Source organism: Coturnix japonica, chromosome 29, assembly GCF_054131305.1.
Source record: "Coturnix japonica strain WE chromosome 29, WE-NBRP24, whole genome shotgun sequence".
Classification (NCBI taxonomy): domain Eukaryota; kingdom Metazoa; phylum Chordata; class Aves; order Galliformes; family Phasianidae; genus Coturnix; species Coturnix japonica.
The window spans coordinates 5,381,591-5,453,359 of record NC_140691.1 but is presented as its reverse complement, the minus strand read 5'-3'; the positions used below and the strand labels follow the sequence as shown (position 1 = coordinate 5,453,359).

Below are 71,769 nucleotides of genomic sequence, written 5' to 3'. Positions count from 1 at the left end.
TGTCCTTTTCCAGTTGGCAAGCTCTGACTGCTAGAACCCAAGATGCTAAAGCAATATTTAGACTCAAATGCATTTAATGAAAGGAGGCAATCTGTGTGTGTGCGCTTTCTCCAATGAGACTGGCACTGTTCCCTCGTGTCTTTACCAGATAACTAGACTTTATTTCCCATGGCTGAAATATGATCTGTCATCTGCCCTGAAGGAAACAAGCTTTATAGCTTAGGATTCCTTGTTAGTCCAGGTGAAGAGAGCTTTGTCTTCGGTGCCCTGCCTGGATTTTGGTCTTGGTGTAAAGGCTCTGACTGTGACATTCTGACTGCTGTTTTGAGGCTTACCTTTTGTCTCGCACGTGATAAGGATGAAAATTTAGCAGAAATACCTTTTCAGTGGTTCAATACATGCTGGTGATTCTGTGATATCTTTTTCTGGTGTGAGTAATTGTTGTTTAGTGTTGGTTTTTGTCCTGCTGTTAAAATGGGGGTGTTTTTTCTCTACAAAGCCTGATTTAGGCACTTAAGCTTAGAACAACCTCTGTGGTAACAGGCTGTGTGTGGATTCACACTCATCCAGAAACACATACAGAGGAAGCAGGGATGGTGCTGCTCAGGTCTTACTAAATGTAGGCTCAGCCTGATATAGATGCATTCCAGCGGAGATACCCAGCACTTACGTACTTTTGCTTTCACATAAATGCCCGAAATGAGCTGGGCATCATCACGTTGTTAGAAAGCTCCCTGACTGTTTCCCAATTGATTCTTGTAGGACTTGGAGGGCTTTGAGTCTAAGACCTGGGAGATGGTGAAGAAACCCAAGGCAAGTGCTGCTCAGCTGAGCAAGAAAGCCAAGGAAAGCAAAAAGAAGTGATAAGGGCTTGAGCAGGAAGGCACAAAGGACAGCAGAATCGCCTGGAATGCTTCCTCAGAAGTGCACCAAAGGCAACGGACTGCGTGGTCTGTTTTTCAGGCATGGCTGTGCTTTCCCTTTTGTGGACTGCGGATTGGAACAAAGGAAGCTGGAAGGGAAGGGCTTCCAATGCATTAGCAGCAAAGAGGACTTCACCTATTTGGGACTTGATATATGGCAAGAGCTGAAGACACTGCATTCCTTTAGGGTCTGTCTCTTCAGGGCCAGGGACAGTCTAGTGTTAGCCTGAAATATGGCTAGAAGGGTCTGGAGAGAGGTGGTGTCGTAGCCACAGAGTCTCTGTAAGGCATCTGGAGCTTCCTGATGCCAGCTCACTGCTTGGTTTGTTTGATCACAAATGAGTCAACGGGAGGAGAACCTGCTGTGTTAGGTGCCCCAGAGCTTACAGTGGCTTTGAAGAAAAGGGTTCTGTGGTGGGGCTGCAAGTCTGCCATCCTTTTGCATACACAGACTGCCATCCTCAATTGACAAATGCATTGTGAGCCCAGGTCCAGCAGCAGTGCTGTGCTGTGTCTGTTCTCTACCAGAAGACTAGCAGCACATTTGCTGGAACCATCAGTGTGAGAAGGACCGCATTTGCTTCTCTCCCTTGCTGTTGGTGGATGAGTCAGGTGGGCAGCATGAGGAGAACAGAACAAAGCATGCGAGACAAAAGCACTCCGAAGTTGCTTGGAGATTTCAGGACAAAGAAACATGACAAAAATATCTGACACCAATTACATATAATCTTTGTTTCAAATTAAAACCAAAGTAACTTTTTAAAAGTCATGCTGCCTCTTTCTGTTTACTATGAAAGCTTCTTGAGCTCTGTAGAAACACAGGGACATCCATGGCCTGTTCACGAGAGTGACGCGTTTAGGGGAGGCCTTTCAGCTCCTTCGATCTGTGTGAGGGTGGTTGGCTCAAACTTTCAGGCATGCATGTGTCCGTGCTTGACTTGGAAGCAGCAAAATGTCTGCCAAAACACCTCCACCTTCCTGGAAAGAGGAAACGGTGCAATGTCTTAATTAATTTGCCTCTCATGAGGGATGTTGGCTCCAAGAGCCCCCATGGAGGTAGCAAAATAAAGGCAGTGTTTGTTAATAGGATCGGGGGATTAAATGGGGATTCAGTCGATTGATAATGGGGATTTCTGTAGGCCCCATGGCAAGTGTAGCTGTAGCAGGGAGCTGCCTGGCAGCCACTTGGACTGCAGGAGGAGCGGTGAGCTGGGTGAGCTCTGGCTGGTGTTACTTGGTTCCCTCCCCAGAAGAGGAAAGGAAGGAAAGACTGTGCGGTAAATCCTCAAATTCCCAGGCATCTATCTCAAGCAGTTTTTCTCTTCCATTTTTGACTGTTCAAGCAGGTCTCCCTCTCTGACCACATGCTGTCCCGCTCACAATGCATCCTTGTGCTCCTCCAGTGCAAGCTGCATGATCCCTTGAGGCAGGCTCATAAGCAGCTCGTGACCCAAGTTCCAGTTCACATAGTTCAATTAAATCCCTATTAATCCTGCTCAGACCTAATTGACTTTCATTCTCATACATGTGCTTCTCTCTGCTTTAGAGATGCTCTCTGCTGATGTTCCCCACTGGCAGCAGCGGAAGAGCCAAGGCTGTCTGTGAAGAGAACCAATACTTCCTTCTTGCTGCTCTGGAAGTTTTGAAGCCAAGATTCTTTCCCAGCCTGCTGTAAAGAACATGAAAAGAGCCCTTTGATGCCTGGGTGCCAGGGAGGGTCAAGGCTCCGTGTGGTGATACTTAAGGATGGTGATGTTCACTTCCTTCCCCTCAGCTTGTGGGGTTTCACTTGGAGCCCGAAGGCCCTTGTGTGGCTCTGGAGCTTTCTGTACCCTGTGTGAACAGCAGCTGGCTGCAGCCAAAGGCCCTCAGACTGCAGCTGAAGCAGAGCCCAGTTGATTCCTGCACAGCCTGGGTCCAACCCACCTGCCAAACACAGAACCATGCTGCTGTGTGAGAGCCTCCAGGCCGGAGAGAAGGATCCCAGCATTAGTCCCCCCGCTTGGCAAACCTAAACCAGCCCTAAGCTCATAACCATGGGTTCCTGATGCTGGCCATGCTAATTGCTTGCTGTCACACCCACACTCTTTGCATGTCTGCCAAGCTCAGTGATTGTAAAATGATAGAATTCCTGAGCTGGAGGGTCCCTGCGAGGACCACTGAGTCCAGCTCCTGGCTGCACGCTTCAATGGCTCCAGGTGGGGATGGCAAAAAGCTGCTTGAGTTCCTGAAAAGATCAGAGCAAAGGCTCTGCTGCATCTGTCTGCGACTCAAACACCACCATTGTGTTATTCATAGAAATAATTCCTACAAATATAGTTGGAATTAGCAGCAAGCAAAGCGCAGCTCACCTCAGGAACAGAATCAAAGGCTGGCACAGTCTGGAGCACACACCTCTGCCTGTTTTGCTGTTGCCCGGGCAGATTGCAGCTTGATGACATCCAACAGCAAAGCAGTTCTCCTTCAGCAGGTATCTTCTGAACTCACAAGCACCTCTGCACCGCAGAGCAGCCCTGTGTTTAACAAGGCTGTCCATCATTCACACTGCTTTCAGATCTGACATTCCTCTCCTAGCACCCAGGACCAATGCTTAGTCACTTCCCCTTGAGGAGGAATGACTTAGCATTAGGTAGTAGATGAGAACAGGATTCTTTCCTATGTTGCTCCCTTATAAGCTCAATAACCACATGCTGCACGTGGGTAACAAGAGCCAAACAGGAGCCGTTCCATCCCAGACTACACCTGCAGATGTCTCCACAAGGTCCGTCTGAAGAGTCTCACAGCTGAAGGTCCTGGGACTGCTCTTCCTCTTTCCAAACACACGGTAGCTGAGGAAAGCTCCCTATTAGCTGAAGAGACCAATTTCAGGACCTTCACTGACTGGAGGAGCCACTGTGGGACACAGGTGTCCCCTCCCACTCACCCTCTCTCCACAGCCGACCATGGTGCAGCTCTTGAAAAGATGATGGAGCTGTCTAGATCAAACCCTAGCACTGACTACATAAACAAATACATGGACTAGCTGCATGAAGAGCAAGTAGCAGACATTGCAACAGCAAGTCAAATGCAACCTCAAAGATTTACTAACGAAGAGTCAAAATGCTACATTTCCATGGGAAGCCTAAAACGGATCAACTCAGGTGTGACAGTGGCTCCCAAGGCGGTTCTGCTCCACACATTGCTGGTGCACTTGCTAAGACACCTCATCTCTGTCTTTGGACACTGGGAAAAGGGGAAAACATATTTTGCTACTGGTATGTCATTCTTGGGGACGGGAAAGAAAGTGAGTATGGGACTTGGGCCACATCACTGCAGCCTATGGAGAGCCCCTGGGGTGTGTAGCTGCCCTGCAGCACCGCACTGCCGCTCCACTGCTCCAACAACACCTACAGCAGCTGTGCACATAAAGATGGCAGACTACAGGGAGTGCCATGCAGGTGCTGCAGGGCTTCATCCCCTAAGCCCGCAGTATCAGCAGTGCCCAGCTGGCTTTGCTGCACAGCCTTATCACCTGAGAGTCTGAAGACCTGGGGGAAAAGCTCAGCAGCTGCGCAGCTGCCGAGGTTCCATGTCATGCCCCGGCCTGCACACAGCCCGGCTCTCCCTGCTCTGCTCTCCCAGTGTTTCCTGCAGCCCCTGTGCTGTGACCAACACGAGCGGGGCTCGGGCCCAATGCCCGCTCACATCCCCAGCAGGCAGAAATAGCACACGACAGAAACCCAGCCTACCTGCAACCCCCAGCAGCAGTTCAATCCTTCATTTCTACACTTGTGCTTCGTAACACCAAACCAATAATGACAGGACGAGCATCTCTTTGAGTCATTTTATAAAAATATTTGACTTACACAGATATTGTTACAGTTACTTGAGTATTGGAAATTACAATACAAGGAAATGCCGACAATGAATTTCAGTAAAGTATTTTACCATCCAGTGCTGCTGATCCCAGTTCATGTCCTTGTTCAATAGAGCATATATACACAAACAGCGATGCTTGAAGAAAATGCAGAAGACACCACAAGAATCAGGGGCTGGAGATACCAACAGAACCAAGAGCTGAATTCACAGACAGAGCGCAGCATGTCAGAATGATGCAAACAAGACAATTTTAACAGGCTTTTCGTTTGCAGTTTTTCTTTTTCTGGAACAGAAACACATTAAAATATCAGCTCCCGCTGCTTGATCAGATGAAGACATGACGCATTTACTGTGCAGCTTCATATAGGAACACCTGAGCAACCTGGAGCAATAAGGCTTTGTTAATTCGTCCATCAGCAGCTCAGCATCTCATTCAGTTTTTCATGTCATTTTCATAAGGCAAACAACGAAACAGAAGTTACTTTCATGTTTGAGAACTGGGATTAGTTGGCAGCTACATACGAGTATGTATTTGTTATGCAGTATGAATTCACACAGATCAGGTTGCTCAAGCAGTGCTGGGAGCAGTAAAGTCATTCATCTCAGCTGGAAGTCCAATATTACCTGGGGTAGCAGATGCTGTGGGGTTATCAGTTGCAAATAACAGCTTTTCCTTCAGCTGCTCATAATTCTTATAGGCTGGAAGGTCCAAGCGACTGAAACTGAAAACAAAGAGAAACCTTAATTATTGAACAACAGTTTAAACCACCAAATATCCATTAGGAACACAGGCATATGAACTGTCCTGTTCAGAAGGAAAACTGCATTTGTACCCTCTAAAACACCTGTATCTTGACATGCACTTGCCTATGAAAGTGAGAGTTAAAGCACAACAAGCACCTGAGCAGCGATAACTTTCCATAACTGGCAATGTATTTAGGAACAAGTCTCACCTAATCTCTCTTCTGTATCTGAAACTTAAAATCTGAGCATCTTCACAAAGCACCAGCGTAACTGAGAAACTGAGCAGAAGCTACATTTTCTCCAGCGAAGAGGGAGCATGAGCGTGGCTATTTATTTTCATTGCCAAGATCGAGTGTGGTGATAATGAAAGATCAATCCCAAACTCTTTAAAAAAAGGACAACCTTAAGTACTAAAAGTAGCTTTACGTTTTTAGTGATGTGCAGATCCATGGCGTTTACAATGGAATCAGCTCCACAACAAAACTGCTTTTCAGAAGTTCAACTATTACTCAGCAGAGCTTACTGCCATAGCCCAGTGCTTTGCTTTCACACAGTCTCAGACACTTCCATATCACACCCACTTCCTAAAATCTCAAAGTAGACTGCCATCTGTAAGAACAGAACCACAGCAGAGTTTGATCCTTCGTACTTACCAGGTGTGACTTCCAGGTAACCAGTTTTCCTTTCCAACTTTCTCAATGCAAAATTTTTGGGGTCTGTTGCTCCCTGTACAAAAATCAAACAATGAATTCTTAGGTCTAACTGCCCGTGTATACCAGTAGGTAATACATGAACACAGCGCGTGAAAACAAGACTATAACTACTTGCAGAGCACAAAGACATTTGTCTCTCACTACATCCCTCTGAAGAAATCCACGTAGTGAAATGCATAAATATGAAGTGGTTTTCAAAGAAACTCAACCACTGAATCACATCGTTGGTTTGGTACTGGAAGGAATCTCTGGAGTTTACCTAGTCCTGCCACTCTGATCAACCAAGGATACCCAGAGCAGGCTGCCCTGCCAGGACCATGTCCAAACCATGGATCAAGTCACTGATGCAAGGCGTGTTCACATTCCATCCATCCCTTTTTCTATCACAGCTCTACCAATATGCAAGACTCAGATTCCATATAAATTCATTAAAAAATACCCTTAAACACACAGCTTGGTCCTTATTAAGAAAAAAGGAAATAACATGAGCATAAAATGCATTAAAGAGGGCTCATTACCCGTGAGGTCAGCAAATCCTCCTACTGGTAATCTGCACGTTCCAGTAACAAACTGTAGAAATCTCATTCTCTTCTCATTATCTATTTATTTCCCAAACTGAAAAATAATAATTAACATTGATGTCAAGTTTAATATTGAAATGTTCACTTCCCCATCCCCCGTGGGACAGCTGGATTAGCAGTTATCATTTACATTTACATGCTACTTATCTGTTGAGTAATTCTGACTATTGCTCATTAAGCTGTTGCTGCGTTCTTGTGTGGAAAAAAGAAGTCTACAAACCTGCCAGAACCACAATATCTGTCTGCAGGTTCTGCTATCATGCCGGAAGATGGTATTGCCTCTGCCAGTCATTCAGATCAATTTCTTGAGTTCCACACAGGAGCACCTTTAGGGAAGAAAAATTTCATAAACATGGAAACTACAAGCTACTACTTTGATTCTACAGCAAGACTATTGTACTGAAATACTACTGTACTTCAAAGCACCCGCAATCACATTTGTCATGGTTTAATAATTTTGTAATTTTTGCTATCAGTATTCCACATCATAACATCATATAAAGCATGAATAATTTTACTGAATCTGCAACTTACAGAAGAAGACTACATCTCCCAGAGAACAACACGATAGGTCACGGGACCTGGACTCTATATTAACTCAGTCGCAGACTAGACTGACGTCTTTTGAGTTCTGGCGTTCAGGGGAGTGTGTGGGAGCCTTCAGCCGTTCGCCTAGATTCACAGTAGGCCTCTCGGTTACGGGACTCATTCTCTCTCCTATTTCGCTTGATTCGTTAGCTCAATTTTCAATTTTCAATTATATTGTATTATATTGTGTTATCCGGTATTTCAATATAGTATTTAGTAAATAAGTGTGCCTCCTTAGATCGTTGCCGCTGTTTTCTTTTCCTAATTAACTTTTTCCCTTTCGGCCTAGGGCCCCTCCGGGGCCCACGGCCCCCTGTCACGGACGCAGGTGGATTTTTCGTTCAAACCGTGACAACAGTACGCTTGGTTTTAATATTAAACTCTTAAACTTCCACAGCAAATAATAACATCCGTGGCAACAAAGAAGATACACCAGTCATGAAAACGAATGTATTTACACATATAAACCATACTTTCTCATTGCCTAACCGTACAATTCTGTGCTAGAAATACGATGTTCTGCTGCAGAGTATAATTTGGAGAGACCAAAAGCAGCTAAAACCTGCTCCTCTCTGTAATTTGACCATCCGCTGATATTTGGTTCTTATCTCCCTTGCTTTCCAGTCACTCACTCTTTAGACACACACAAATCACATTGTCAAGGACTACAAAAACACTGTCAGCCAAAAAATTTATGTTGGCAGAATCTTAACGTTAGAAATGTGTCTAAGTTGGTTGCAAAGAAGAAAGTGAAGAACAACACAGTAACCAAATACTACCTGATACATAAGGCTTCTCTCACACATCCTGAAAGCAGAACCACCAGCCTTAATGACCTCTGCTCTTCAGACTCTGACTGAAATTCAAGTATTACATGTAGCAGCCTGGATCTGACAATAGTCTTTTACTTCCAGCTCCTTAGCATCAAAGGACCGCAGATACTGCTGGGGCAGAATTTCATTGAAGCCTTCAAAAGAAGCTTGTGTCTGTTCCTCAGCGCCTCAGGAAAGTCTCCATTCTGCTACCAGCCTGGAAAAGACACAGAAGGATCATTTAAAACGGGCTACGCTAACCCAAGTTCATCTTTGTTAGTTTGTTTTGAAATGAACCGTAAGCTGTGTTAAGAAAAATGCTGGAAAGTTCTGGGGATAGAGCACTGTGTAACTGTATTCCAATTGTGTTCCCAACCTTCACCCTGCACAAACAATTTTAAGTTAAAACCCTATGTTTCCAACCACTCAATTATGGAAAGCATTTTAGGCTCCAATAGCAGGCAGCATCTACTCACTGTTGATATTAATGAGAGCACAGGAGTCCCTTGCTACCTGGAGGAAGAAAAAAATGCAGAGCTATATTCATCTAATATGTTCCATATTTGTTTCTGTTAATCAGGAAACTTTGCTCTGTGGTAGAAACTCCACTCTCCATTAAGAAAAGGGAGAAAAGCAGGCAGGAGACGCAAAGAACCTGAACCCAGGGAGAAGCAGATATTATGCTGAATTCAAGCCTAACCTGTCAGGAGAACTGGAATCGAAAGGAGAGATGAAACTCTGGGGAACGCAACACAGGACCCAGAGTGTGACAAAAGAACATTGCTTAAGCTGCAATCTGAGCTCTCCCTGGCTTCCTCAAAACCAGAAGAGAATGGTCTTCTGCAGGTACTCCCTCCTCTCTATCCCAATGAGTATTTTGCACAACTGCCAATGCCAATACGTTCCTTCTGCAAATGTCGCTGTTTCTGTGAAACCTTTCCAGATGATTCGTGACAAAAGCAGTTTCTACTCCCTCATCCCTCAAAACCTTCCCACAAAGAAGCCTTCACAGATCAGATGGTAAGAAAGAGGGAATTCTACGGCCACAGCAATAAAGCGCGCAAAAAAGCAACCAACACAACCATGTCAAACCGCAGCCCGGACTCGTCCCGCTCACTGCAATCCAGACCCACTCCATCTGTACAAACCTTCATCCACGCCCACTGCCCCAGCCCAACACGGCACCGAGGCGTGCGGATCCATCGGCACCAATTCCAGCGGGGAGTCCTCATTCACACCCCCGGAACAACAATGCACACCAACACGGCCGGGGCCGGCTCAGGCTCTGCCTCCAGGCTTTTGGGGCCGGCCGGGTGACTCCACAGCACAGCGAGACCGTGGAGCTGCCTGGGAGCCGCCTCTGGGTGCCGGCAGAGCCGCGAGCTCCTCCCCCGACAGCCCCTCTGTGCCCCCGCACCGAGGCCCGACCCCGTTCGCAGCACAGAGCCCGCTCCTCCCGGCCCCGCTCATGGCCGCCATGCCGCCATGGCCCGGAAGTGCTCTCCGCCGCCTGCAGGAAGCACTTCCTGTCACTGGCACTGTCACCTGGCTCAGGCCGGGCTGGGGCCTGGTGGGGGGGGGCGGCTGCCAGAAAAGGACCCAAAATTCACGTCTCGTTCCATGTCTTTCCTCTCGCTTTCCCTCCTTTACATTCCCATTCCCTTCCTTCCTTCCTCGCCCTCGGCCCCTTCCCTTCACCACCTCCCTGTGTCCATTCCAGTGCCTGGCCACCTGTTCTGACCAGTAATACCTCGTAGTGTCCAGCCTGAATCTCCCCTGTCGCAGCTTGAAGCCATTCCCTCTGGTCCTATCATTAATGACACGAGAGAAGAGGCCGAGCCCCAGCTCACTACAGCCTCCCTTCAGGAAGTTAGAGAGAGCAATGAGGTCTCCCCTGAGCCTCCTCTTCTCCAGGCTGAACATTCCCAGCTCCCTCAGCCGCTCCTCATACGGCCTGTGCTCCAGACCCCTCACCAGCTTTGTTGCCCTCCTCTGAACACGTTCCAGGGCCTCCATGTCTTCCTTGCAGTGAGGGGCACAAAACTGAACACAGCACTCGAGCTGCGGCCTCATCAGTGCTGAGAACAGGGGGACAATCACCTCTCTGCTCCTGCTGGCAACACTGTTTCTGATGCAGGCCAGGATGCAGTTGGCCTTCTTAATATACAGCAAAGGAATCTCCTGAAATGGAAACCAGAATATCTGGCAACATGAAACAAAGTTCGGATTCATAAAAGACTGGCAGCAAGGCCTGAATCTCTTGTGTAATCCGCTCTTGATGTATCACATTAGCACTAGGTGGAATGCAGAAGCTTCCTGAGATGTGATAATCAAAACTTAGTCCAATGCCTTAAAAAAAGCCTTTAAGAGATTACTCCACCTTGTCTCTTTAAAATAAACTTAGGTAGTACAAAAGGTTGGAAAATTTTTGGACAGCTCCCCAGGGCCAGGCTTTGGAAGGCCGTATTGACGAGAGTCAATCAAGCTCCGGCTGCAGGCGTATATGTGTGTGCCAGTTCTTTAACACAGTAGGAATCACAACTTGCTGCATGATCAAAATTCTACATATGCTACTCCTGAACCCCAATTACTTCCAGCAGTGTTAAATTACCCCTGATCTCAAAGCAGAACAAAACAACAAAATACCACACCAATACTGAATACATAGAAACAAACAACTCCTTGGGCCTCAAGGGGAGGCTGATGCACAGGCCACGGCTGCCAGCGTGCAGCTGGGCTTCCCAGGGCAAACAGCAACACACGGTGCATCAGAAGCTGAAGGAGCCCTCAGGGAAGAGAGGCCAACTCAAGGGGCTGAGCACGGGACACCCTTCTTCCTGCCGGGCTGCTTCCCCTCCTCTGGTTTCTTTCTGTCGGACCTCAGAGAGTAAGGAGATGCTCACAGCCTGTCACCAGCACTTACGGGTTGGCTGAAAGGCCACAGGTTGGGAAGACCAACAACGAAACAGGGGAAAACGTGCACCATGTCAAGGGAGAGACGTGAAGCCTACCGCTTCATCGCCCTGTGATTGCCAGCCCGAGCGAGGGACGTTCTGACCACCTACTGAAAGAGGCAGCACCAGGTTTAGAAAGTTCGCTTCAATTTTATTGCGGACAAGAAGATTTGGCTACTATTTATTACCCCGCCCACACCCCAAAATGAAACCCCGCTGCCCAGGATTTCCTCTTAGCAATCAGTCACTCAGCCTCCAGTCAGACCCAAGGAGAAGCCAGACCCCGAGGCTACGTCACCTCCTCCCTCTCCAGTCCCAGCCAGCTCTATTTCAGCCTAACCCTACACCAGGCCTGGACCTCAAGAGACACACCCTGAAGGAACACAGCATCTCCAGCTCTTGCCATACACCAAGTCCTGCCTATGTGAAGCCCTCTTTGCTTCTAACGCAGCACAAGCCCTTCCTGTCCAGTTCACTTCCATCATCTCCACCGTCCATGACAGGGAAAGCACGGCTGTGCCAGTAAACTGGACTGTTCAGTCAGCAGCTTTTGGTGCCACCTCCGAGGAAGCGCTGCAGGTGGTTCTGCTGTCCTTTGTAGCTTCTTGCTCAGGCCATCATCCTTACTTTCTGCTTTCCTTCTCAGCTTTCTTCCTCAGCTGAGCAGCGCTTGCCTTGGCTTTCTTCACTCTCTCCCAAGTCTCAGTCCCCAAACTCTCCGAGTCCTACAAGAATCAATTCAGAAACGCTCAGGGAACCTTCTCAGCTAACAACTGGTTGGCGGCTCACTTTGGGAGCTCAAGTCACCCTCCTGGGCACACTGGGCTGCCAGAACTGGGAACCGCCTTCCTGACAGTCAGGCACACAAGAAACTCCACCCCTGTCTCGTTCCCCAAATCCCACACAAACCAGAGCCTAAAGCCCTTTCCTGCAGGTGGTCCCTGCACGGGCAGGTGGACTCTCTGCCTGGCAGCTCATAGGGAGCAACAGCAGCCGCAGGATAAGACGAGCTGGCACCTCCAGGCTGCTGGCAACAGCTACAGATTGTTCCCTCCCAGCTGGTTGCCCGTGCCTTTCTCCCAGCCCATGAGAGCACCACTTACTGCCTTTGGGTACTTGGAAACTGGCAGCATGATGGCCAGCACAGAGAAGCTGCAAAACGGCTCTGTAGAAGAGTCCGTGGCGCAGCATGTTCTTCATTAGCATGGGCTCAGGGATCTCAGGTGGCCAGAAATGCCATTCAGCAGCCATAGCATAGACAGCCTGCTGCTCTACTGCTCTCACGGAGGCTGCCTGCTCTGAGGGGGGAAAAAGAGGCATCATTACTCTCAGGCACTGTGATGGAGTTACTTCCTGCTAGAAACATTTCCAGGCTGACTTAGAGAAGTGCTCTGAAGCTTGGTCACCTTGGGCTACCGACCCAAGAACAAAGAGGGACATCAAACTTGCATTTCAGTTGCCCTTTAGCGCCTGCCTCGGAGAACAGCCCTCAGCCTTCAGTACTGCTGCACTTACAGGTGAGGGGAAGAGAAGCAAGAGAGGACGGGTGGGTGTCAAAGAAGGGAAAATTTACCAGGCAAGAATAAACCTATCCCTGAGCTCCATCACACACATGTGAATACTGCCTTACTAATATGAACAATAACATCATTCACACAGCTAAATTTACTCACATTCACGTACCTGGTTGTGGACATGTTCGAGGCCTCGCTGCTGCTGTGCTGTTCAACGCCGGCCACAGCAATAAAGCGCGCAGAAAGCCCATCTGTTGCAGACAGAGGAGTGAGCCGTGCTTAACCAACACTGCTTCAGCGCACGCTTACAGTAAGGCACACCTACCTTGCGCTGGCCATGCAGGAAGCTCGTGACGCAGCTCCAGACGGCTCTCCTGAGGCCCAGCTTCATTTCACGGCCACTCACGCTCTGCTGCTGGACATTCTGCAACGGAAAAGCCACCGGATGCAAATCCCATCCCTCGCAGATGGCATCAGACCTCCGCTCTCGTGGCAGTCGCACTCACGGCGCCGGGGGAGAAAGCAGACGTGTGCTTACCGAGCGAGCGCTGTTTGCTGCCAGCTGCTGGTAGGAACCCACGCCTAACCCTACAGTACCAACAGTAACCTATGCCTAACTCTACTATGGGAACAACAATCTACTCCTAACACTAAAGAATGAAGAGGAACAAACTCCTAACAGGAAAACACCAACTCCTAACACTAAACCTACTCCTAACCTACTCCTAACACTAAAAAATGAACAATAAGCAATGCCTAACTCGAAAACACAAACAATAACCTATGCCTAACTCGAAAACACTAACAACAACCTACACCTAACTCTAAAACTAAACTAAACCCAAAAACCAACTATAGAAACAGGGACTGGAACAAACAGGGTAAAGATGGGACTGGGGGCCCACAGAATGTGGCTGCAGAATAGGCCCAAAGGAGGAACAGATGTTACAAAAATGCCACCCAGCTAATGCAGGGGGCGGGGGCCGTGCAGCGGGTAAGGAGCTCAGCGCCTGGACCAGCCATGGTGGAGCTGTGACCATGCCAACGCGGGGCCTGGCACAGTGGTGTGGTGCCAGGCCAGCTATGCCGTGGGCGGATCCACCTCCATGGGCTCCTCTGCAGGTGGATCCACCTCCATTGGCTCATCTGGAGGTGGATCCACCTCCATAGGCTCCACATGGGTGGTGGTCACGGGGCTGGTCCAGGCACGATGGAAAATGGCTCTCTTACCCCTCCTCTGCCTGGTGGTCATGGCGGGCCCCCTCCTCCTTCTCAGTCCTAGGGCCCGCAGCTCCATCCTCCCGCCTGAAACAGGGAAAACTTCTACCCTAGCCCTCTTAGCTGCCGACATGGCTGCTAACTGCCACAACTGTCAGAGGCGAGTGCGTTGCGCACGGCAGCGGTGACCAAGGTGACGTGGTGAGGGTTCTAAAATGGCGGCCACACTGCTGGCACTGGTGTTCCACATAGGATGAGGAGGGGCCTGGTAATAGCAGGACAAGGGGAAACTGATTTAAGTTGAAAGAGGGAAGATTTAGGTTGGATGTTAGGGGGAAAGTTGTTTACTAGGAGAGCGTTTAGGCCCTGGGACAGGCTGCCCAGGGAGGTTGTGGATGCCCCGTCCTTGGAGGTGTTCAGGGCCAGGTTGGACAGGGCCCTGGGCAACCTGATCTAGTAAAGGTGTATGTTTGGTGGCCCTGCCAGGCAGGGGGGTTTGTTCTTCATGATCCATGAGGTCCCTTCCAACCTCGGTCATTCTGTGATTCTGTGATACTGGTGTGTGGCTGTTTGTCCCAGCGCGCTGACCTTTTGTCTTCAAGTTCACCAACAAGACTGTAACTGATTTATGGAGGAGGCAAGTGATGGGTGCTACTGTGTGACAATCAACATCACTTTGTGGACATTTGAAAGCACCTTCCTCCAGAGCTGTTCACCTCCAGAAGAGGGTGCTCAGAAGTGTTTACTAGCAGGAGATCTGGCTCCAGCTTGGTATGGGAAAACTGGGGAATGATACCATCGTGTCCTGTGAAGAACAAGAAGCAGGTGGGCATCCCTGCTCCCTCTTGTCTGCTGGTAAGTCCCAGATGAGATCCCAGAGCCAGAAGCTGCCATTCCAAGGAGAGCTGACTCAACCATTTTGGATTTGAGCTGTCACACCAAGGAGAACTGACTGAACCACGTTAGACTTATTTGTAAGTTTATACTATCATTGGAAATTGTTGCCGTGCTCACAGTCATCGTCAGCGGAACAACAACTCTTGCCCCATAGATCTGATCCACATTCACCCACTACATCTCCTGCCCCATAGATCTGAGCCACAGTAGCTCCTGCCCCATAGATATGAACCATACCTGCCCCACAGCAGATCCTGCCCCATAGATCTGACCCACATCAGCTCCACAGCAGCTCCTGACCCATTGATCTGACCTACATCTGCCCCACAGCAGCTCCAGGCCCATAGATCTGACCCACATGTGCCCCACAACATCTACTGCCCCATAGATCTGATACACATGTGCCCCATAGCAGCTCCTGCCCCATAGATTGTGTTGTGATGTGAGGTGGAATTAGATGGAAGAACATTAGCAGGGGGAAGATTGAGTGAGGGACTGAGTGAGTGTTGGAGCTCATTATGCTTCATAGGGAGCATGGGAATGATGGTGGAGTTCTTTATTCCGTAGTGAGGCTGGAGAACTTTCTGTTCACCAGATGTGCAATAAACCAAGGGTACGTACTACCGTGTTTAAGAACCAGCTGTGTTGTCTTAGGAACGTGGTGTGGATAGGCACGGAAAGATTTTTGTCTGGTTTTGTCTTCTGTAGAGACATTTCAAATGCCTGCAAAGAAGGAAGTGTATAGGTCCCTACTTAAGAGCGGTTGTACAGGGATGGGCTGCGGATCTGGAGTGGTAGAACCGAATGGTCCACTCGTAGTGGGAAGAAGTGTGTTGTTATCCCCTGTGCTGGGTAGCCCAGCTGCGGTCCCAGCGCTCCAGCTGTGACCTCCTCAGGGCTGAGCAGAGGGCGGGATAACCGCCCTTCCCCCACGGGTGGCACCTGGCCTCACGCAGCCCAGGACAGCGTTCGGCAAGGCAGCCCGGGTGGGTTCCTTGCAGGTTCAGCCTGGTGTCCAATAAGACTGGTGGTTCTGCTCCAGCTGGCTGACCCCAGCTGTAGCACGGCCTGTGGATGTTGGTCCCCAGGAGCAGAGATTTGCCATTGCCCTCTCTGAAGCCCGTGGGGTTCGTGTCTGGAATGCAACAGTGGCAGCAGTTGCACGGCAGTAGGAAAAAGGGGAGAGAGCGTCAAGGATGGGGAAGCGTCAACAGCTGTGCTGTTATCAATACCAACACTCAATACCAACACTTTGTTTTTCAATTGTTTTCAATGTTAATTTATTGTTTGCAGTCTTTCTGTTTTCTATTTGAGGTTGAATTGGACGGTGATGACAAGGGTCCGTTGGGGCCAGTGTGTGTCCCAGGTGCTGCCTGGCCCCAGCCTCCTCAGCTGCCCCATGGGCTCTTCTATTGCTGCCGGCGGGGTGGCCTCTTCTTTGATGGTGCTGAGGCCTGTGAATCGCGGGCCTTCCTCTTCGGGGCTCGCCGGGTCCCCTCAGGTGGGCTGGTGCCGGAGGGCCCTGCCACAGGCTCTCCTGGCTCCTCCTGAGGTGCTGCCTGCTCTGTGGTGACAATTGCAGGGTTGCCGTGTGGGCGGCTGGGATGCCCACGAACCTCTTGTGTTGCCCTGCCCAGCATTTCGTCCCTGTTGGAGCTGGCAGGGCTGCTGGACGGTGCTGAGCCAGGGACAGGTGGCTCCTCTGGTGTGGCAGCTCTGGGCTCTGCTGCTGTGGCCTCCTGTGCCCCAGGAGCAGGGGGGATGTTGAGGCCCAGGAAGCGGCCTGCCACCCGGCTGCACCTCCGCACCGCAAAGGCGATGAAGTGCCTCACAAAGGTCACCGTGTGGCCGTGCAGGTCAGGATCCAGCATTTCTATCAGGATCCCCTCTGCCAAGCCTACGAGGAGCAGGGCCCAGATGACACTGTCAACCAGGATATTTGCCTGTGGCCCCTCGGTGCCCAGGATGCGGTGCAGGTTCTGGCGCAGCCAGGACCGCAGGGGCCGCAGCAGGGCCGGGTGCTCCCTGAAGAGGGAAGCCCAGGTGGCAGGGGAGAGGCCGCCCAGAGGATGAGGATGCGTGGGCACTGCAGGCCATGGCCGGGCTGCGTGGTGGAGTGCGGGTCTCCGTGTAGCAACGGACGCCTGTGCAGCTGGTCTGACCTCCACCTCCTTGTACTTGTCGTCCGCTTGCACGGAGTGAATGATGGTCTTCACGTCCCGTTTGCACAGCGGACACTGGGGCCTGGTGCTTGTCCACCGCTGGATGCAGCGGAAGCAGAACTGGTGGCAGCAAGGCATGGCGTATGCTGCGCTGTCCCAGTTCTCCAGGCACACGGGGCAGCGGATCTCAAACTCTGCCTCCATCCTTCCACCAGTTGCGGTGGGCCAGTGGGAGCGGGAGATGGTAACGTGCTCCCCAGCACTAACGCTGCAGCAGCAGCAGCAGGTGACACGCTGGAAGAGGACAAGAGACATTAGTCAGACTCCGGCCTGGGAAGGGTCCCTCAAGTTGTGCCCCCCCGCTGCCAGTCTCTGTGCCGCCTACCTGTGCTGCTGCACACGCTTTTTTCTCTAGGATGTCCCGTCTGCCTGCTCCCGGCAGGCTCGGGGAAAGAACAAATGGCTCTGAGAAGGCTGCTGGGAGCTGTGCTAACAGCACCCAGAGCACTTTCCAGCACCAAAGCTCGCCCTGTCCACACTCCAGTCCTCGCACACACGCTCGGTCGGAGGCCAGGCACGAACTGCTGGGCTGAGCTGCTGCGCCCGCATCAAAGCCGGCGTGGCCTATGGGGTCACAATCCGTTGCCTGGTGACGTCTCCAACCATGGCTTGGCCAAGCTGCTGGGCGTCACCTTCGCTTGACCTTCGCTTGGGTACATCACTGCCCGTCTCACAGCGATGCTGCAGTCCACTGCTGGGTCATCACAGTGAGCCGTCCTCACCCGCCGCACGTGCTCCAGCCCCAGCTCAAGTTTCTGGGCTTTTCCCAGTGCCGCTGCCCTCTCCCTTCCCCACATCTCATGTGCTTGGCATGGGTGTTTCCTACCAGAGTGGGGCCTCAGCCATGTGATCCCATGATCCCCCTCAGGTCTCCCTGGCCATTACGCACATGCAAAACACGTATGGCGTGTAGTATTCAATAAAAGTTCATGTTTGTCTCTGATAGATGGACGTGATGATCTTAGTGGTCATTTAACATGTCATGGACTTTGAGTGTCCTCTGTTTTCACGCACGTAAAGTTCTTTTGTGATTAGTAATTTCTGTCTTTTGTCGCATCCATTTCATTTGTCCAAAGAGTTATTAATCCCATCGGTTCTTCCAGTGGTTATCTTTGATGTCTATGGCGCTCCTTGTGTCATTAGCCCCGTTCTCTCATGAAATTCTTTCATTCCTACGAGCCAACTTCTAATGTTTTGCATGCCATCTGACACTCCAGTTCTTCAGGCATTGTTGCCTGTAGGTAATATGAGAAGTAGTGGTTGTTGGTTGTTGAATTGTTTCATTTTTGAATGAATTCTGATGGCAAACAAGCAGCGTTCCCTTTGATGAGACTGTACACCAGGCTGTGACAGCTTGTGTTGTGATGTGAGGTGGAATTAGATGGAAGAACATTAGCAGGGGGAAGATTGAGTGAGGGACTGAGTGAGTGTTGGAGCTCAGTATGCTTCATAGGGTGCATGGGAATGATGGTGGAGTTCTTTATTCCGTAGTGAGGCTGGAGAACTTTCTGTTCACCAGATGTGCAGTAAACCAAGGGTACGTACTACCGTGTTTAAGAACCAGCTGCGTTGTCTTAGGAACGTGGTGTGAATAGGCACGGAAAGATTTTTGTCTGGTTTTGTCTTCTGTAGAGACATTTCAAATGCCTGCAAAGAAGGAAGTGTATAGGTCCCTACTTAAGAGCGGTTGTACAGGGATGGGCTGCGGATCTGGAGTGGTAGAACCGAATGGTCCACTCGTAATGGGAAGAAGTGTGTTGTTATCCCCTGTGCTGGGTAGCCCAGCTGCGGTCCCAGCGCTCCAGCTGTGACCTCCTCAGGGCTGAGCAGAGGGCGGGATAACCGCCCTTCCCCCACGGGTGGCACCTGGCCTCACGCAGCCCAGGACAGCGTTCGGCAAGGCAGCCCTGGTGGGTTCCTTGCAGGTTCAGCCTGGTGTCCAGCAAGACTGGTGGTTCTGCTCCAGCTGGCTGACCCCAGCTGTAGCACGGCCTGTGGATGTTGGTCCCCAGGAGCAGAGATTTGCCATTGCCCTCTCTGAAGCCCGTGGGGTTCGTGTCTGGAATGCAACAGTGGCAGCAGTTGCACGGCAGTAGGAAAAAGGGGAGAGAGCGTCAAGGATGGGGAAGCGTCAACAGCTGTGCTGTTATCAATACCAACACTCAATACCAACACTTTGTTTTTCAATTGTTTTCAATGTTAATTTATTGTTTGCAGTCTTTCTGTTTTCTATTTGAGGTTGAATTGGACGGTGATGACAAGGGTCCGTTGGGGCCAGTGTGTGTGTCCCAGGTGCTGCCTGGCCCCAGCCTCCTCAGCTGCCCCATGGGCTCTTCTATTGCTGCCGGCGGGGTGGCCTCTTCTTTGATAATGCTGAGGCCTGTGAGTCGCCGGCCTTCCTCTTCGGGGCTCGCCGGGTCCCCTCAGGTGGGCTGGTGCCGGAGGGCCCTGCCACAGGCTCTCCTGGCTCCTCCTGAGGCGCTGCCTGCTCTGTGGTGACAGTTGCAGGGTTGCCGTGTGGGCGGCTGGGATGCCCACGAACCTCTTGTGTTGCCCTGCCCAGCATTTCGTCCCTGTTGGAGCTGGCAGGGCTGCTGGAGGGTGCTGAGCAAGGGACAGGTGGCTCCTCTGGTGTGGCAGCTCTGGGCTCTGCTGCTGTGGCCTCCTGTGCCCCAGGAGCAGGGGGAATGTTGAGGCCCAGGAAGCGGCCTGCCACCCGGCTGCACCTCCGCACCGCAAAGGCGATGAAGTGCCTCACAAAGGTCACCGTGTGGCCGTGCAGGTCAGGATCCAGCATTTCTATCAGGATCCCCTCTGCCAAGCCTACGAGGAGCAGGGCCCAGATGACACTGTCAACCAGGATATTTGCCTGTGGCCCCTCGGTGCCCAGGATGTGGTGCAGGTTCTGGCGCAGCCAGGACCGCAGGGGCCGCAGCAGGGCCGGGTGCTCCCTGAAGAGGGAAGCCCAGGTGGCAGGGGAGAGGCCGCCCAGAGGATGAGGATGCGTGGGCACTGCAGGCCATGGCCGGGCTGCGTGGTGGAGTGCGGGTCTCCGTGTAGCAACGGACGCCTGTGCAGCTGGTCTGACCTCCACCTCCTTGTACTTGTCGTCTGCTTGCACGGAGTGAATGATGGTCTTCACGTCCCGTTTGCACAGCGGACACTGGGGCCTGGTGCTTGTCCACCGCTGGATGCAGCGGAAGCAGAACTGGTGGCAGCAAGGCATGGCGTATGCTGCGCTGTCCCAGTTCTCCAGGCACACGGGGCAGCGGATCTCAAACTCTGCCTCCATCCTTCCACCAGTTGCGGTGGGCCAGTGGGAGCGGGAGATGGTAACGTGCTCCCCAGCACTGACGCTGCAGCAGCAGCAGCAGGTGACACGCTGGAAGAGGACAAGAGACATTAGTCAGACTCCGGCCTGGGAAGGGTCCCTCAAGTTGTGCCCCCCCGCTGCCAGTGTGCCGCCTACCTGTGCTGCTGCACACGCTTTTTTCTCTAGGATGTCCCGTCTGCCTGCTCCCGGCAGACTCGGGGAAAGAACAAATGGCTCTGAGAAGGCTGCTGGGAGCTGTGCTAACAGCACCCAGAGCACTTTCCAGCACCAAAGCTCGCCCTGTCCACACTCCAGTCCTCGCACACACGCTCGGTCGGAGGCCAGGCACGAACTGCTGGGCTGAGCTGCTGCGCCCGCATCAAAGCCGGCGTGGCCTATGGGGTCACAATCCGTTGCCTGGTGACGTCTCCAACCATGGCTTGGCCAAGCTGCTGGGCGTCACCTTCGCTTGACCTTCGCTTGGGTACATCACTGCCCGTCTCACAGCGATGCCGCAGTCCACTGCTGGGTCATCACAGTGAGCCGTCCTCACCCGCCGCACGTGCTCCAGCCCCAGCTCAAGTTTCTGGGCTTTTCCCAGTGCCGCTGCCCTCTCCCTTCCCCACATCTCATGTGCTTGGCATGGGTGTTTCCTACCAGAGTGGGGCCTCAGCCATGTGATCCCATGATCCCCCTCAGGTCTCCCTGGCCATTACGCACATGCAAAACACGTATGGCGTGTAGTATTCAATAAAAGTTCATGTTTGTCTCTGATAGATGGACGTGATGATCTTAGTGGTCATTTAACATGTCATGGACTTTGAGTGTCCTCTGTTTTCACGCACGTTATGTTCTTCTGTGATCAGTACTTTCTGTTTTTGTCACAACCATTTCATTTGTCAAAAGGGTTATTAATCCCTCTGAGCAATCTAAATGATGCATGGATATTCTATTTTAAGTTTTAGGGTGCAATCATTATATTACTTGTAGAAGGACCATGTATTGAAAAATTTAACTTGAAAGCCGTTTTTACAATTTTGTACTGTTAATATACACTGTATCAAGTTCTGATTAGATTTAAATGGAACCAATAGTATATGTGGATATTATTTATGAATACTTTAGATATCACATCAATTGACGCTGTGAAGTAGAGCGGCATGTATTTGTTGCCCAAGGCATGCATTTGCTGGGTAGTGTTAATATCCATCTTGTACTCCTGAAGAGCTCACTGTTTACAAATGGCACCTGTTCTACTGCTCTTCTGATGGTCTAGAAATGGAATTCAGCTAACTGTAAAGATTGCAAGTACTGCAGTGTTGCAAGGATCGAGTTGCAATGCTTTAATGTAGTAGGTGCCTTCTCTCTGACAACCTTAAGGTATTTTCTTGTATGTATGTGTCATCTTCTTTCCTGAGAGTTTAAGCTCTAGGGTACAATGTTTTGGAGGTCTTGATGCTCTTTGATACAGATTTGAGAGGGTTTTTGACATTTATTGTTTCTGAAATGGTTTGATCTTGTCTTAGAGAGTCGAATGCCACAAATAGGTAAATACTATCTCCTGTTGCTGAATCAGTGCAACATTTATGGCATCCTGCTGGTTTTTTATTTGTTTTTTAATTTCCTGATTGATCTATACATTATTGCTGCATATGAGCTCGCAGATGAGTTAACAGGTGATGAGAACTCTAATGCCGGGCAGGGCATGACTGCTCTTCATCTTGTGTAACAAAACAGGGGCTGCTACTGTGACCTGATATTTAAAGGATATGTTGAGTGAATAAAAAGATGCCTGAAGTTGAACTCAATAATTGTGAGGAAATAGAATGTATTTTTTTGGTTAATCATCTCTTCCTCTTTTTATGAAGGGTATTGGTTTGCCAGATATTTTCAGATTCATTTCAGATAAATGATTTTGTGCTGCTGTCATTTGCTGGGTTGATCACACAGTTTGTTTTGGGGCAGTGCCTTTGCTGAGGGATGGTGAGAGAAAGCACCTCTGGTACTATGTGTTCGTGCCACCTGGTGACTTTTCTGGGCAGCCTGGGCTTCAGATACACAGTTAAAAACATAGGTGTAAAGTGTCTGTAAAATCCTCTACATTCCAGTACTGTAGTTTTTTTCTACTAACCCAGTGAGAGTTAAACTTTTAGTATATGCGGATCGACTTAAGCTGGTTCTTATCTTTGTTAGCAGTTTTTAGCTTGTGGTTCTTTTGATCTGATATCAATGACATAAGTCAGAGCATTTGTAAATACAGATTCTGAGTGGAATGCACAGATGGTTTGTCTCCAGAACAAAACAAGCCTTCAGTAAAAGGATTTTGTAGGTATTTATAGATAACTATTATCCTGTTGCTAATTACATACTGTGAATTTAAAGTGGAAAATATTCTTTCTTGTCTCACTTAGAATACAAAGAGGTGCCTAATGTTGTGCTGTTTCCCAGCTTCATTAATTGACTTTTTTTTTCTTTTTTTTTTTTTTTTTTTTTTTCCCAGGCATCAGTATAGGGGTAGGTCCTGTTTAATATCTTTATTGATGATCTGGATGGGGGGATTGAGTGTATCCTCAGTGAGTTTGCAGATGACTCCACGCTGGAAGGAAGTGTTGATTTGCCTGAGAGTAGGAAGGCCTTACAGAGGGATCTGAATTGGCTGGATCAATGGGCTGAAGGCAATTGTATAAGGTTCAACAAAGTCAAGTGCCAGCTACTCCACTTTGATCACAATATCATGCCACTCCAATTTGCAGGCTTGTGGCTAGAATCTAGATTCCGGTGGTGTTCGTTGACAGCCAGATGAATGTGAGCCAGCAGTGTGCCTGGTAGCCTAGAAGGCCTGGCTTGTATCAGAAATAGTGTTGCCAGCAGGACCAGGGAGGTGATAATCTCTCAGTACTTGGCACTGGTGAAGCTGTGACTTGAGCACTGTGTTCATTTTTGGGCCCCCTCACTACAAGAAAGACCCTGGCACATGTTCATAGAATGGTAATGAGGCTGGTGCGGGGTCTGGAGCATAAGCCTTGTGAGGAGCAGCTGAGGAAGCTGGGGGTATTTAGTCCGGCGAAGAGAAGGCTTGGGGGGAGACCTCATTGCTCTCTACAACTTCCTGAAGGGGGGTTGTGGTGAGGTGAGGTTCAACCTCTTTTTGTGTGTAACTAGTGACAGGGCAAGAGGGAGTGGCTTAGAGTTGTGCCAGGAGAGGTTCTATTGGATGTTCGGAGAAACAACTTCTCAAAAATAGTCATTAGGTATTGGAAAGGTTTGCCCAGGGTGATGGTGGAATCACCATCCCTGCAGACGTCCAAGAAACGTGTAGATGTGGCTCTGAGGGACATAGTGGGCATGCTGGGAGTGGGTTGATGGTTGAACTAGATGACCTTCAGTGGTCTTTTCCAACCTTAAGTCACAGAATCATAGAACCATAGAGTCATTCGTTCTTCTAAGAACCAGCTACACTCTGAAATGCTATACAGGTTGGTTGGTCCTTCTGATCCTTCTCATTTATGGCTCTGTATTATCTTATCCTCAGTGATCCTGCCATCCTTCAAGAAAGGTGCTTTAGATATACTTCTGTTATACTTCAGCTTGATTGCTTTAAGTGTATCTCTCAATACCACAGTCCAAGGAAATGTGTGTGTACATTCTTCCGGCTAGATAAATAAATAAAAACACAAAGCATCTCTGAAGCTCGGACTCACTGTGTTTATTAAATGTTTTATTAACTTCATAATGACTCACAAAGAAACATTTTAATTTTGATTGTGTGTTTCTGTCTATGCTCTGATTTCTGTTAAAATCAGCTTTTGGATATGTAGAGGGAGAATTTTTTCGGTGAATAACTGTGTGTTTAGGGCAGGAATGGATGATCCTTGATTTCACATGGTAGATGTTCTTTATCTGCTCTGTACTCATTTTACAAATCATTTCATGCTGTAACAGTAAACAAATGGTGAATTCTTCATCAGATACGTCTGCTACTGTAAGGTCTTTGTCTGATTTCAAAGTTAAAGTCAGAAGTCAAACTAAAAGAAGAAAAAACTAGTTTGATAAGGACGTATAGAAATTCTGCCTTTCTGTAACACAGCTTTGTTGGAAGTAACCGCGGGAGACAAGTCTCATGCTATCATGGTCAACAAGCCTTGTTTATTAGGTGTTACAGCATCTCATTTATACAGTCAGTAATAAGTTCATGCATATTGCAAAAGTTAAGCTCAGGATTGGTGAATTAGACATTACTTCATCTGACCTTTGTGGTTAGTCTTATAGATACTTTTTCTTTGCAGCTCTGTCTATACCTTGCTACACATCTTGCTTTTCCCTCAGGCCGTCCTTGCCTCTAGATACATATTTCGTCTTTAGCTACATACCCTGTCTTTTCACATCCTGATTTCTTCTCAGCTGCCTAGCCCGTGATCGGCCCTAGAATAGACCGTCTTTGTCTTCAGTCACGTTCATTCTTTCACAATTTAACTAGTGGAATCTCTTCATGTCCTTTCTGATGAAGCCATTCTGCATAAACATTCTCCACACAGCTCTCCTAAATAAATGGCCGTGGTTAAGGGCATGTTTTCAGCAGGCCATTTAGACACACGCTCCTGTCACAGCCTGCCAGATTTCCCCATCCCTTGTCTTTGTTCAGTCAGATACCTCCCAATTATCGGTCTGATTTCTGACTTTTAGGGGGATGACTCACGTTTGCTCCATCTCACCAAAGTCCGATGGACTGTGTTGTCAACTTCTTCACCGTGATTCTTCCCTTCCTATCTTTTCATTTTCTTTTTCTTTTTCTTTTGCTATGTCGTTTTCTTCTCCTTTTCCTTTTAATTTTCCTTTTCCTTTCATCCTTTATCTTTTTTTTTTTTTTTTTTTTTTTCTCTTTCTCTTTCTCTCTTTTTAATTTTTCATGCTCAGTGTGTGAAATACTCACAAGTCCTGTTCAATTTTACGTTGATACCTCCCAACTCCCTGGTTGATCTATCCCAGGGAGATTACTGGAATTTTCTCCATTCCTCAAAAATCTGTTGTCAAGTCCTTCACCATGATTTTATCTATCCCATCCTATCAGTGTCTAACTCATTTCTTGTGCAAATATTCCCTAAGAAAGATAAACCTCAATAGAAGCAGCTTGGATGTGGCATGCAATTGATCACTGTGTTTTTCTGTTCATTCAATTGCATCACATTTACTTCTGTTTGTTGGCCATAAATAAAGAGAAATCTTTCTTTTTCTGTGTGCAGCTGGTTCTCTGCGGAAAGCCAGTGGGAGTTGGTACAAAGGAGGTTTAACACTGAGTGGCTGACAACAGAGAAGAGTGATGTGAAGAAAAGTGATGCAAGTCCCATGGGGCCAATGAGAGTAGAAGAGGGGTGGGGAGGTTGAGGAGGAACTTTGTCCACACAGCAACGGAATAGAACTCATTGGGGACATCCTGCATTGACATCAGTTGCAAAGTGCTTCTTTAACTTCTTGTATAAAACAAACTATAAATAAACAGACATTAAATGCATTTTGGATTCTTGCTCTTTAAGCTCTCTCCATTTTGCTGAACACGTTCTGAAAACCTGAAGAAGACAACAGGAAGGCACAAGGCACAAGAGGCTCTTTAGGTTAGAATGGGCCCCAGGGTGCATTTGGTGCTGAGTCCATCAACCTCCAGTGCAGAGAGAAGTTTGCATAAAGTACTTGGCAAGACAAAGTCAGAAGTAACAGTGAAGTTTCTTGGAGTATTAATGGGCCCACTGAGGGCCATTACCAAGCAAGCTTCCCAAGGGACTAGTTAGAGCAGATAATTGGAAGCCATGACTCCAGTCAGGCAAAGGCACTGGTATGGTGGCTCTGATGCTAAGAAAATCCTCCTTTGTCTTAAAAAGCAAACAGGACAAGACCTGATTCCCAGACCCTTGGCATGGAGATCCTGTCTCTCATGTTGGCTCAGGGCACTTCCTGTGGCAGTGAGTTGGAAATCTATGTGATGTTAGGTGAAAGACATGGGAAGGGAAGATCCCAGGCTCTGCATGTGTTGCAGAAATGCTGTCAAGTTCATAACCCACATGTGCCCTGTGTCTCATCACAGGATGTGGGATGTGAGAAGGGCCCCGTCTGAACAAGCAGTCAATCCCAATGTAACTCTGAATCTCTGATCTCTCAGTTCCAGTGCCCTCCTGTGCACACTCCCCCATAGTTTGATGCACTTGATCTTCTGCGGTGCCCAGAAGTGCACCCAGTGCTCCAGGTGAGGCTGCAGCGGTGCAGAGCAGACAGGGACGACCCTTTCCCTCACCCAGATGGCAGTAACTTACTTGATGCACTTTATGGGACCATTGGCCTTCCAGTCAGCTGTCATGACTCTTAACTTACTTAGATGCAATTGAAATGAGAGCCCAGAGCATACTAAGGTGTCATCATTGAAAGAACGTAGGTGTTCCATAGCTTTGAAATGCCTTGGACTCCAGAGTATGCCAGAGATGGAGCAGAACAGAAGATTTGCCTCTTCTGTAGTGAGCTCATCCATTTAGTAAGCAGAATAACACTACATGCTACATGGGGACAGTTGCTCTACTCTGCTCTGCTCTGCTTTGCTCTGCTTGCAGGGGAATGGAGCGGGGGGTTGCTCTCATGTCAGTGCAGATAAACTCACTTTCTCTTTAACCCTTTTTCCTCTGTGAACTATTCCACTATTTGTACCCTCAGATACACTTCTACATTCCCTCAACAACACTTCCATATGCCATTAACAATTATGCTTTCTTATACCATAAGAACAGTTTGTCAAACAATACAGTTCTTCAGTTCCCATAAACACCGTTAATACCATATATCTTTCCATTAACAGTTAGTATTCTTCAGTGATAAACACCTTGCCACAGAACCAGCACTGACTGGCCCTCCTCCCTCTCACGCTTCCTCACAGGCAGAACATAGTATTACGTAAATGGGTTGACACTCATTAAATAGGATAATAAAAAAGGCTTTTGAAATTACGTTAAGAATAATATGAAGACTAGTGAGACTGTGGGTCCCTACTAAGTGAGGGAGGTGTTCTGGTAATGGGGGTTGTTGAGAAGGTGGAGATACTGAAGGCCTACTTTGCTTCTATCTTCAGTGTAAAAGCTCTCCTTCAGGAATCCCAGACCCTGGAGCTTAGTGAGAGGGTATGGGGAATGGAGGACTTGCCTTTAGTCAAGGTAGAGTTGGCCCATGAGCGCCTAGGCCACAACAATATTCAGAAATCCATGTGTGCTGAGGGAGCTGGCAGAGATGACTGCAGAACCACTCTCTATCATCTTTGAGAGGTCTTGGAGAATGGGGGAGGTGCCTGAAGACTGGAGGATAGCCAGTGTCAATCCTGTCTTAAAAAAATGTGTATGAAGGAAGATCTGGGTAACTACAGGCCAGAGAGCCTCACCTCTGTCCCTGGAAAGGCGATGGAACAGCTTGTGCTGAATGCCATCTTCAGACAGTTGGAAGAAAAGGAGGTTATCAGGAGTTGTCAGCATGGGTTTACCAAGTGGAGGTCATGTGTGACCAACCTGGTAGCCTTCTATAACACTGTTGCTGGCTGGGTGGATGGGGAGAGAGCGGTAGATGTTGTCTACCTTGATTTCAGCAAGGCTTTTGATACTGTCTCCCACAATATCCTTATAACAAAGATAAGAAAATGTGGGAAAGATGAGTGAACAGTGAGGTGGGTTGAGGACTGTCTGACTGACAGAGCACAGAGGGTGGTCGTTGTCAAAGCAGAGTCCATTTGGAGATCTGTAAGTAGCGGTGTTCCCCAGGTGTTGGTGCTGAGCCTGGTCTTGTTCAGCTTCTTCATAAGTGACCTTGACAAGGGGATAGTGGCCACCCTCAGCAAGTTTGCTGATGATTGGCTGACACGCCTGAAGGCTGTGCTGCCATTCAGCGAGACCTGGACAGGCTGGATAGATGTGCAGCAAGAAACCAGACGAGGTTCAATGAAAGCAAGTGTAGAGTGTTGCACTTAGGAAGGAATAATTGCACACACCAGGACAGTTTGGGGAATGAGCTGCTGGAGAGGAGCTCTGTAGAGAGGGACCTGGGTGTCGTGATGTCTGTGTGTGGAAATATGAGTAGGGGAACTGAACAGAAACTGGAGCATAGGAAGTTCTGCACGAATTTGTGCAAGAACTTCTTTATGGTGAGGGTGATGGAGCACTGGAACAGGCTACCCGAGGGGGTTGTGTTGTATCCTTCACTGGAGATATTCAAGACCCGCCTGGACGCCCACCTGTGTGCCTACCTGGTGTTCCCCAGGGGTCTGTGCTGGGGCCTGTCCTCTTCAATATTTTTATTGATGACCTGGATGAGGGCACTGAGTGCATCCTATGTAGGTTTGCTGATTTCACCAAATTGGCTGCGAGTGTGGACCTGTCTGTCATTAGCAAGGACCTACTGAAGGATCTGGACAGGCTGGAGGTCTGGGCTGAAGCCAATGGGATGAGTTTCACCAAGACCAAATGCCACATCCTGAACTCTGGGACCTGGCATGGACTGCCAAGGGTGGGGGTGGATTCACCGACCCTGGAGGTGTTCCAGGAATCATTGGACGTTGTGTTGAGGGCCATGGATTTGTGGGATCTATTGGTGATAGGTGAACAGCTGGACTGGATGATCTTTTAGGTCATTTCCAACCTTGGTGTTTCTATGATTCTATGGTATCCTGTCCCTGTCTGTGTGCTCCTTTTTGCTTTAGCAAACACTCTCTGAGAGGCCTCACCACATGTCAGGAATTAGTCACTGACCACCTGAAATCTGTTGTTAAATTCAACAGATTTCAGAGCACAGTCATGATGCTGTTGACTTTCAGGAACTGTTGGCCATGATGATGCAGCGAAATCTCAGGGGAGACAAGTGGGAAGGATAAAAATGACATCCTCTACTGCTCAGCTGGGTTGGGCTCCTAAAACACGGGGAGCTCATAAAAGTGGGCAGAGATGTAGAGAGACAGCTGTGCCCAGGAGCAGCTCTTGTGCACAGCACAGCCTGCAGGTGACAGAAAGAGAGGAGAGAAATTGGAGTGAGCTTACAAGATATGTACTGTGTGAGCGGGCTGTGAGCTCTATGAAGGAGCATTGCTCACAGACCATGACAAGGTAAGTCTCATGCAGTAGGCAATGCAGCTGCTTTTAATAGAGGGTTAACAAAATATGCAACATTCCATAGCAGATTGGCTGCAGGTAATGCATGTTTCTTTACTGTGGAAAAAGCCTTCTGCTCCAGCTGAGGGCTTCTGTGCTGCAGCATAAGATCTACGGGGTGTGTGTGGGGGGGGGAGCTGCATGTCCCAGCACGGCTGCAGGCTGTGCAGCTGGGGCTGCAGGCGGGTGCCCAGGGCTGTCCTGCAGAGCAGGGTCCCTGCTGTGCCCCAGGGGCTGTGTGCCGGGTATGGGACTCTGCCGCCTGCCAGGCTCAGCACTCAGCCTGCCCGGGGAGCTGCCCAGGGCGCTGCGGGGAGACGTGTGGGGGGAAGGAGCCCCCCGGCAGGGCTTGTGCTGCCACAGCTGCTGCCTGGGGCAGGGGGATCACAGATCTATTGCACAACTCTGTTTCCTAGGGCCCTTGGAAGAGGAGATCCAAGGCAGGGGATTTCCATTTCCTGTTCTGAGGTAAAACGAATTGGAGGCAGAAAGTGGCAGTCACACTTCTGAGAATTTTTCTTCCATCAGTTGCTTTTTTTGTGAACAGTCATACATGTTGTGCTTCCAGTCTCCCATTTTTTGAAGGATGGAAACAATATTAATTATCATCATTTTCTGTAGGTATGAATAATTCACTTTAGCTGCAAACAGGTAGCTTTTTCTAACTGAATTTGAAAGGCACAGAGGCTGCTTTTGGGGTGCTAAGAGCAGTTGGGGTAAAGACATGAGGCAGAAAACCGATGAAAACATCCAGGGAGACGGGAAGAGGTAAGAAAGTAAGAGGAATGCTTAGAGCTCCATATGCTGCTTCTGGAATTTTGGAAGGAATGCTGAACGAAATGAAATTAAATGCAAGTAATTGTGCTAAATGTACACTGTTGTAGGAGAATGAAAACATTTCATAGTATAGCAGAAGGAGTGTCTCTGAGAATGGTCTGGACTTGTCATTATCTTCTGCACTCTGAACAGGACTCCAAGCCCAACAACAGCAGATGTCCAACAGCAGCTCCATCAGTGAGTTCCTCCTGCTGCCGTTGGCAGACACGCGGCAGCTGCAGCTCCTGCACTTCTGGCTCTTCCTGGGCATCTACCTGGCTGCCCTCCTGGGCAACGGCCTCATCAGCACAACTGTAGCCTGCGACCGGCGCCTGCACACCCCCATGTACTTCTTCCTCCTCAACCTGGCCCTCCTCGACCTGGGCTGCATCTCCACCACTCTCCCCAAAGCCATGGCCAACGCCCTCTGGGACACCAGGGCCATCTCCTACACAGGATGTGCTGCACAGCTCTTTTTCTTTTTCTATTTCATCTCAGCAGAGTATTCCCTTCTCACCATCATGTCCTATGACCGATACGTTGCCATCTGCAAGCCCCTGCACTACGGGACCTTGATGGACAGCAGAGCTTGTGCCACCTGTCACGGGTTACTTAGATTTACCTATGCCCGTGACAGGGGAAGCCACCCCGTGGGCCCCCCCCCCCGGGGCCCGGAAAGGAGGGGGAAAAGGGGAGTGGGATAAAACAGCGACAATCTAAGGAGGAAAAACTTATTTTACTAAATATTATATCGAAATACAAGATAACACAATATAATATAATTAAGGCTAACAAATCGAACGAAACAGAGAGAGAGAGAGTCTCCGAAAACCGAGAGGCCTACTGTGAACTCTAGGCTACACGGCTGGAACGCTTCCCACTCTCCGAGAAGTTCGAGAGAAGAAGGAGGGCACTCCAGCCTGGGAACGAGATTATATAGAGTCCTGGTCCCGTGACTTATTGTTACTCCCGTTGTTCTCTGGGATATGTAGTCTTCTTCTGTGGACTGCACATTCAACAGAAGTATCCATACTTGACATGATGTTATGATGTGGAATACTGATAGCAAAATTACAAAATTACAAAACCATGACATTCCACCCCTTATTCTACATTATTACATCATGGTTAATATATACATATATATACATATATATACACGTATGTAAAATTGTGATAGCTAAATAGTAGAATTGCATGTAACATAACTAAATGTACAACTATAATAACTAAAATACACTACACATGCAAACATATATATATATATATAGATACATAAAATTATTGACTGCACTCCCCCAGTATCAAATTCCCTTGTGGCACACATTGAACATCCCCATCCTTCTGCATTACCCACCAAGTGCACCCAGGTCCCTGGGCAAAGACAGTTCCACGGATAGGTTTGCCCTTTCCAGAAGCTGGAAGGACCCAAACAGCTTTTCCCAACATGTTCTTTACATGTATAACAGGGACCTTATCTCCTTCTACAGTGTGTAGGGGGCTAGATTGACTAGGACCATCACGATTGACAGATCCTCTAGTATTGACCAACCAAGTGGCTTCTGCCAGATTCTTCTCCCAGTGCTTAAATGTTCCACCACCCATTGCTTTCAACATAGTTTTCAACAACCCATTATATCGTTCAATTTTACCAGAAGCTGGTGCATGGTAGGGAATATGATAAATCCACTCAATGCCATGATCCTTGGCCCAAGTATTTATAAGGGAATTTTTAAAATGTGTCCCATTATCAGATTCAATTCTTTCTGGGGTGCCATGTCGCCACAGGACTTGTTTCTCAAGACCTAATATGGTGTTTCGAGCAGTTGCATGGGGTACTGCGTATGTTTCAAGCCACCCAGTGGTTGCCTCTACCATAGTGAGTACATAACACTTACCACTGCGAGATCGTGGCAAGGTGATATAATCAACCTGCCACGCCTCCCCATATTTATACTTTTGCCATCGCCCTTCCTCCCAGAGAGGTTTCATCCTTCTGGCTTGTTTAATTATGGCACATGTTTCACAATCATGAATAATCTGCGCAATAGCGTCCATGGTTAAGTCCACCCCTCGGTCTCTGGCCCACTTATATGTTGCGTCTCTTCCTTGATGGCCTGAGGTCTCATGAGCCCATCGAGCTAGAAATAATTCGCCCTTATTCTGCCAATCCAAGTCGATTTGAGCCACCTCAATTCTAGCAGCTTTATCTACCTGATGGTTGTTTTGTTGTTCTTCAGTAGCCCGACTTTTGGGCACATGTGCATCCACATGACGCACCTTTACAACCATATTCTTTGTTCGGTCAGCAATGTCCTTCCATAATTCAGCGGCCCAAACAGATTTTCCCCTCCGTTGCCAGTTATTTTGTTCCCACCGCTGTAACCACCCCCATAAGGCATTTGCCACCATCCATGAGTCAGTATAAAGATACAGCATTGGCCACCTCTCCCGTCGCAACATCTAAGGCCAGCTGGAGAGCTTTTACCTCTGCAAACTGACTTGATTCTCCCTTACCTTCAGTGGCCTCTGCAACCTGTCGTGTGGGGCTCCACACAGCAGCTTTCCATTTGCGATGCTTCCCTACAATGCGACATGATCCGTCAGTGAATAGGGCATATTCCTTTTCATTTTCTGGTAATTCGTTGTATGGTGGGGCCTCTTTAGCACGTGATACCTCTTCTGCTGGTGATGTTCCAAACTTTTTATCTTCAGGCCAGTCCATGATTACCTCTAGGATTCCTGGACGATTGAGGTTTCCCATTCGCGCTCGCTGTGTAATCAGCGTAATCCACTTGCTCCAGGTGACATTGGTAGCATGATGGGTGGAGGGAACCTGTCCTTTGAACATCCAGTTCAGCACTGGCAGTCGAGGTGCCAAAAGGAGCTGTGTTTCAGTCCCGACTACTTCAGAAGCAGCCCGAACCCCCTCATACGCAGCTAAGATCTCCTTCTCAGTTGGAGTGTAGCACTCTTCAGACCCCTTATATTATCGGCTCCAGAATCCCAGGGGTCGGCCTCGGGTCTCTCCTGAGGCTCTTTGCCACAAACTCCAAGTGGGGCCTTTCTCTCCAGCAGCAGTATAGAGGATGTTGTTTACATCCTGTCCAGTCCGTACTGGCCCCAGGGCTGCAGCACGGGCTATCTCTTGTTTAATCTGTTCAAAAGCCTGCTGCTGCTCAGGGCCCCATGCAAAATCATTCTTCTTCCGCGTCACCTGATAAAGGGGGCTTACAATGAGGCTGTAGTTTGGAATGTGCATCCTCCAAAAGCCCACTGCACCCAGGAAAGATTGTGTCTCTTTCTTGCTAGTTGGTGGAGACATGGCAGTGATTTTGTCGATCACATCTGCTGGGATGTGACGACGTCCATCCTGCCACTTTATACCTAAGAACTGAATTTCCTGGGCAGGTCCTTTTACTTTGCTTCGCTTAATAGCAAAGCCAGCTTGTAGAAGAATCCGGATTATCTGCTCTCCTTTTGTGAAAACTTCTTCTGCTGTATCGCCCCACACAACAATGTCATCAATGTACTGCAGGTGTTCAGGAGCACCACCCTGTTCCAGTACAGTTTGGACCAACCCATGGCAAATGGTTGGGCTGTGTTTCCACCCCTGGGGCAAACGGTTCCAAGTATACTGAATGCCCCTCCAGGTGAAGGCAAACTGTGGCTTGCATTCTGCGGCCAAAGGAATAGAGAAGAAGGCATTGGCAATGTCAATGGTGGCATACCATTTGGCTGCTTTTGACTCCAGCTCGTACTGGAGTTCCAACATGTCCGGCACAGCAGCGCTCAATGGGGGTGTGACCTCATTCAGGCCACGGTAGTCTACTGTCAGCCTCCATTCTCCACTGGCTTTACGCACTGGCCATATGGGACTGTTAAAAGGTGAGTGAGTTTTACTGATCACTCCCTGATTCTCCAACTGGCGAATCAAATCATGAATGGGGAGCAAGGAATCCCTGTTGGTGCGATATTGCCGTCTGTGCACTGTCTTTGTAGCAATCGGTACCTGCTGCTCTTTTACTCGTAGCAGCCCCACAACAGACGGGTCCTCTGACAGGCCAGGCAAAACAGACAGCTGCTTAATGTTGTCCATGTCTACAGCAGCTATCCCAAAGGCCCATCGATACCCCTTAGGATCCTTGAAATGCCCCCTTCTGAGGTAATCAATACCCAGTATACATGGAGCCCCTGGGCCAGTCACAATAGGATGTTTTTGCCAGTCTTTGCCAGTGAGGCTTATTTCAGCCTCCAGCACAGTCAATTCTTGAGAGCCCCCAGTCACTCCAGAAATATGGATTGATTCTGTCCCTTCATGACTGGAGGGCATTAGGGTGCACTGTGCACCGGTATCCACCAGCGCCTTATATTCCTGTGGTTCTGAAGTGCCAGGCCATCGAATCCACACAGTCCAATAAACTCTATTATCCCTTTCCCTCCCCTGACTGAGGGCAGGGCCCCTCTATTGGTTACCTGTGATGACTGGAGCAACTCCACTGGTGGTTGGTATGTCTAGTAGTTCTTTCACCCGTGCTCGTAGTGCAGAAGTAGGCTGATCATGCCACTTCCTCATGTCCTCTCCACGGTCACGTAGGTAGCGCCACATGGAAACACGCGGTGCAATCGTACTGTTGTTCTTTGCTCGAGCTGGGAAGCGTGTGCGTTTAACAGCTGAGACTTTTGATGATGCAGGTGGGGAGTAGGACTGGACTAGTTTGATCAGATCCTTCATTAGACCTGGTGGCCCGTACGAGGATTGACCTTCATCAGTTGTTTCTGATACTATTACGGGATCATTACAATTAGTTGATGGAAACAATTTCTTGCACATTTCATCTACTCGGTTTTCTAGCCGTGAGATGGCAGAAACTGCAGCATGCAGTTGGGGGAGCTGCTGATCAGTGGTTTGAAGCATTATAATCAGCTCAACAACTCGGGGCCATCTGTCCACGAATCCTTTAGATCCTGATACCAATGACTGTGCAATTCTCTCTGGTGCTGTACTTGTGATTTTCTGCCACATGTCAGGATCGGCCCTCACTCTCTCAGGGTCAAGTTTGCTTGGATCAGGGCTGTACAACATTTTTGCCATGGCCAATTCCCTCAGGCGCTGAATACCTTTTTGGACAGTATTCCAACTATCAAATTTAGGCTTTAAAGCATCCTTATAGGGGTACCTTTCTCTCACGGCTTCTAACAGCCGCAACCAGAGAGTGGCAGCTCCATCCGAACATCTGCTAATCCCTCTGTCGATACCTGCATCTGGGGCAATGCTTCCTAGTTGGCGAGCTTCATTACCATCTAGAGACAAGCTGTTGGCCCCGTTGTCCCAGCAGCGAAGCAACCAAGCAAGGATACCTTCATCTTGACGCCGTGTGAACTCCTTTCTTGAGCCTTGGATTTCAGTCAGCTTCAGAGGTCGACAATAGGTGATTTCCTCCTCATCATCAGTCTCTTCTTCATGCCTCTTGGTTTTTGCCTTTGCTTTTTTCGGTACTGCTCCATGCCCGGCACCTGGGTCTTCTGCAGCCCTCCCCCGTGCTTCTCCTTCTTTTCGTTCTAGACGCATGGACACCCGTTTCCATTTCTTGCCTTCCACAGGGGCAACTGATATTGCTACTGATGCCTCCTGTGACTGATCAGAATTAACTTGGGCTTGAATCTCAGATCGGAAACTCTCTCTCTCCAGAATAGTATGATACAAAGCACGGTATGCATAAGCCAAACCCCACATAAGGTTTACCTCCTTAGATCTCTGACCCAAATACTCACTTAATTTCTTAGGGTCCCTTAGGTGTTCAAGAGTGAAATCCCATGACACTGCGGGTCCCCATGCTTCTAAGACTTTTCCTAAACCTTTCCATATTCCCTGCCAGTCATCATTCTCTGGTTCTGGAGGAGACTTCCGCATAGAACGAATGCATAGGAACATATATGCATGCATTGATAGTGATAACATGAATGCAAGTATGAACCCTATCTCAGTTATTGAAAAGCGTGTGGAAATCTGAGAGTACAACCTAAATAAAAAGGGTTTTTTTAGCCTGTACAATGAATTAAACATGGTGGTGTTTGTAAAATTGCCTGTTCCATCTGGGATGCAAGTATTTGTAAAATTGCCTGTTCCATCTGGGATGCAAGTGTTTGTAAGATTCACAATTCCATCTGGGGTGTAGATGCCAAAATTCTGACCATACCACATCTCGTAAAAGTACCAGGCAGGTGTCTCCATCGGTATCCACCTTATTAGGCTATATACCTGCACAATTCCACAACACCAAATTATGGTGTTAATAGTTGACCAATACTTTAAGAAGATCATAATTGCTTTCAATCCCTTAAACAGAGCAACTGGGATGAAGAGTGGATTCATAGCTGGCAGGCTCTGTAAAAGTCAGAGCTAGCTAGCTTTGCTCTAAGGGAGAAAAAAATCCCTTTGTTTTCTACACAAAAGTTAGATAGCAATGCTGAGAATGTGCAGCAGCCCTTAATGTTGACAATTTGTCTGGTATTTCAAGGTCACGTTCTCCGTGAGCAGCTACGGAAAGATATCACTCCCAACACTCCCGTAACGAAGCTCTTTAAGAGCAAAGAGAGAGTCATTCTAAAAGCTAAAAAGCTCTATGCCCGCATTCTCCACCAAAAATCTGTCACGGGTTACTTAGATTTACCTATGCCCGTGACAGGGGAAGCCACCCCACGGCCCCCCCCGCCCGGGGCCCGGAAAGGAGGGGGAAAAAGGGAGTGGGATAAAACAGCGACAATCTAAGGAGGAAAAACTTATTTTACTAAATATGATATCGAAATACAAGATAACACAATATAATATAATTAAGGCTAACAAATCGAACGAAACAGAGAGAGAGAGAGAGTCTCCGAAAACTGAGAGGCCTACTGTGAACTCTAGGCGACACGGCTGGAACGCTTCCCACTCTCCAAGAAGTTCGAGAGAAGAAGGAGGGCACTCCAGCCTGGGAACAAGATTATATAGAGTCCTGGTCCCGTGACTTATTGTTACTCCCGTTGTTCTCTGGGATATGTAGTCTTCTTCTGTGGACTGCACATTCAACAGAAGTATCCATACTTGACATGATGTTATGATGTGGAATACTGATAGCAAAATTACAAAATTACAAAACCATGACACCACCATGGCAGCAGCTGCCTGGGGCACTGGGGTTCTCTATTCCCTGCTGCACACTGACAGTACGTTTTCACTGCCTCTCTGCCAAGGAAACATTGTGAACCAGTTTTTCTGTGAAATCCCCCAGATCCTCAAACTCTCCTGCTCAGCCTCCTATCTCAGGGAAGTTGTGTTTCTCTTTTTTGGTGTCAGTTAGGCCTTTGGCTGCTTTGTTTTCATAGTGGTGTCCTATGTGCAGATCTTCATGGCTGTGCTGAGGATGCCCTCTGAGCAGGGATGGCACAAAGCCTTCTCCATGTGCCTCCCTCACCTGGCCGTGGTCTCCCTGTTTCTCAGCACTGGTGCTTTTGCCTACCTGAAGCCCCTGTCCATTTCCTCTCCACTCCTGGATCTGACAGTGGCACTTCTGTACTCAGTGGTTCCTCCAACACTAAACCCTATTATCTACAGCATGAGGAACAGGGAGATCAAGCGCGCTTTCAGGAAGGTGTTGCAATACGCACTATTCCAGCTACAATAAAATGCACAACTTCCTCAATAGGATTCCTTGTGATGGTTGTTTATGTTTTATGCATCTTTGTCTGTTTGATTATGTGAGATATAGGAATGTGAAAAAAAAAAAAATGTTATTGAACTTATAAATAAAAATGTATTTAAATTCTTTCCTACCTAATTTCCATTTTCTCACTCCAAGAACTCATGTAAACATGGAACCAGATTCCCTGAATATGTTATAAGATACCTAAAAAGCTTTCAAAATAGACTTACTTAGCTTTTCTTTCTTCCTACTTTGCCTGGATTTGCGGAGGTACAGCCACAGACAGCAGCACAAAGTGCTCTTTTCATTCATGTGCTCTTTCCAGTGCTGCAGTGCTCTTGAGTCCTCTCATTTGTGCAGTCCTGAAGGTCTTGTGTGTCTCACGACAGTCCTGTTGCCTCTACAGCAGCAATTCAGGGCTGCAGTCAGTAGCCAGCAATATGAACAGGTCTCTCAGAGCTGATCTCCTTGCTGGCACTGCCGTAACAAGAGGGCTGCTTCAGAGCAGGTCCAGAGAACTGGAGGCCTCTTCCAAATCTGGTTTAAGGAATGTACCTCAGGAGCTGCTCCCTGAGAAGACTTCAAGATATTCTGGTGCATTTCACTGACTGCCAGGGATAGTTTCAGAAGTCCCAAGGAGATCTGTAAGGGACTCAAGGCAGTGCTGAGGTTTAGAATCTGTGGTCTAAGGTCAAGATAAAAAGAAAACGATTATAAATATGATATATGCATATATACATATCTTATATATATAGTATATTTTCACATATATACAATATAGGCAGTTGCTAACGTATGTGCATGCACTAATACATATCCTTATCATACATAGATGGTAATAGTTCATATGCATATCTGTTTGCAAGTCTAGGACCTGTTTCAAGGGTTTTAACAGCCTCAAGGTTCACTGTAGGGACTGGAGAGGCTGTTTTCCTATTGGAGGAGTTGGAGCAACTGCAGAGTTCATTGCCAGAGCTGGAATCACCGCAGGACCTGGGACTGAAGTTTTAGCAGCCACAGTGCTCATTGGAGGGGTTGGAGTGACCAGAGGGCTGTACCTCCTGGCACAGTGCACCTCACCTGGGAGGAATTTGTTTCATTTTCTTATAGCAATACTTGGAACAGCTACAGGACCCGTAGCAGGAGTGACTGCAGAGCTCATTATGAGGGGTGGAGTGACAGTGGGATCTTTCCAGAGCACGGAGCAGCCACAGGATGTGTAGTAAAACCTTCGAGCTGCTGCAGGGTCTGTGCCAGGAGCTGCAGAGGCTGCAGCACTGTCAGCATTTCCAGCTCTCTGGATCTGGCACACTGCAGTCATGGGTGTTTCTTGGGGGTCAACAGTGCCACAGCAGACCTGCCCCCAATATTCTACCAATTTCTCAGGATCCTGCAGTTCCTCAGAGATGAAGTTCCAAAGCCCTGGGGGTGCCCACCGCTCCAGGCAGCTGCCCAGACCATCCCACACCCCCTGCCATGCAGAGCCTTCTCACCTTGAAACAGATCTCTCACTGATATTCCTGAATAATGTTTAACCTCAGTCCTAGAATTCTAGAATCACAAAGGTTGGAAAAGGCCTAAAAGATCATCCAGTCCAACTGTTCATCTATTACCAATAGCTCCCACTAAACCATGTCCCTCAATACAATAACCAGTCACTCCTTGAATACACCTGGGCTCCCAGAGAAGACGGTGTAAAATGTGTAATTTCTAATCATACTAACAATATTACTTCCAAAACCCAAAGATGACCACAGAGATGAATGTGCACAAAACTTCACTTTGTCAGCTGCCAATTTTATCATGATACAAAGCAAGGTCAAAGAGCATAGCAAAATAAATACCCTAATCCAGAATCCAGAGTTGACAAATAATGCAGCAGGGAAAACAAGCAGCAAGCAAGGAGCTGTGCAATGCAGCTTCATAAGAAGACTCAGCAAGCTCCACACATAGGGAAACTATCGGCATCATGGCCAGCAGTTCTCCAACTCCCTCAAAGCCCTGTGTTAACTCGCTCTGGATAGATGTGCTGTTATCTCAACCCTTGGAGACTCACATCGGACACAACAAGTGGTTGTTGAACCCAACATGTGGCTCAGCAGCACACAGTGCTTTGTGCACTGCCCCATTCCTAATGGGATGTTGAAGAGAGCTGGGAAAAAAAAGTACAACTTGTGGGTTGTAACAAAGCAATTTACTAAGAGAGATAAAAGGAGAGGAGTAATAGTTATCACTATATATCTGTGGATATGGAATTGTGTGTAACAACTGATGCACAAGCACTTGCTCAGCACCACCAGACTGATGCTCAGCTGGACCCTGGGCAGTGAAGAGACTGAGATGAACTCCCACCCCTTTCAATACAATTTCTGCTTGCTGTCAGCTGATAGAGAACGTCCCTTTGGCCACTTTCAGTCAGCTGACCTCACTCTGTTCCCTCCCAGCTCCATGTGCCCTCCACTGACCATGGCCTTGGCTCTGTACAACACTGCTTAGCAGCAACTGAAAACGTCAGAGTGTTATCAATGGTTTTCTCCTCGAACCAAAACACTGCAGGCAGTCTGAAGAAAACAATTCCATCCCAGCTGTAACTCAGATTCCTGCCTGTCCCCCTCCTCTTGTTCTTCCTAATCAGGAAGCAAGGAACAGAATCTGTCACTCTCCTCTTAGAAATCTTTTCTTCAGTTCTCAGCTGGCTCCTCTGCCATTCCTAGGCAGAGCTCAGTGCCCTCTCAAGAAGGGCAGCAGACTTTCCTCATCTTCCTTGCCCATCCATCATGAAGTGTCAGTGAATAGTGAAAAGGGACCCCATAGTAGATGAAAAGGGAACACTTTGCTACAGAATTGGAAAGGGGGCCTCACTAAGGCAATGGGTAGTTACAGACAGTTTATGTTAAGGGGGAACAGAGACAGGGGGAATTGCAGAAGCTAAGCTTGAGAAAACAAGGGGATGAAGGCCATGAAGATCAGGGTGGAACAGCCCGAGAACAGTGTGGTGATTAGATGTCCACAGTGCAAGCTGGAACCAGTTTGGGGGGTGCCCCTCCTGAAGGGTCGAAAGTTTACAGCGAGGAAGATGATGAGCCTTCGCAAGGAAGATGATGAGCCTTAATCCCACAACAACCCCCACAACTCACTCTGCATGCACAAGGAGGGAGGGACTGCATGCTAATGGGGTCTCAGGAATGTAATGAATATGTATCCAAATTCCTGCAAACTATTGATGATGTATTAGTTCAGCCTATATCTTTTGCACGCTTTCTCCTGACGGTGTGCAAGTGAGGTGGAGCTATCCCCATTGCACCAGGGTGTGTGCGCATCACTCATTAAACATACCTGCTTTGTAACTACTTCATGGTTATGGAGTTTGATTCTGCAAGTCAATTTGGCACCCCAGATGGGACCTCTTCAACTTGGCTGCAGAACCGGCTGAGAAGGGGAACGCCTTTGGAGTGCCCCGAGATTTCTCGGAAGGACTCCCCTCCCTCATCTGATCACTGCAGGAGCAGACAAGAGCCATCTATCGGTGGACCAGGTATGTGAAACTGGGAAACGGGGAACCCATAAGTCGTGAGGAGATGTCCTACGCAGTGCAGAGAGGAGTCAGCGTGCTCACCCTCAAGGGACGTGAGCTCACGGGTTAGGTTGCCGGCTGGGTTAGGAGGCCTATTTCTTTTCATTTTCTGGTAATTCGTTGTATGGTGGGGCCTCTTTAGCACGTGATACCTCTTCTGCTGGTGATGTTCTAAACATTTATCTTCAGGCCAGTCCATGATTACCTCTAGGATTCCTGGACAATTAAGTTTTCCCATTTGTGCTCGCTGTCTAATCAGCGTAATTCACTTGCCCCAGGTGACATCAGTAGCATGATGGGTGGAGGGAACATGTCCTTTGAACATCCAATTCAGCACTGGCAGTCGAGGTGCCAAAAGGAGCTGTGTTTCAGTCCCAACTACTTCGGAAGCAGCCCGAACCCCCTCATACACGGCTAAGATCTCCTTCTCAGTTGGAGTGTAGCACTCTTCAGACCCCTTATATGATCGACTCCAGAATCCCAGGGGTCGGCCTCAGGTCTCTCCTGAGGCTCTTTGCCACAAACTCCAAGTGGGGCCTTTCTCTCCAGCAGCAGTATAGAGGATGTTCTTTACATCCTGTCCTGTCCATACTTGCTACACGACCATGGCACGGGCTATCTCTTGTTTAATCTGTTCAAAAGCCTGCTGCTGCTCAGGGCCCCATGCAAAATCATTCTTCTTCCGTGTCACCTGATAAAGGGGGCTTACAATGAAACTAGTTTGGAATGTGCATCCTCCAAAAGCCCACTGCACCCAGGAAAGATTGTGTCTCTTTCTTGCTAGTTGGTGGAGACATGGCAGTGATTTTGTCGATCACTGTTGGGATGTGATGACATCCATTTTGCCACTTTATACCTAAGAACTGAATTTCCTGAGCAGGCCCTTTTACTTTGCTTCACTTAATAGCAAAACTGGCTCATAGAAGAATTTGAATTATTTGCTCTCCAGCACAGCATCACTCAGTGGGGGTGTGACCTCATTCAGGCCACGGTAGTCTACTGTCAGCCTCCATTCTCCACTGGCTTTACGCACTGGCCATATGGGACTGTTAAAAGGTGAATGAGTTTTACTGATCACTCCCTGATTCTCCAACTGGCAAATCAAATCATGAATGGGGAGCAAGGAATCCCTGTTGGTGCGATACTGCCGTCTGTGCACTGTCTTTGTAGCAATCGGTACCTGCTGCTCTTTTATTTTTACTCGTAGCAGCCTCACAACAGACGGGTCCTCTGACAGGCCAGGTAAAATTGACAGCTGCTTAATGTTGTCCATATCTACAGCAGCGATTCCAAAGGCCCAGTGATACCCCTTAGTATCCTTGAAATGCCCTCTTCTGAGGTAATCAATACCAAGTATGAACGGAAACCCTGGTCCACTCACATAGGATGTTTTTTCCAGTCTTTACCAGTGAGGCTTATTTCAGCCTCCAGCACAGTCAATTCTTGAGAGATATCCAGAAATATGGATTGATTCTGTCCCTTCATGACTGGAGGGCATTAGGGTGCACTGTGCACCGGTATCCACCAGTGCCTTATATTTTTGTGGTTCTGATGTGCCAGGCCATCAAATCCACACAGTCCAATAAACTCTATTATCCCTTCCACTCCCTTGACTGAGGGCAGGGCCCCTCTATTGGTTACCTGTGATAACTGGAGCAGCCGTACTGGTGGTTGGACTGTTTTGTAGTTCCCTCACCCGTGCTCATAGTACAGGAGTAGGCTGGTCATGCCACTTCCTCATGTCTTCTCTGTGGTCACGTAGGTAACGCCACAAGGAAACACGCAGTGCAATTTACTGTTGTTCCTTGCTCGAGCTGGAAAGCACTTGTGTCTAATAGCTGAGATTTTTAATGATACACATGAAGGCTTTATGATTGTTAATTTCTTTACGATCTCTCGCCTTCAACTGAAGCAGCAGCTAGGCCAATTACCAAGTGACACCAAGGAGATGAAGTGGCAAAATGGTGATTTATTGAAACAGACACATCCTTATATAACCTACACCTTTTTGTCTACACCCACTGTATTACACTAAGATTCTTCCAGAATATGGGGAAGGGCCTGTCACATCACAACAAGCTACCGTCCCAGCTGTCCCAACAGCGAAGCAACCAGGTAACAAGAGATTCATTCTGGTGCTGTGTGAACTCCTTTCTTACGCCTTTTGCCTTTCTCGGTACTGATCCAGACCTGTCAGCTGGATCTTCTGTTGCCTCCTCCTCCACTTCTTTTTTCCGTTCTAGACGTGAGGACATCCATTTCCATTTCTTGCCTTCCACAGATGCATCTGATATTGTTACTGGTGCCTCCTGTGACTGATCAAAATTGACTTGGGGATTTCCCTTTTTGGCTTGAACCTCAGCTCGGAAACTCTCTCTTTTCGGAACAAGCCCCAAATAAGTCATACCCCCTTAGATCTATCTAGGCTGCACCATCCCTGACTCAAATACTGGCTTAGTTTCTCGGGATCCCACAGGTGTTCAAGAGTTAAATCCCATGACATTGCGGGCCCCCACGTCTTGGCGAACCTGAAGGCAAAAGGTCAGTGTTCTAGGACAAACAACCACACACCAATATAGTTAATTATAGCTGTGTCCATCTATCGCCTGAAAAGCCGTACTTTTATAGCAAACAAACAAGGGTGTTCAAAAATCACACGCACTAATTGGAAGAAAGCTTCTGCAATAAGAACCCTAAAACCCCGCTTCAAATCCACTAGCCTTTCATTCTTTTCCTAAAGGTGTCCTTGGTTCTCATGCTGTTTATCCTGCTCCGCAGCTGCTGCTCTGTAAAGTGCTTATCTTGATCCATGGCAGCTGCTCTGTAAAATTCTTCTTGTATTACAACAGAATGGCAGTTCCCTGGGGTCTCCAACACACCCCCAGCCAGCTGGAAAATGCCACTGAGGACCTTTAGGAAAGACATGCCCTGGGTAGTGACAATGTTCACTGGACAACTGTGAGCCCCACAATTGGTCTGGTACCTGTGTGCCACCTTCTGAACACCAGTAGCACGGTGTAGATGCAAGGCCCAGCCAGGCAAAATCAAAACGTGCTTCTGGAAGGGGATGCTTTCTGAAGAGTCTTTACACTAATGAGAGGGCCACAAACATTCACTCAGCGAACTCCAAATCTCTGTGCCTTTGCAGGCCTAGGGTCTTGTTTGGTTCACAGAGACATGATGGGTTGATTCTCAGCTCTGTACTGTAGCAAATGGGGTACAGATTCTGCATGACGGATGGGCAAGGAAGAAGAAGAAAGGCTGCTGCCATCCATGAGAGGGCACTGAGCTCTGCCTGGGGATGGCAGAGGAGCCAGCTGAGAACTGATGGAAAGGGCTCAGAAAGGAGAGCAGCAGATTCTGTTCCTTGCTTCCTGATCAGGAAGAACAAGAAGAGGGGACAGGCAGGAATCTGAGTTACAGCTGGGATGGAATTGTTTTCTTCAGACTGTCTGCTGTGGTGCAGTGTTTTGGTTCTAGGAGAAAACCATTGATAACACTCTGATGTTTACAGCTGCTGCTAAGCAGTGTTCTACAGGGCCAAGGCCATGGTCAGTGGAGGGCACATGGAGCTGGGAGGGAACAGAGTGAGGACAGCTGACTGATAGTGGCCAAAGGGACGTTCTCTATCAGCTGACAGCAAGCAGAAATTGTATTGAAAGGGGTGGGAGTTCATCTCAGTCTTTTCACTGCCCAGGGCCCAGCTGAGCATCAGTCCGGTGGTGCTGAGCAAGTGCTTGTGCATCAGTTGTTACATACAATTCCATATCAACGGATATATAGTGATAACTATTACTCCTCTCCTTTTATCTCTCTTAGTAAATTGCTTTGTTACAACCCAGAAGTTGTACTTTTTTTCCCAGTTCTCATCCCCATCCCACAGGGAATGGGGCAGTGCACAAAGCACTGTGTGCTGCTGAGCCACATGTTGGGTTCAACAACCATCATCATTTTGGTGCCTGATGTGAGGCTCCAAGGGTTGAGATAACGGCACATCTGTCCAGAGCGAGATAACACAGGGCTTTGTGGGAGCTGGAGAAGTGCAGGCCATGGTGCTGATATGTGTGGATGTGCTCCCTATGTGTGGAGCTTGTTGAGTCTTCTCATGAAGCTTCACTGCACAGCTCCTTACTTGGTGCTTGGATGCTGGATTAGGGTATTTATTTTACTATGCTGTTTGACTTCAGTTTGTACCATGATAAAATTGGCAGCTGACAAAGTGAAGTTTTGTGCACATTCAGCTCTCCGGTCATCTTTGGGTTTTGGAAGTAACATTGCCCATATGATTAGGAATTACACAATTTACATTGTCGCCTCTGTGAGTCTGGGGTTGTACTGGATATTTTGTTGAGGGACATGGTTTAGTGGGAGCTATAGGTAATAGGTGAACGGTTGGACTGGATGATCTTTTAGGCCTTTTCTAACCTTGGTGGTTCTAGGATTCTAGGATTGAGGTTAAACAATTATTCAGGAATATCACTGAGAGATCTGCCCCAAGGTGAGAAGGCTCTGCATGGCAGAGGGTGTGGGACAGTCTGGGCAGCTGCCTGGAGCGGTGGGCACCCCCAGGGCTTTGGAACATCATCTCCGAGCAACTGCAGGATCCTGAGAAACTGGTAGAATATTGGGGGCAGGTCTGCTGTGGCACTGGTAACCCCCAAGAGGCACAAATGACTGCAGTGTGCCAGATCCAGAGAGCTGGATCTGCTGACAGTGCTGCAACCTCTGCAACTCCTGGCACAGACCCTGCAGCAGCTCCAAGGTTTTGCTACACGTCCCGCAGTTGCTCCAAGCTCTGGGACAGATCCCGCTTTCACTCCATTCCTCATAATGAGCTCTGCAGTCACTCCTGCTATGGGTCCTGTAGCTGTTCCAAGTATCGTAATAAGAAAATGCTACAAATTCCTCCCAGGGGAGGAAGTACAGCCCTGCGGTGGCTGCAACCCCTCCAATGAGCCCAGTGGCTGCTCCAACATAGTCACAGGTCCTGTGGTGGTTCCAGCTCTGGCAAAGAACTCTGAGGTCACTTCAACTCCTGCAACAGCCCGACAGCCACTTCAGCTCCTACAGTGAACCCTGTGGCTGTTAAAACCCCTGCAACTTGTCCTGGACTTGCAAACAGATGCGCATAGGTATTAGTTCATATATGTTTGCAACTGCATATGTTGTATATGTATGAAAATACACTAAATATATTATATATGTATAAATACATTTGTCATAATTATTATCCTTTTCTCTTTCTCTTTGTCTCAACCCATAAACCTTAAACCACAGCACTGCCCTGAGACGCTTACGGATCTCCTTGGGACTATTCATTCTGATCTGGTCACACAGTGAAGAGCACCTGAAGATCTCAAGGTTTTCTCAGGGAGCAGCTCCTGAGGTATATTCCTTACACCAGCTTTGGAAGAGGCCTCCCTCCAGTTCTCTGGTTCTGCTATAAAGGAGCCCTCTTGTTATGGCAGTGCCAGCAAGGAGACCAGCTCTGACAGACCTGTTCATATTGCCGGCTACTGACTGCAGCCCTGGAGTGCTGCTGTAGAGGCAACAGGACGGTCATGAGACACACAAGACCTTCAGGACTGCACAAATGAGAGGACTTGAGAGCACTGTGGTGGTGTAAAGAGATCAGAAATGAAAAGAGCACGTTGAGCTGATGTCCGTGGCTGTACCTCCCCAAATCCAGACAAAGTAGGAAAAAGGAAAAGCTAAGTAAAAGTCTATTTTGAAAACTTTTTAGGTATACTTTAACGTATTCGGGGAATCTGGATACATGTTTACATGAGCTCCTAAAGTGACAAAATGGAAATTAGGTAGGAAATAAGTGTAATACATTTTTATTTATAAGTTCAATAACATTTTTTTGCACGTTGCTATATCTCACATAATCAAACAATCAAAGATGCATAAAACATGAAGAACCATCACTGGGAATCCTATGAGGAAGTTGTCCATTTTATGGAAGCTGGAATAGTGCTTATTGCAACACCTTCCTGAGAGCGTGCTTGATCTCCCTGTTCCTCATGCTGTAGATTATAGGGTTCAGTGTTGGAGGAACCACTGAGTACAGAAGTGCCACTGTCAGATCCAGGAGTGAGGAGGAAATGGACGGGGGCTTCAGGTAGGCAAAAGCACCAGTGCTGAGAAACAGGGAGACCACGGCCAGGTGAGGGAGGCACGTGGAGAAGGCTTTGTGCCTTCCCTGCTCAGAGGGCATCCTCAGCATGACAACGAAGATCTGCACATAGGACACAACAATGAAAACAAAGCACCCAAAGACTAAACTGGCACCAAAAAAGAGAAACACAACTTCCCTGAGGTAGAATGGTGAGCAGGAGAGCTTGAGGATGTGGGGGATTTCACAGAAAAACTGGTTCACAACATTGCCTAGGCAGAGAGGCAGTGAAAACGTACTGGCAGTGTGCAGCAGGGAATAGAGAACACCAGCACCCCAGGCAGCTGCTGCCATGGTGGCACAAGCTCTGCTGTCCATCAAGGTCCCGTAGTGCAGGGGCTTGCAGATGGCAACATAGCGGTCATAGCACATGATGGTGAGAAGGAAATACTCTGCTGACATGAAGAAGACAAAGAAAAAGAGCTGTGCAGCACATCCTGCGTAGGAGATGGCCCTGGTGTCCCAGAGGGCGTTGGCCATGGCTTTGGGGAGAGTGATGGAGATGCAGCCCAGGTCGAGGAGGGCCAGGTTGAGGAGGAAGAAGTACATGGGGGTGTGCAGGCGCCGGTCGCAGGCTACGGCTGTGCTGATGAGGCTGTTGCCCAGGAGGGCAGCCAGGTAGATGCCCAGGAAGAGCCAGAAGTGCAGGAGCTGCAGCTGCCGCGTGTCTGCAGCAGGAGGAACTCGCTTATGGAGCTGCTGTTGGGCATCTGCTGTTGGGCTTGGAGTCCTGTTCAGAGAGCAGAAGATAATGACAAGTCCAGACCATTCTCAGACACACTCCTCCTGCTATACTATGAAATGTTTTAATTCTCCTACAACAGTGTACATTTAGCACCATTACTTGCATTTAATTTCATGTAGTTCATCATTCCTTAAGCAGAAGCAGCATATGGAGCTCTAACCTTCCTCTTATTTTCTTATCACTTCTCCCTGGATATTTTCATCTGTTTCATGTCTCATATCTTTACCCCAAGTGCTCTTAGAGCCCTTTACCCCAGCTTCTGTGGCATTCAGTTTCAGTTAGAAAATGCTGCCTGTTTGTAGGATAAGTGAATTATTCATGACTACAGAAAATGATGATAATTCCATCCTTCGAGAAAGGGGAGACTGAAAGCACATCATGTGTGAGTGTTCACAAAACAAGCAATTGATTGACGAAAAATTCTCAGAACTCTTATTGCCCCTTTTAGATTTCTGACTCCAAACCTCTTTGCCTCAGAACAGGAAATGGAAACCCCCTGCCTTGGCTCTCCTCTTGCAAAGTGCCCTCAGAAACATTCAGTTGTGCAGTGGAGCTGTGATCCCCTGCCCCAGGCAGCAGCTGTGGCAGCACAAGCCCTGCCGGGGGGCTCATCCCCCCACCCGTCTCCCCGCAGCGCCCTGGGCAGCTCCCCGGGCAGGCTGAGTGCTGAGCCTGGCAGGCGGCAGAGTCCCATACCCGGCACACAGCCCCTGGGGCACAGCAGGGACCCTGCTCTGCAGGACAGCCCTGGGCACCCGCCTGCAGCCCTGGTTGCACAGGCGTGCTGCCATGCTGGGACATGCAGCCCTCAGGGCTGTGCTCTGACACTGCAGTATGGAAACCCTCAGCTGGAGCAGAAGGCTTTTTCCACAGTAAAGGAACATGCAGTGCCTGCATCCAGATCTGCTATGTGATATCCCAAATTAAGTTGACCCTCTATGAAAAGCAGCTCATGGTCAGCTGTGAGACTTACCTTGTCATGGTCTGTGAGCAATGCTCCTGCACAGAGCTCACAGTCCGCTCACACCACACACATCCTGCAAGCTCTCTCCAATTTCTCTCCTCTCCTTCTGTCACCTGCAGGCTGTGCTGTGCACAAGAGCTGCTCCTGGGCACAGCTGTCTCTCTGCAGCCCTGCACACTTTTATGAGCTCCCTGTGTCCCAGGAGCCTGGACAAGCAAGCTGCAGATGATGTCATTTTTATCCTTTCCACTCATCTCCCCTGACACATCCCTGGGTCTTCATGGCCAACAGCTCCTGAAAGACAACAGCATCATAACTGTGCTTTCAATTAACCACCACATGTCCAGTGGTCAGTGACTGATTGGAGACATATGGGGAGTGCTACCAGAGTTCGTTTGACAATGCACAAAGGGCACCCAGACAAGGAAGGCGAGGTTTGGACTTTCCCTGTGCAGGGCAGTGATCCAGCTGAGGCAGTGCAGGAGTCTCATCCCTTGACAGAAATCCTGGAGATGAAATGGGATTCAGCTCCCTACACACCCACAGGAGCTGGGATTCCTCTGATTCAGTTCAGAAGTGCACAAGGAGTTGCCTGCATGTGAGCTCCTGCTCTGAGTCCTTGGTCCTTCAGCGGGGAGGCAGCTGCTCACACACAGACACTGGGTGATGCCCAAGGTGCCTGGGCTGCTCCTGATGTGTGCCAGTGCTTGTAAACCATGTGGGAAATCCCTGAGATAGACACCTCCTTCCTGAGCATCAGCTGAGTGCCAGAGAGCAGATAGCACCGGCTGTCTGGTGTATTCACTCACAGCTACAAGAGCAGCACAGGGCCTTCAGGAAAGCCATGCCCATGGTGTGTCCGTGCTGCTACGCCACCTCCAAGACCCATGATTGGTCTAATGTCTGTGTGCCACCTTCTGCACACTGATACCATAGATGAGCTATCCAGTCAGGCTATGTCCAGTGATGCTTTCCAGTGAGGATGTTTACTCCTGTATTTTTGCACTAATGCAAACACCAACACACAAGAAGCTAGAAATCTTGGTAGAGCTGCAGTCCTGAGCTCCTTTTTGGACCACAGGGACACAGTTGCATGGCTTCCACAACTGCACTGTAGCACAAGGGGGATACAGAGTCTTTAGGATGGATGGGCGAGAAGACAAGGAAGAGCGACTGCCCTCTGTGAGAGTGCACTGAGCTCTGCCTGGGGATGGCAGAGCAACCAGGTCAGAGCTAATGGAAATGGCCAACAGAGGAGACCATCAGTGTCTGTACCTGTCTTCCTGATCAGGGAGAGCAAGTGGAAGGTGCCTTAGGCAAACAGATGGGAGTCTCATGTTGTCTGGCCATTGTCCCCTTTGGGAGCATTTTGCACTCCAGTATGTGCTGCAGGGACAGCACAGCAGGGCATGTGGCATCCAGCAGATCCGTGGAGAGCACAGATGGCAGCTTCTTGACCAAGCCATAGAGGAACCAAAGAGGAGAGGTGCTCTGCTGGATCTCATACTCTCCAGCATGGAAGGTCTGGTGGGAATTGTGAAGGTGAAAGGGGCATCAGGCCACGTGCAAATGACAAAAGGATCTAAATTTATCTATTTATTTGTTTATTTATTTATTTATTTATTTATTTATTTATTTTGAGGCTGTAAGCTTAAAAGATGAACATATATGTCAATAAAACTGAAACAAGGAATTGAAGACAAAGATAGAAATCAATGAAAATGTGTTAACCCTTTTCAACATGAGAAATTCTCATGAGTCTTGTTCCATTTTTAGTTGTAAATATGAGTCTTTGTAGGGATTTTGTGTCTTTTTTTTTTTTTTTTTTTCGTTTAATTCCGATGCTTTCAGGTACAGAGACACAGACAGCGATGCCAGTGCCATCATTGCCCTGTGACTAAATCCCGGCGCCCACCGCTGCTCTTCCCTGCTGCCTATTTGATCCCTCATCCTCCAGGTGTCTCCAGCTGTCCTAAATAAATGGTCGTGGTTAAAGGCATGTTAAAGATCCCTGGAGAGCACAGATGGCAGCTTCTTGACCAAGCAGTGGAGGAACCAAAGTTTTTTCAGCTCTCCTAAAGAAATGGCCATGGTTAAGGGCATGATTTCAGCAGGCCATTTGGGCACAAACTACTCCTACTGCCCTCCAGATTTCTCCATCCCTTGCTCTTTGTTCAGTCAGATGCCTCCCAATTATCTGTCTGATTTCTGACTTTCAGGGGGATTACTGGAATTTGTTCCATCTCCCCAAAGTCTGATGGAATGTGTTGTCAACTCCTTCGCTGTGATTTGATCTATCCCTTCCTATCTATTCTTTTTCTTTTTCTTCTTATAATTTTTCTTTTTCTCAATCACTGTCTCTTTTTTATTAAGGCACAAAGTCTGAAAGATGTTCATTAATGTCAGTAAAAGTGAAAAGCAGATTTGGAGACAAAAATAGAAATCAGTGAGAATATGTTAACTCGTCTCAATGTGTGAAATACTCACAAGTCCTGTTCAGTTTTAAGTTGATACCTCACAACTACCTGGCTGATCTATCCCAGGGAGATTACTGGAATTTGCTCCATCTCCCAGAGTCTGATGGCCTCTGTTGTCAACTATTTCACTGTGATTCAATCTATCCTATCCTACCTCAGTCTAAATCATTTCTTTTAAAAGTATTCCATATGAAAGACAAACTTCAATAGATGCCGCTTGAACATGGCATGCTGTTGATCACTGTGTTTTACTGTTCATTCAATTGCATCACCTTTCCTTCCATTTGCTGGCCAGATAAAAACAATAAATCTTTCCTTTTCCATGTGTAGCTGGTTCTCTGAGGAAAGCCAGTGGGAGTTGGTGCAAAGCAGTTTTAACACTGAGTGGATGAATGCAGAGGAGAAGAGTGATGTGAAGAAAAGTGATGCAAGTCCCATAGGTCCATTGTGAGCAGAAATTGGGTGGGGAGGTTGAGAAGACCTTTGTCAACACAGTAACAGTACAGAACTCATTGGGACATCCTGGATTGGTATCAGTTGCACAGTGCTGCTTTAAACCCAGCTATAAATAAAGAGACAATAAATTTATAATGGATTCTTTCTCTTTAAGCTCTCTCCAGATATCCCTCCTTTTTGCTGAACAAGTTCTGATAACCTGAAGAAGATAACAAGATGGCATAAGGCACAGGAGATTCTTTAGGTTATAATGGTCCCAGGGTGCATTTGATGCTGCGTTCATCAGCCTCCAGTGCAGAGAGAAGTTTGCACGAAGTGCTCAACAAGACAAAGTCAGAAGTAACAGTGAAGTTTCTTGGAGTATTAATGGGCCCACTGAGGAACATTACCAAGTAAGCTTCCCAAGGGACTTGTTAGAGAAGATAACTGGAAGCCATGACTACAGGCAGGCAAAGGCACTGGCATGCTAAGAAACCTCTCCTTTGCCTTACGAAGCAGACAGGACAAGCCCTGATTGCAAGACCAGTGGTAGAGAGATCCTGTCTCTCATGTTGGCTCCTGGCATTTCCTGGGGCAATGGGTTGGAGGTCTGTATGATGTTAAATGAAAGACATGGGGACAGAAGATCCCAGGCTCTACATGTGGTGCAAGGACGCTGTGAGGTTCATGTCCCATATGAGACCTATGTTTCATTGCAGGATCTGAGAAGGGATGTGAGAAGGGCCCAGTCTGAACAAGCAGTCAATCCCTGTGAAACACTGAACTTCACATCTCTCAGTTCCAGTGCCCTCCTTTGCACATTCTCCCAGAGTTTGAAGTCCTTTATGTTCTGTGGTGCCCAGAAGTGCACCTAGTGCTGCTAGTGAGGCAGTAGCAATGCAGAGCAGAGAGGGATGATCGTTTCCCTCACCCAGCTGGCAATAAGTTGCTTCATGCACTCCAGGGGACCGTTGTCTTTCCTGGCTGCCTTGGCACACTGCTGACTCACATTCAGTGTGATGCTGACCAGCACCCCAACCCCTTCCAGTCAGACTCCTCTCAGGTGTCCCATATCCAGTCAGTGTGTATGTCCAGCATTGCCCCTACCCAGGTGCACAATCAGGCACTTGTTCTTGTTATACTTTATGCACTTGGTGCTTAGTACCAACTGGTACCCACTTCTCTGACTTGTCCACATCTCTCTGCAAGTCCTCTCCACCCTCAGTCAAGGCAACAGCACCTCCTCATCTGGTCTCATCAGCAAACTTGCTCAGAACGTCTTCTAGTCCTGCATTCAAATCATCTGCATAAACATGAAAGGAAAGTGGCCCCCAAATGGAACCCTGGGGACCCCGACAGTGACCATCTACCATCCTGATGGAAAAAACTGACTATAATCCTTTGGGACTGACCTACTGGCCAACTGCTCACCCACCACATTGTGTTTCTGTCTAGCCATATGCAGAACATTCTGTCCAGAAGGTTGTTGTGAGAAACAGTGTCAAAATCTCCACTGAAATCCTCAAGGATTACATCAACTGGCTTCCCTTGGTCAACTAAACGGATAACTGTGTCACAAAATGAGTTTAAATTAAACAGGACCTCCGCCTCACAAACTTGTGATGGCTGCGACCAATGACAGAATTGTCCTTCAGCTGTTTTTCCATAACTCCCACCATCATTTTCTCCATAATTTTACCAGGCTCTGGACTGACAGGTCCATAATTGCCCATGTCATCTTTCTTGCTCTTCCTTACAATGAGACAACATTTGCCAGCTTCCTGTCAGCTGGCATGACCCTAGACTTCTTTAGATGCAATTGAAATGAGAGCCCAGAGCACACTAAGGTGTCATCATTGAAAGAAAGTAGATGTGCCATAGCTCTGCAATGCCTTTAACTCCAGAGTATGCCACAAATGGAGCAGAGGGGAAGATTTGCCTCTTCTGTAGTGAACTCATTCATTTGGTAAGCAGAATAACACTACCTGATACACGGGGACTGTGTCTCCACTCTTCTCTGCTCAGCTCACAGGGCAGAGGTTCAGGGTGTTGCTCTCATGTCAGTGCAGGTAAACTCACTTTAACCCTTTTTCCTCTGTAAATGCTTCCTCTGTTTCTATGCTCAGATACACTTCCACATTCCCTCAAATACACTTTCATATATCATTAACAATTACACTTTCTTATACCATCAAAACAGTTTGTCAAACAGTACGGTTCTTCAGTTCACATAAACTCCCTTAATACAGTCTGTATTCTTCAGTTATAAACACTGTGCCACAGAACCAGCACTGATTGAACCACCTCCCTCACACACTTCCTCACAAGCAGTACATAGTATTACATAAATGGGCTGACACTCATTGGTGGTGGAATGTACACCTCTCCTCAGGTCAATCTTACTAATCTACAGAGTACAAACTCCCGTCTTCTTACATACAAGCAGAAAGTACATATGAGTGGACACACAACACAGTCTTTCACTTTGTCCGTGTCTGGCCATTTCCCTCACAGGAGGAAGGAAGCATGGATCGGGACTCGGCACTCACCCTGCAGCTGTTCTGTGTCTCACTCACACCACACTCACTCTGACATTTAGATCAAAAACCATGGTTTATTCATACTACACAATGCTGACAACGTTTTCTAGCTGGAATCTTAATAACACTCATACTCTGGTCGACCAGTTGTAAACGTTAATGTTTTTCCCAGAGTCGGCTTGACACACGGTACCAAACACTTAAAGCAGATGATAATATTGAACATACAACCTATAAGCCCCGTGATTACAACTTGGAGAACCCAGGCTACCATTTGACAGGCTATCCACTATATCCCATACCCGTAGGAGAGACCAACCTAGGTCCCTCCTATTGCCAACCACCTGGGAGAGAGTAGTTGTTCTTGTTTCCATTCATATGACATACAGTTCCCTTTCATAGGAACTCACCCAAGGAGTCTTCCTACCCCAGCTGGCAACCAAAGCCATGAGCTCACCTCCCTGGGAGCAGCACGTATGGCTGTAAACTGTGTAGGATGTCTCCTCAAGACATATGGGCTCCACTTACCATACACATACCTGGTCCACCTATGGGTGGTCCTTATCTGTCCCTGCAGTGATCAGGTGAGGAAGGGAGTCCTTCAGAGAAATCTCAGGGTGCGCCAAAAGTGTCTCCCTCTCAGCTGGTCCTGCAGCGAACAGAGCTGGTCCCACCTGGGCCGCCAAATTGACTGCAGGAATTGAACTCTATAACCTCTATAACTGATACAGTCTCCCATGACATACTTATACCAAAGTTGAGGAAGTATGGGATAGGTGAGTGGACAGTGAAGTGGGTCGAGAATTGGCTGACTGGCAGAGTGCAGAGGGTTGTCGTTGGTGGTGCAGTGTCTGGCTGAAGGCCTGTAACGAGCGGCGTCCCCCAGGGGTCTGTGCTGAGTCCGGTCTTGTTCAACATCTTCATCAATGACCACCCTCAGCAAGTTTGCTGATGACACGAAGTTGGGAGGATTGGCTGACACACCTGAAGGCTGATGCTACCATTCAGCGAGACCTGGACAGGCTGGAGAGCCGGGCAGTAAGAAACCGGATGAGGTTTAACAAAAGCAAGTGTAGAGTCTTGCACCTGGGTAGAAATATCTGCATGCACCAGTACAGGCTGGGGGAAGAGCTGCTGGAGAGGAGCTCTGCTGAGAGGGACCTGGGCGTCCTGGTGGACGACAGATTAACCATGAGCCAGCAGTGTGCCCTTGTAGCCAAAAAAGCCAATGGCATCCTGGGGTGTATTAAAAAGAGCGTGTCCAGCAGGTCGAAGGAGGTGATCCTCCCCCTCTACTCTGCCCTGGTGAGGCCTCATCTGGAATAGTGTCCAGTTCTGGGCTCCCCAGTAAAAAAAAGACAGGGATCTCTTAGAAAGAGTCCAGCAGAGGGACACTAAGATGGTGAAGGGCCTGGAGCATCTCCCCAATGAGGAGAGACTGAGGGAACTGGGTCTGTTTAGCCTTGAGAAAAGAAGGCTGAGAGGGGACAGGATCCAGGTCTATAAATATTTGAGGTGTGGGGGGCAAAGTGGTGAGGCCAGACTCTTTTCAGCAGTGTGTGGAGACGGGACAAGGGGAAACAGACAGAAACTGGACCATAGTAAGTTCTGCACTAATGTGTGCAATAACTTCTTTACGGTGAGAGTGACAGAGCACTGGAACAGGCTGCCCAGGGTGGTTGTGGAATCTCCTTCTCTGGAGATATTCAAGACCTGCCTGGATGCCGAGCTGTGCAACGTGGTGTAGGGAACCTGCTTTGGCAGGGGGACTGGACTCAGTGGTCTCTGGAGGTCCCTTCCAACCCCTACAATTCTGTGATTCTGTGAATATCATGGGGTGGTTTGGATGGGGAAAGACTACCCCTTTGAATGACCTTTTGTCAGGGCATGTCCTGGGATTCCTAGGATCCTCAAAATGCAGCACTGCTTCTGTCACTGAAAAATGGGGCCCTGTGTGGGACGGAGGGAGGGTCCATGAGTCCCTGGCCCACCTGACTGAGTATTTCCATGGTCTTAGCAAAGACATACTTACAACTTGAGAATGAGAGTTAGCTGCGTTCATGGTGGCATGGCCACTGTTGATGGCCTTGAACTGTCTGAACATAACAGAAGAGGCTCAGGCTGATGCAAATCAGCTATTGAATGACAGTGTTGAAAAACTGGAAAGACAGGTGGCAGTTTTGATGGGGAAAAAACCTAATTCAATCATTCTCCTATGGAAGATCAGGAACATCTCTCTGGAAGACCATGGGGACCCTGTACAGGGAATCTGTATAAAATGGACTCTGTAAATGAAGGCACTAAAAGGTCAGATTTTGAGGTTCCATTTGGACTAGATCTATTTGAGATCTGACTGATTGTAACCCAAAAATGAAAAAAAAAATGCAGGATAGGCTGGTGGGAGTGCCCTGACCAGTGTCCAACCCCCCAAACCCTGCTGCCCATAATACAGCAGCTGAACTGTTGGATATAGTACAGGGGTTTAGACAGAAACCAAGAGAGCATGCCAGCATAGCTGCTCTGGTTATGGGACATGGAGGCAGAAAGCGCTGTGGTGAATGGACTGGAAATTTCAAAACTGACATCCATTACTACTCACCCTGCCCTCAGGCAAAGACTGTATGCTCTGTCCAACATAATGAGGATAGCCATTTGATCAGTGAATGATTTATGGCTGTGTGTCATATAACATGGCCAAATAAGAATGACATACCATTAAATATCAGCCTGTGGTCCTCTATGGAGGACTAACAAAATTATATTAGAGAATTAGGCATGAAAGAGGAAATCTATTATGATGATTTTGAGAGCCCAGTCAATAAATTTTTCATCAGGCTTCGAGGGATCTCATCCTACAGCCATCACCTTTACATCAGGATGGGTCTATGTTATCCATACTGAACCCCCCAGTGGCCCTCAGATGCTGTAATACAACAGGCTGCCCAATTGATGGGGAGACAAGAGTGCCTGCGGCCAGATGCAGGCTCTGAATGGTGGTGGAAAGGTCAGAGAACCATCTGCTGTCATGACTTAGGCATCCAGCCCCTAAGGTAATCCAGTCTGGACCCATTAGGGTCTTGAGACAACAAATGTTTAAAGACCAGATTAGAGCAGGAGTTCAGTTTAAAAAGATCAATGGACAGCATAATCAGGAAATATCTGTTAAACAGGCCCAAGCACTGAGTATTTATAGTCCAACCTTTTCAGCCAAACTAGACGTGAATGTAATTCAAGAAGGGTCTGGATGGGGGCTCTGGCAGAGCCAGAGTTCTTTGTGAACCCCTATGAGGTTTTGGTTACAGGTTTGGCATGGAGCAGAATAAAGATACATCACAGTTGAAAAGCATTTATTGGCTACCTATTCTACACTACAGGTGGTAGAACCAGTAACTCAGATTTCAGAGGTTATCGTTAAACAACAAGGCCAGTCCAGGGGTGGGTAAAAGATCTAACACACATCTCTATGATGGGGGTGGCCCAATCACAAGCAGTGGTGCGCTCAGTTGTTCTGCTTGCCTGCTCCTCAAGGAGTTAGGAGAAATCTGTGCCTGTTGCGTGTTCGAGTGTATGCGCAATGCCATGTGGAGGGCTTATCACAATAAAGATTGGCGGATTTGCTGCGTAGACCGGTCAGAACTCAGATCTGCGTTGTGCTTCCTGCGGCACCAAACGCCCAACAGTGGCAGTTCCGTGTATTGGCCAGCAGGTGGCAGCAGAGACCACGGAAAGAATGTCTGCGGGACAGACCCTGGGGATCCGTTCTCTTTTGATTATAGGGGAAGAACACAAAGGTTAATTTAAAAAAATAAAGGGGGGGGGGGGGGGGGGGAGGAGTGGGAAAAGAAAAAAAGAAAAAATCAAACCACAGAAAACAAATAAATCTTCTCCAAACGTAGCAAACGTGAATGTCTGTCAATAAATAAATGAGTAATTGAATTGATGTCTGTTTCCCCTCTCCCCCGCCCCCCCCAACTTCCGAGATGAAAAAACACCTGGTATCAATTGGACAGATGCACACAGTGAAGCCAGGGATGGTCTGAAACGCAAAGCAGCTGAGCAGCTTTTAGAAGAAAACAGAGTAGTAACAACTTCTGTACCTACATTCACCACTCTGAGATCCTGTCTGGGTCACCCAAGGCTTGTAAATAACCACTGGGTCGGTTCTGATGTCGAGTGATTTGTTGTCAGTTCTCTCATGGTTCTCCGGTCAGTTCTCCGGTGCCAGGATCTGCCACAGGGCATTCTGACCACGGGCATCATGTTTCTACGCTGCCGCCTGCATTTAACAGGCAATGGGACTGCCCAGCATGTGCAAGGCAGCACCTCTTTCACACCACCAGAATGTTTAAGGCTGTTGGGATTGTTGTTAGCGTCCCATTAACACTGAGGCTAGAGATACCCTTAAGATTGACATTACTATTAGCATTACTTTGATGGTGCCCTATCTGGGTCATTTTCAGGGGATGTCAGGAGTAAGGCACAGTGTCAGGAGAAAAAGAACAGACTCTGTTACTTTATAAACGTGATAATAGAGAGAGTTCATTGGAAAAAATACAACTCTTAAATAATGCAAAGCATGCTTCTGATTGGATGCAGGCATCATCTGGGCTCTGATTAATATTACTTTTAAGGTAAAGATTATTGTTACCTTAATGATTGTTTTTTGGCTTATGATCAGGGTTAAGGTTCCTTTTGCTACAAACTTCTAGCATCATTTTTGTTGTTACATTTGGAGTTAGGGACGATTTTAGAATCAGGGTAAGGGTTAGGATTAGAGTTACATTGCGGGTTAATGCTGTTGTCTTTACAGCTCCTGTGAGGGTTGGGGTCTGGGTCAGGTGTTTAAAAAATGAAATGAAAAAAGAACAAAAAAAATATATTGAAAGCTTCAGATTTCCTTAATCTTTGTGGAAATCATATAATGTGCAACTCAGATCTACCTCTTCGTGCAGTGACTGCTTGTAAATTTGCTAGAGCCTAATACAATATGGCCTTGTGCTTCCCGCTAACTCACCTTCATTTCATTTTCATTAAATTTGCTTGGTAGTCAGATTTTGGTGTGTGGATATTTTAAAACAATCTAACTGACATTGGCAAAAAATTAAAAATAAAAATTAAAAAAAAAATGCACAACAGCATCGTATCAATTTTTATAGATAAGATAAAGAAGAGCAGTTTCCCTTAGTTTTCTGTGCCTCTTTACTTTCTTACCCTCACCCCTTGTGTGAGAAACTCTCAAAGATTTCTAGTTAGGCAAAGCTGGCAGCGATAGCAGCAGTGCTTATTCATTATTGCAATACTGCGCGCACATCCCCTATTGGCAAGGGAGAAACTGCACACCAGTCAGTGAAATCAATTCTGTTCTGTGCCCTAAACCCAATGCAGGTGATGCTCTCATGGCTCTCATTGGTTGAGCACCTCAGGCTCACAGACTCCTCGAGACTGTTGCTAGGATTCATTTCCATATAAGGTCAATTACCAACCTCTTGTTTTTAGGTCTGCCTCGTACTTTTCTGTGGAGAGAGAAGGGCGATGTTTCCAAAAGTCAGTACATTCATTCTGTCCTGTGCTGGGCTCTACCCACCCTGTGTATTTATCTTGTGCTTGTCTCAATTCTCCCCATGTCAGAATGCCCTCAGTCTGAACTTAACTCTGTTCAGCAACTTTCTTGGTGCAAAAACTACTTATACAGCTGTTTTACAAGAGGGTTATACATTCAGTTAGGGCCTACACTATGTACTGAAAATACTGGAAACTTCCACTGCAAAAACACAATCTACCTCTCCCATCTGTGCAGCCTTGCAGACCCAGAGCACGCCAGGTTATTTCTGCTTTCATAGCATTTGCATGCTGTAGGGTGAGCACAAGGTTCTGCTGCTTGATTCTTCTGCAAGAGCTGCCTACCGGCAAATGGTTGCAGGGATGGAGGATGTGACAGAAAGCATTTGTCTCCACAAGAGCAGAGTTACATTCAGTGCAGAGAGTGTGAGAATCAGGTTGGTGTGGAAAAGCACTGACACGCTGGGGATGATGCAGTGCTCACATGTCTAATACTCACAGACATTACTGTCAGAAGGATGGTGCTGTGTTGTGCTTCTACCTTTGGCAGCCCCTGGAGAAATGCTGTGGCACACAGAACACCTTTGTATTGCACTGACTGCTGCCATGCAGCATGGATTTAACACACCAAATCCAGAGGAGCGTGACTGCATCTAACTGCCCTGAGAAAAACTACTGTAGCTGAAGAGATGAGGAGGCAGCTGCTCATCTGCAGAACAAGCTGTACTGCCAGACATTGGGCCAGGTGAGCACCTCCTGCTGCAGCGTGATGATGACAGGGCTGGAGATGATCTGCAAAGCCAGCTTAAAAGTGGGAGACGTGAGTCAAAACGGCAGGAGGACAGAAGTGTTAGGGAGCAGCCAAGGCATCAAAGAGTATCAAAAGGCTTTGAAAGGTATCACAAAGCGACAGCCAGGAAGACTGGGATTATCATGAGCAGCAACCTGGATGCTAGAGATTATTTGCTCCCATACAAAATGCTGCAGACATCCTAAAGCCATGCAAAATGGGAACCCAGAGCTCTGCCTGCACGAACCCCACAGCCATAGCATTGCAAGCTGAGCTGCCTTGCTGTTTGTTGCATTCATCCCAATCCCTGTGAATGAAGACTCGGAATGCAGCCAAGGCGATGATTGAGCATGAGAGAGACTTTATTCAATAAAAGACAGGAGGACTTGAGAGGTCAAGGGTGAAGATGGGACTCCTCTTGTCAAGATGAGAGTGGCTCAGAGCTGGTGCTGCTGCCTGGTGCCTGGGACTGGCAGCCTGACTCTAAGTCCCCATCTAAGATGCTCAGCTTCACCTCACTGATGCTGACCTGCTCCTGCATGGAGGTGCTGCTGCTGGGGCACTCGGGCTGTGCTTGGGATGGGCAGCACTGCAAAGGCGCTGGGTCACAATCCAGGCAGGTGACTGTGGTGTCTGGCAGTCTCAGGTCAGGAGCTTCAGCAGAGCCAGGAGATATGAGAGCATGAACGTGGATGAGCCCCTTGTGTCCATCACTGTTACCATGTGGAAGGCTGTCATCCGAATTGCAGCGATTTGTGCTTAGTAAGAACTCTCCATTGATGGAAACACACTGCACATCACTACTTGGTTTGGATCATTGGGGTTGACAAGGGCTCAAATCACCTAGGAAGGCATAGAAACACAAGGGTTAGTGTGAAATGTTTGCAAGTTCAATCATGAGAGAGGTTGTTGATATTTGGTAGTAGAGTGGCGGCAGGACGAAGCAAATAGGCTTGAAGCAACAGAGCCACTGTCTTGAAAGTGATCCTCGTGCAGGTCCATAAGTTTTGACTCTGTCTGGACTTCATATGGGGTAGTATGACATCACAAAGGGGTGATATGATGTCACAAAGGGGCATTATGACGTCACAAATAAGCATTATGACGTCACAAAGGGGCATTATGATTTTAAAAAGGGGCATTATGACGTCACAAAGGGGCATTATGATATCAGAAATGGACATTATGACGTCACAAAGGGGCATTATGATGTAACAAAGAAGCATTATGACATCACAAAGGGGCATTATAACATCAGAAAAGAACATTATGATGTCACAAAGGGGCATTATGACATCACAAAGGAGCTTTATGATATCACAAAGGAGCTTTATGACGTCACAAAGAGCATTATGACGTCACAAAGGGGTATTATGACATCACAAAGGGGCATTATGATATCAGAAAAGGACATTATGATGTCACAAAGGGGCATTATGACGTCACAAAGGAGCTTTATGATGTCACAAAAGGCATTATGATGTCACAAAGGGGCATTATGATGTCACAAAGGAGCTTTACGACATCACAAAAGAGCTTTATGACGTCACAAAGGGGCTTTACGACGTCACAAAGGAGCTTTATGACGTCACAAAGGAGCACTGCGACGTCACAAAGGGGTATTATGACATCACAAAGGGGCATTATGACATCCGAAACTGACATTATGACGTCACAAAGGGGCATTATGATGTCACAAAGGAGCTTCATGATGTCACAAAGGGCATCATGACGTCAAAAGGCGCATTATGACGTCACAGAGGGCATTATGACGTCGCAAAGGGACATTATGACGTCACGAAGAAGCATTATGACATCACAAAGGAGCTTCATCACGTCACAAAAGGACATTATGATGTCACAAAGGGGCATTATGACGTCACAAAGGAGCTTTATGACATCACAAATGAGCTATATGATGTCACAAAGGGGCATTACGACGTCACAAAGGAGCTTTATGACGTCACAAAGGAGCATTATGACATCACAAAGCGGCATTATGACATCAGAAAAGGACATTATGACGTCACAAAGGGGCATTATGACGTCACAAAGGGACATTATGACGTCACAAAGGGGCATTATGATGTAACAAAGAAGCATTATGACATCACAAAGGGGCATTATGACGTCACAAAGGGGTGTTAACATCACCCTGTGCCCAACTCCTCTCTACCTCCTATTGGCTCCCTCTCCCACCAATCCCTGCTCTCCCCTCCCCTTAGCCCCGCCCCCCGCCCCCGTTAGGCTCCGCCCTGCCCCTCACACCCCACTCCCTGCCCACATCTTTCCCCGCTCCGCTCACCCACCTGCCCGGTGTCGCCCGGCCCGAACCGGGAACGGCTGAAGGGACGGGGAGGGCAGCAGAGATGGGGACGGGGTCTAGGGCGGCCATTCTGAGAGACAGCCCTTCTGAGGGCTGAGCTGCAGGGCAGTGGAGAAACCCACCCGTGACCAGGGTCACATCAAAGCTGCATGAGGCTGTGTTACTAAACACGGTGCCACACGGCCTGCAAAACCATGCGGGGGGGACAAAACATGGCACGTACCTGGCAGTGAGATCACCTCAAGCTATCTGCAGCAGTTCCTTGTCGCTTTGCTCGGATGAAATGAGAGCAAAAGCTGCACCGAGGCAGTGGGTGGAGGGCGAGGAGAGGAGAGAGAAAGAGCAGGTCAGTGAGCAGGGCTAAGACAGTCATGGAATAACACACACAGCACAACCGTCCCATCCACTTGCTGCAAGTCATGCTGAGTCTCAGGCTACGTGATGCCTGTCCGCCCAGCAACTTTACGATGCTTCCACAACTGAGCAAAGAAGAGCTGCACCAAGCCCTTGGATGATGGATTCCCTGCTCCTGCTGGCTTCAGCCTTCTGCATTCCAATTCCAATCTAAACCATTCCTGCGGTGGTAGTACTTGAATCCTCATTTGGGGCTGGACCTCAACAGGTCAACACATCAGAAATAACACAACGTGCATCTGGAAGACGTGTCTCAAAGCCCAGAAAATCCAACTCTCTGACCTTGGCACAATTCACCAACCAAGAGCCAGGCCTTGACAACTTGGCTGATCTGGGCATGCGGGAGGGGGGCAGACAGTGGACCACAAGTGTCCATTTCCACTGCAGCTCCCTGTAGAGAACAGCACCAATCAGCAGGCGTGAATCAATTCATTCACAAGCTGCACAATGACTCTGTTCTTTACATGATAAAAAAACACACAGAGATTCCTGACCAAAAAGTTGGGAGTTAATAACGACCAAAGAGGTTCCTGTTCCTACGCCTCATCCTCTCACCCCAACTCCTGGGTGATGCCCACAGGCTTCAAGTCAGCTCTCAAATCCACTGAACTCCCGTCACGGAACTCCATCAAAAAGGATGTCACACATGTGACACTTACATACATGAGAATGTATGTATCAGAAACACTGATGCCAGCAGGAGCAGAGAGGCGATTGTCCCCCTGTACTCAGCACTGGTGATGCCACAACTCGAATTCTGTTTCCAGTTTGTGGCCCCTCACTGCAAAAAAGACACTGAGGCATTGGAACGTGTTCAAAGAAGGGCAACAAAGCTGGTGAGGGGTCTGGAGCACAATGGAGCCATATGAGAAGAGTCTGCGGGAGCTGGGAATGTCCAGCCTGGAGAAGAGGTGGCTCAGGGGAGACCTCATTGCTCTCTAAAACTTCCTGAAGGGAGGTTGCAGTGAGCTGGGGGTCGGCCTCTTCTCTCATGTCATTACTGATAGAACTAGAGGGAATGGTTTCAAGCTGCGGCAGGAGAGGTTCAGGCTGGACATTAGGAAATATTACTTCTCAGAAAGGGTGGCCAGGCACTGGAATGGACTGCCCAGGGAGGTGGTGGAGCCATCCCACCTGGGGGTGTTCAAGGAATGACTGGATGTTGTGTTGAAGGACGTGGTTTATTGGGAGCTATTGGTAATAAGAGAACGGTTGGACTGTTCTTTTAGGTCTTTCCCAACCCTGGTGATTCTATGATTCTGTGATTCATACACTAAGAAGCAAGGAGAGGTTCTTTTGTTAAATCTTTCAATAGAGAGAAGAGTTGATATCTGCTTCTCCCAAAAACAGAAACACGGAAACAACTTTCCAAGCCCACCTGCCATACAGTAGGCAGAAAACGCACATTGTAAAGGAGCACGCACATCCCCTCTGGCATAAGTCGAGCCCAAAACCCACCTTCAGATCTCTGTGCATTTCCCTTGTTTTACACCAATGCAGCCTCGCTGCAGCTCCGTGGGTGTCACACAAGGCCTGCATGTCCTCTTTCTCCGCAAACCCCACCCTCAGGCCTTGCTCTGTGAGGATTGACACCTGAGCAAAAACAAGCACTAAGAACGAGAGTAAAGCACACTGGATTCGCCCTGGCCTGGCCCAAGCCACAGTCCTACCAGACAGACCCTGGAATGAAAACTGCTCCACAAACCACAGATGGACACCAGCACACAAGAAGTTGATCGGATACAATCCCATGCAAGCACCAAGCCTCCTAAGGAAGCTCTTTGCCATCAGCTCCTTCATCGCCTTTCCTTCTCACCTCAATCTTAAAGTGGCTTCAACATCTGCCAGCACGTCTTACCACGCACCTGCTCATCACACAGTGCTTCAACAGCAACAAATTTGCTTCTGGGGCCCTCCTTCAACTCACTGTGCTAACACTCATGATTCAAATTACACAGAAATCCTAGCAGAAGTTCTCAGTGAGAACTGCACCTAACATTCCTCCTTCTACAAGCAACAGCCACAACAAGTGGTCATGAAAATGCTTTCATCAAAAAGAAGCAGAGACGGCACGGCAGGACAGATGTACTCTGTGTGCACGTCTGAAGCCTTTTGAGAACCTAGTCGTTCTTCCTGCAGGACCCCTGTCTTCTGTTAAAAGCTGAACGGTCCCCAGAGCACCTGTTTCCATCAGCTGCCACCATCCAAAGCAGCCAGCCTTCTTACAGTCACCTGGCCCAAACATCCCTTTTGCTCTACACTTGATTCACAGAATCACAGAATTGTAGGGCTTGGAAGTGATGGGAGCTCGGCATGCACACCATCCTTCCAACAGCACATCCCAGCAGCAAGGGATCACAGCGCTGGCACAGCTGAAACAAAAAGGGTGTGCGAGTTTCCTGTTAGCACTCAGTGTAAACAAATCTACCACTGAGCAACACCGTGAGCCCCCACTCACCTCAGCACAGGTCAACCTGTAACCCCAGCCTTCCCCTATCCATGTGCACATGCACACCCGTGTGCCACCCTGCCTGCTTTGCACACCTCCATGCACACACCGCATCGTGTGCCCTCCTTTGTATTCACAGACGTGTGCAAACCACCCCTGGGAACACGTACGTGCCTACACCTTCCACAAACACCCCTTTGTGTGCACCTGTGTGCAACCCAACTCCTCAGCACACGCACACGTTTGTGCCACCCTGTCCATGCACTCACCACGTGCCCTCCAGCATCACTGCTGCCTCCTCTGGTACCAGACCCGCAGATGCTCCAGAGCTCATTAGCATGGAGTTCCTTCCTCCCCTCAGCAGCTGCTCCTGCACTCACCTTCATTCCTACTCAGATACCGGCTGCTTCCAGCACCAGCTGACCTGCAAGACACAGAAAGGAAAGGTGGGAGTCATGCAAATCCCCAAGAAGCCCAAGGCTGCATCACCACCACGTATGGCAGCCTCAGGAAGTCAGCTGCAACTACAGACTTTGTCAGAATGGAAACAGGAATCGTCAGTTAATTGTGACCTCTGAACTCATTGCCACCATCAGAAACAGGCACTGAAATCGCTCACTTCACTGCAGCTGGTTACCTCCTGATTTTGGGAAAATGCAGACACGGAATTGAAGGACACCAGCAAAGTGACATCTACTTCATTGTAGGTGGTTAAGCTTGGAAGCAGGACTTGAGCAAGAAAAGCTTCTCAGCTCCTTGTAAGGCACTAAGTGATGGGATGATTTCCCATCCCTGCAGAAATCCTGACCTCTGCCACAGGTGGCTGAGTGACACAAAAGCTGTGTCCTTGGTTCCCAGCCTTACCTTCTCATGTCGTTCATCTTGCTCTGCAGCTCCTGCTCTGAATAGTCTTCTTATATTCCCACATGATGTACCCTGAAATACATCATTTAGTGAGTCTGAACAAAACATAAGACATTAATTGGAACTATGAAGAAATGTCTTTTGCACTTTACTTGGAGAATGTTCCATCCTATAACTTCTGCTCTCAATTGTAACACATGATTTTTTATAAAAAGAAAGATAACAAGTCAGCTCTTCAGTGTGCACATTGATGAAACTTGGTGAAATACAACTTTAAGAAAAGGTAATTTGAAAACTTCAATATTCTTATCAGAACCTCTGCTATTAGTTACCGTTCCAATGTTCTGATCTGATGATGTGTCTCTCAGAGCTGTTTTGTCACTCGCCACCTCAAATGCACTTCAAGTGCTTTAGGAGCATCACTGGAATTTTGAATAAACTCGATATATCTTAGCAAAGCTGCTACAGCTGCACAACTGAAGTACTTTGGAAAAAAAAGAAATCTTTAATGAACGCTGAACAGTGTTATTTAATTATAATCCAGGTAATTAAATTAATTAAACCAAGGAAATCACCTTCCAGTCACTCAGCTCTCACCAGGGAAATCGCTTCCCTGCCAAGCAGATGCAACCAACACAAGCTGCTACATCACTCTAGGGCCCCACTGAGTCTTCCCAAGGGGTCTCCAAAGGCTTCCCTGTTGACTTCTGGGAACCTGGGAACACTCACATGGAAGCCAGTGCCCCCTAATGTGCCCCAGACGTTTCTCAGGGCCCCACAATTAGCTCTACAGACATCCAGACATGCCCCAGAGCAAGTATGTGTGCTGTAGGGAGCCCAAGAGACATTCCAGAGCACCCTAGTACTCCTCAGTGCACTCATGGATGCTTCACCTGTCTCTAAATATGCCCTACTGGACTTTGTTTTCTCTTCTGGAGCTTTCCTTAGTTCTCAGCTTTGCTTTCTCATGCCATTTATCTCGCTCCACAGCTTTTGCTCGCAATATTCTCTCTTGCATTCCCACCTTCCAACAGAATCACAGAATTGTAGGGGTTGGAAGGGACCTCTAGTGATCATTGAGTCCAACCCCCCTGCCATGGCAGGTTCCCTACACCACGTCGCACAGGTAGGTGTTCAGGCGGGTCTTGAATATCTCCAGAGAAGGAGACTCCACCACCTCCCTGGGCAGCCTGTTCCAGTGCTCCGTCAGCCTCACCGTAAAGAGGTTCTTGCACACATTTGTGCGGAACTTCCTATGCAGAAGTTTCAGCCCATTACCCCTAGTCCTGTCCCCACGCACTACTGAAAAGAGACCAGCCGTGCCACTATGGCCCCCACACCTCAGGTATTTATAAACCTGGATCAAATCCCCTCTCAGCACCGCCAACGACAACCCTCTGCACTCTGCCAGTCAGACAGTTCACGACCCACTTCACTGTCCACTCATCTATCCCATACTTCCTCAGCTTTGTTATAAGGATGTCGTGGGGGACAGTATCAAAAACCTTTCTGAAATCAAGGTAGACTACATCTACCACTCTAGCCCCATCCACCCAGCTAGTGACATCTTCATAAAAGGCCACCAAGTTGGTCAAGCACGACCTCCCCTTGGTGAACCCATGCTGAGTACTCCTGATAACCTCCTTATCACCCAGTTCTCTGGAGATGGCATCCAGCACAAGCTGTTCCATCACCTTCCCTGGGACAGAGGTGAGGCTGACTGGCCTATAATTACCTGGCTCTTCCTTCTTGCCCTTTTTGAAGACTGCAGTGACATTGGTCATCCTCCAGTCTTCAGGCACCTCCCCAGTTCTCCAAGACCTCTGAAAGATTACAGAGAGCAGCTCAGCAATGACCTCCACCAGTTCTCTCAGCACCCGTGGATGCACCCCATGCACCCATCCCATGTATTTATGGACATTAATGTTTCCTAGGCAATCACAGACCACCTCTTCCCTGACTAAAGAGAAATCTCCTATTGTCCAGACTCTCTCATTAACCTCCAGGGTCTGGGATTTCTGAGGGAGAGCCTTTTCACTAAAGACAGAAGCAAAGAAGGCATTCAGTGTTTCTGCCTTCTCAGCATCCTCTGTTATCAGAACGCCTTCCTCCCCCCCTTGTTTTTTGTTTATTAGCAAACTATTAATATACTACAAAATAATAGCACTAATTACTAAGTAACATCACCATGCCAGCATCCCAACCACCTGCTTTAGAGATTTCTCCTTCATTTTGTGCAACACTTCAAAAACTGCAAAGGAAAAAAGCAAGTACAGAACCAGGACACCACTTCCCTCAGGATTTTACAGTCTCATTCATGTCTCACAGATGGAGGCCCTGACAACAAGAGCTGTGTCTGTCCATAACAAGGACTCACCTCTGCAGGTGCAGGGGCAGCTCTCAGAGAAGCCTTCTTCATTTCTGCTTTCTTCTCTTTTTGTCTTTTGACTGGGAGGTGGTGTTGATCTGCCTGAGGGAAGGGAGGCCCCTTCAGAGGGATCTAGATTAGCTGGATCAACCTCACTGGGCTGAGGTGAATGGGATGTGGTACACCCAGGCCAAGTGCCAGGTCCTGCACTTTGGCCACAATAACCCCATGCAGCGCTATAGGCCTGGGGCTGAGTGGCTGCAGGACTGTGCAGAGGAAATGGACCTGGGGCTGTTGGTCGATGCTCAGCTGAACATGAGCCAACAGTGTGCCCAGGTGGCCAAGAAGGCCCACGGCATCCTGGCCTGTCTAAGAAATAGTGTGGCCAGCAGGAGCAGAGAGGTAATCATCCCCTTGGACTCAACACTGGGGAGGCTGCGCCTCAAGTCTTATGTTCAGTTTGGGGTTCCTCGCTACAAGAAAGTCATTGAGGCACTGGAACTTGTACATGGAAGTCTGTCCCTCGAGCAGCTCCCATTCATCATCAGCTCCCATTCTGAACCCCACTGTGCAAAACAGCAAAACTTCTACTGCAAATGGCTGCAGTCACCAAAGCTCAGCCCACTATCCAGGTATCAGCCTTCTCCCTTCTGTTTTCCATGTTAGCCCATAGTTTTGCTTCCAGAAATGGAACTCCTCTTTAACAGCCAAAACACAAACTAATACATCACTTTCACTGCTCCTTCCCGCACCCCCATAGGAATGGTTACCTGACATCCCCTACAGCACAGCACCTGCTCACAAGTATCATTCAAACTCTATTCTTTCATACTTCTTGAGAGAGGACAGTAAAAACTCACATATGCATGGCGGTAAGGACAGTCTGTCCCCATCACATCCCTCTGTGTGCTGAAAGCTGCCATTGGATCTCTTGCAGCCTGCTGGCTGCTGCTCACAAACACAGGGAACTGCACCACACTGATTCTAAAGAGAGAAAGGAAGAAACTCTGGTGGGAATGAGCACCCAAGGTTTGCAGAGATGCTCCAGATTGTGACAGAGATGGAATATCAGAGTGCTGGGACATGATTGATCACTAAGGAAAACACTTGGAAGCACATTCAATCTGCAGAAGCTGTAATTGCTGGGCACAGTCAGCTTTCCTATGGCTCATCTGGAGGAGGCGGGTGGTCTCACACATCTGCTCAGGGGCTTCAGCTGAGACACTTGCACAATGCTGGGATCATTCTGATGGAAACTATGTCTTCAGATACCATGGTTAAATCCATCCAAAATGATCAAGCCGAGCCTTAGCTCTTGAGCAGCACTTCTTCCCCACCCTTCACTACTCCAAGCAGCTCCAACAAACTTCTCAGAAGAAATCCAGGCCAGCACAGACCTGGAAGACCAGAACCAAGTGCCGCTTGTGGGACGGCAGTGCCCACTCCTTGCTTCCACCCTGCTCCAGCAGGTTAAGGAGTCTGAGCCTCACTGGCCTTTGACAGCTCAAGACTTTCAGCACCTCATGCCAACATTTCTCACTAAGATACACCTCAGGCATTGAATTCTCTTCTCACTACCTCCTCCCAGTCCTCTCCTAGGAACAGAAACCATTCAGATTCTACAGCAAACTACAGCATCTGCACTGCAAGAGCACACTGAACCACCTGCAACAATGAAACATGGTTTTGGAGAGTGGGTTTGAAAACACACCTTTAGACAGCTGTCTCCCTGTAGCCAAAAGGAAATTAAGCAGCAAAAGAAGAGTCCAGCCTGAAACATGCCCATGCTACTAGCCCAGGTTTTTCACAGTGAATGTAAAATCCATCCTGTTCTTGAGGTAACAAATGACCAGTGGGTCTCCCTTTGCTCCACCCCTTCTCCTTCAAAGCCAGAAAAAGAAAGAAAAAACAAGCAGAAGAAACCCAGACGTACCTTTCCACACACAGAGCAGAAAGTGGAACAGCAGTTGGTCTCCTTCCTGAGACATGGTGGGGAGCATCCCAGAGGAAGCCCAAGTTCTTTGCTTCTCTCCACAGGGACTTCAAGCACTCTTGGCAAGAGCTGCTTTGGTTCTTTCTTCAACTGC

The 71,769-nt window shown here is 48.1% G+C and overlaps 1 protein-coding gene and 1 long non-coding RNA gene across 2 annotated transcripts; both read right to left on the bottom strand.

Annotated features, from left to right (window-relative positions):
• Positions 1–4,732: 4,732 nt before the first annotated feature.
• On the bottom strand, positions 4,733–9,457 carry LOC146755889 (uncharacterized). Its single transcript, XM_085525038.1, has 4 exons — positions 9,368–9,457; positions 6,179–6,251; positions 5,406–5,503; positions 4,733–5,064 (listed from the first exon to the last, which is right to left on the bottom strand). Exons 1-4 carry the CDS (start codon positions 9,420–9,422, stop codon positions 4,886–4,888), a joined length of 405 nt encoding a protein of 134 aa, XP_085381164.1. The 5' UTR covers positions 9,423–9,457; the 3' UTR covers positions 4,733–4,885.
• Positions 9,458–63,562: 54,105 nt separating this feature from the next.
• On the bottom strand, positions 63,563–69,413 carry LOC146755888 (uncharacterized). Its single transcript, XR_014937829.1, has 4 exons — positions 69,050–69,413; positions 67,315–67,386; positions 66,720–66,874; positions 63,563–63,883 (listed from the first exon to the last, which is right to left on the bottom strand). It is a non-coding gene; the product is annotated as an uncharacterized LOC146755888 (long non-coding RNA).
• Between the last annotated feature and the right edge of the window lie 2,356 nt (positions 69,414–71,769).

Coding starts and splice junctions, on each gene's coding strand:
- LOC146755889 (XM_085525038.1), bottom strand. CDS start 9,422: ATGGATCCGCACGCCTCGGTGCCGTGTTGGGCTGGGGCAGTGGGCGTG. Junction 6,252..9,367: donor GGCAGTGGGCGTGGATGAAG/GTTTGTACAGAT, acceptor ATTTTTGTACAG/GGAGCAACAGACCCCAAAAA. Junction 5,065..5,405: donor CACAGCATCTGCTACCCCAG/GTAATATTGGAC, acceptor TTTCTGTTCCAG/AAAAAGAAAAACTGCAAACG.